This window comes from Saccostrea echinata, unplaced genomic scaffold, assembly GCF_033153115.1.
Source record: "Saccostrea echinata isolate AGI-Se365-2 ecotype Australia unplaced genomic scaffold, CSIRO_AGI_Sech_v1 ptg000029l, whole genome shotgun sequence".
NCBI lineage: Eukaryota > Metazoa > Mollusca > Bivalvia > Ostreida > Ostreidae > Saccostrea > Saccostrea echinata.
Window position 1 is genome coordinate 35,921,497 of NW_026889778.1, and position 60,948 is coordinate 35,982,444.

At 32.1% G+C, this 60,948-nt stretch overlaps 3 protein-coding genes across 4 annotated transcripts; 2 read left to right on the plus strand and 1 right to left on the minus strand.

Moving 5' to 3' along the window:
- Positions 1–16,059: 16,059 nt before the first annotated feature.
- LOC133194776 (isocitrate dehydrogenase [NAD] subunit gamma, mitochondrial-like) lies at positions 16,060–25,855 on the minus strand. Of its 2 annotated transcripts, none has more exons than XM_061330686.1 (13): positions 25,779–25,855; positions 23,213–23,281; positions 22,890–22,978; positions 22,288–22,403; positions 21,501–21,558; positions 21,163–21,295; positions 20,825–20,958; positions 20,580–20,682; positions 20,112–20,258; positions 19,805–19,899; positions 19,601–19,661; positions 19,297–19,385; positions 16,060–16,122 (listed from the first exon to the last, which is right to left on the minus strand). In XM_061330686.1, coding segments are annotated over exons 1-13 (1,170 nt in total). In that variant the 5' UTR covers positions 25,854–25,855; the 3' UTR covers positions 16,060–16,121. The 2 variants fall into 2 exon arrangements, with proteins under 2 accessions (XP_061186670.1, XP_061186669.1); XM_061330685.1 differs by lacking the exon at positions 16,060–16,122 and adding an exon at positions 18,690–18,750.
- Positions 25,856–25,951: 96 nt separating this feature from the next.
- On the plus strand, positions 25,952–29,768 carry LOC133194777 (26S proteasome non-ATPase regulatory subunit 10-like). Its single transcript, XM_061330687.1, has 5 exons — positions 25,952–26,015; positions 26,529–26,814; positions 27,449–27,600; positions 27,976–28,181; positions 28,380–29,768. The coding sequence occupies exons 2-5, from the start codon at positions 26,676–26,678 to the stop codon at positions 28,888–28,890; spliced, it is 1,008 nt and encodes a 335-aa protein (XP_061186671.1). The 5' UTR covers positions 25,952–26,015; positions 26,529–26,675; the 3' UTR covers positions 28,891–29,768.
- An 8,373-nt stretch (positions 29,769–38,141) lies between these two features.
- On the plus strand, positions 38,142–50,492 carry LOC133195872 (MAP kinase-activated protein kinase 2-like). The gene is made up of 10 exons (XM_061331841.1): positions 38,142–38,411; positions 40,292–40,431; positions 40,921–40,985; positions 43,051–43,130; positions 44,368–44,494; positions 46,719–46,794; positions 48,594–48,718; positions 49,081–49,166; positions 49,641–49,721; positions 50,054–50,492. Exons 1-10 carry the CDS (start codon positions 38,259–38,261, stop codon positions 50,186–50,188), a joined length of 1,068 nt encoding a protein of 355 aa, XP_061187825.1. The 5' UTR covers positions 38,142–38,258; the 3' UTR covers positions 50,189–50,492.
- The last annotated feature ends 10,456 nt before the right edge of the window (positions 50,493–60,948 follow it).

The following is a 60,948-nucleotide window of genomic DNA, read 5'->3' on the forward strand; positions in this document are numbered from 1 at the left end:
ATGGGGTAAACTTCGTGATTATAACATTAGATAAATGAAACTTTAATCATTTTAGATATGGTTTCGTTGAATTAAATATTGTCTATACAGGTACACTCTTTTCAAATAGTGTTGAAAAAAAAATCTTTAAAATTGGCTTATGGTATGGCTTCCTGAAACGTCCAGTGTATTTTTCTTTAGTTAGGCCCTTGAAAATAGGTTGTTTCTTTGCTTTAAAATACCTTTGAAAATTTTTGGGTCGACAACATTTGAACACCTGCTTGGTGATGGCTCCTAATTTAGACTTATTCTAGGCACTTACGGCTATTGATCTTTTTCGTGCCAAAATCTACATGTATACTGCAACACTACATGACCTAAGTTTTTTATGGTCTTTTTTGACTGACCAGTGTCCACGTCCGACGTTGGGACCTGTGACTTAGAATAAGCTCCTGAATTAACGAAACACTAGAATTACTGCGCCACGCGAGGCCCTTGACATTTTGTCTGTGTAAGCACTTGAGGATGATACATGTAGCAGGTTTGAAAAAATAAACTCGGATGGCAGATGGTTGAGTATTTGCGAATCTTGTCTTTTTGTAAAAATTCGATTTCAATAAATTTAAGCTGACCTAAGATGTTTCACAATTTCAAATGAATAATATATGTGAATTTAAAATTTACCATATATGTTGCTTTTAAATTTCATTTGTGTGATATTCAGGTTAAAAATCGGTTTCTTTTGTTCTTACTTATTTATAAAGATATTATTCAATTTTTCAGAATGTATTTTCAAAACTGCTGTCAGAAAAAAAATAATTTACCTACCTACCTACTCAACTTGAAATTTTAGGGTTGGTTATGGGGAAACAAAGATATTTTAATAATGGCCTAATACTTGAATTTTTGTTTATTTTTCTTTAAGAAGACCTTCTTTTGGAAAATCATATTTCAGGCTCAAAATTTAGCTCCCCCCCCCCCCAAAAAAAAAAAAAAAAAAAAAAAAAACTGTCGATTTCAAGACATCTATTGTAACCTATTATAACTAAATACAAATATTCCAAAAATAATTCTCTTTGTCTTGTTGCTATGGGAAATTTACTATTGCCCAAGAGATTAGTAATTATTCATTATGCATACCTTTTCAAATAAAAAAAAAATATAAGCATTTTACACAAGTTTTAGATTTACTGCATATATATTTCTTCTGTTATAGTGCATTCTTTAAGTTCCCTAAAATTAACCTCCTCTACTGACCTCTAGGTCCTCTTTCACCTCATCGTTGTGAGAAGGGGGCAGCAGTAAACCCTGGCAAATGCTAAAGGTTTTAAAGTTTGATTTATTTCGGAAATGCTATACATTGTTTCGGAAATCAATTTAAAATGTTTTCGGCGATGACATAATTATAAATGTTTTTTTTTTTGGTATTGCAATGATTTTTTTTTCAGAAATGCGATTTTCGGTAATGCAAAACCTTGGATCTCAAAGCAGATGACCTGAATTACCTCCAAATAAGCTCAAATGCATATGTTATTCACTAACTATGATCGTTCTTTTTTTTAATCAAAGGAAATTGCTTTCAATTTAACACACACAAATATTTTTGGTTAAGCGAACTTTTATGATCAGAGTAAGTCAGGTGTATGCATGACTGTTTTCATTCATGTGTCAATTTGTCTAGTGTAAAGCTTTCTATGGCTATCTACTTCACCAGAACTACAGGTCAATCTTGCCAGAAACTTTTTTGTTGAAGGTATACAAGTTCATACTTTTCTTATGATTAGATAATATGATTAGAAAAATTTAGATGATTATGATTTACGATACTTAAACAATGTACACTCTAGTCCTGTCACAATGTTACAATATTTTAGTGCAGATCCATTATTATCCCCAACGAGACATCAACATTTTCAGCTTGTCATTGTTAAGGAAGTCTATCCCTGACTCGTGGCTATTTACCATGCACGCTTGTTTGTGAATAATGTATTACGACGCAATAATCACTGTTAGTTATTTTATCCTCATCACAGACATTTACGAAAATTCAATCATAGTGAACCGATGGCATTTCGGTCAGAACTTAAAAAAAAAAAAAGGCCGAAGATGTTTTCAGTTGCTTAGGGCTTTCAAACGGTTTGAAATACTTTTGGTCACATGATAGTAAGCCTTTGCATATAAGCTTATTGCTTAAAACGTGATTTGGAACACCCTAATTGACTGTATAACAAGTAAAACTGTAGAACAAAGCAAAAACTGGAAAACCATCGAAATTTTATCTCCATCAAATTGGAAATACTATAATCCCTGAATACATTAAAAATACATTTCAAAAATAATGAGTTAAGAACTTGTTCGAGGACTTAAAGACAGGCAATAAAAAGTTTTAAAAAATCGCGATCATCCAAATTTAACTTATATTTATTTTTATCTCTATAATTTTTTTCATATAAATTTATCCAGCAAACTATTTTTTAAACAGTTAAACGCAAGATCCGTTGATTGTATTGGGCTGCTAGTTGAAACATGAATATCCAATGTTTTTGGAGAATACACATACACATATAAAAAAGCGGTAAAATACCCACGAAACTACAGTTACTAGATTACTAGCATACTGTAAAAACACATATTTTTATGTGAGGTCAAATTTTGGAATTTTGGGGATTTAATTTCATGGCTGGAGAAGTGATGAGTGGTTATATTTGTGAGATTTTATATTTCGTGGTGGATATGAATTCGTGGGTCTCTTCGTACCTCAAAAACAACGAAAACTGACCACCAACACCAACACCCTCCAAAAAAATTTAATGAGTTCACAGTATTGGAAACTTTGAATTTTAAAGATCAATCGTTTTCATTTCAAATGTCCAGCCAATTTCGTCAGAAAGTTAGAAGAAATCTACCGCCATTACTAGACCACACCCAGTCCTAAGTATAGTCACTCCTGTTGTTGAATAAAAAAAAAAATTCTGGCTCATCTTTTTAAAATCCTTTTCCAGTAAGATACATGTATGTGATGTATTTTAAAAAAAGAAGCAATAGTTCATAAGGACTTTACCCATAAAAGAATGAATATTTACATTTAATTTTTATAGCTCACCAGAGACTTTTTTGTAAATTTCATGGCTTTATTTTTCTTTATATGTGTTATATATTTATTTGTGCAGCCTTTGACCTGCTTCACGGCATTTTTTATTATTAACTTTTTATAAATCTTATCTAAACCGAGTTTCATTTTTTTATTTCAAAAAGCAGTTGTCTGTAATGTCAAAAAGGAGGTCTTTAAAATATTGTGAGGAATGGTTGTTCACTCCAGTCAATGAAAGTGAGTTTGATTTATCGTACCTGTACTGGATTCGTAAACTTCATAAAAATCCCTTACAAACAAAGATATATTGCAGGGTCCAGTAAATGTTCTATCAAGCCCATATCCTTACTCCTCACTAAAATATTAAGCGTTGTGAATGATAAACTTCAGACGTACTATGCAACTACATTTTCAATAAGTCGTGTAAAACAAATGTAGATTCTAAAAAAAAGCCCCAAAAATCATTTAGAAAATATAAATTCTCAAAACTTTTCAAACATCAAATGCATCAAATCATGTGAATTTTGTACGCTTTATACAGTCATTCCTCACAATAAAATAAAGAGCAGAATTTTTTATATCATAGACAACTGCTTCCTCAATAAAAATGGAACTCGCAAATTTTCATATCTTGTGATTGATCTTCTACGAAATTACCTTGTTAAAACTCACTATGGTTCTACATCTCTGAAGTTGAGATGATTATTTTTATTCCAATGAAACAGAATGTATTTAAAAACTTCTACAGGAGAAAAAAAATCTTAATGTGGCCCTCACTCAACATTTAGAGATACATGTGTCGACGGCGTTTTATCAATTAACAATAGATACTTCTAAAATTATTTCCCGATCATGACAAGGAGCATACGGCGGATGTGACCGGTCGGCAGGGGATGCTCACTCCTCCGTGGCACCTGATCTCTCCTCTGATGTCTTAGAGATCCATGTTTGCTCTGGTCCTATTTTGTAATGTTTAATTGACTTCTGAGCTCGAATACTGTTCGTTATCTCCACATATTTCATTTTAACTACCGAACGTTTCTCTGCTGGTGGACAGTCTGTCCCCGAGGATACTTGTTGTTTGGTACCTATTCATTCATGAGTACACAGAATAACGATATGATACTGTCAGACGCGTCGCCCAGTATAAAAAGGCGTCACTCTTTTGAGTCTATAACGGACACAGACTCGAAGAGTTCATTCGATGCCCCTCGGATAATCCTCAGGGATATTAAACATATGTCATATGTGCAGTCTTCAGATTCCCATTTTAGTATAAAACCGATAGTTCATACAAAAATTTGAAAGAATGTAAAGTTTCTATAAGAGACATATTTTGAAGATCCTTTTCCGATCCCATGTCTTCTATTTCAAAATATTCTGCGAAAAACTGTAAAACCTGTGACATTTTGATAACTAACACTTCTTTCACTAGTAGTCTTACTGGAAAGAGTTTCTGTAACAAACTTTGGGAAAATCTGCAAATCGTCTAATGTTGTCTACGGAATAGAATGTAATCTTTGTGGACTTATTTATGTTGGTGAAACCAACGGTTCAATTCATAAAAGAATATCGGGTCACAGATTTCAAATTAACAACGGGGGCCAGCATCTTTTCTAGAAGCACTTTAATTTACCTGATCATTCAATTTTATCAATGAAAGTTAGAATTCTAGAAAAGATTTACCATCGTACAAACAGTCCATCACTGAGTAGATCTTTCCGTAGACAACGAGAAGAATTTTGGATTAGAAAACTAGGGACGGTCTTTCCCTATGGATGCAATGACTATGTCGATAGTGTTGGGAATATTTCTAGTCGACAGTGTAACAATGTCAATGTGATGGGACTTTTCAACCATACACAGAGACGTAAACGTAGTCATTGGCATCGGTCTTACAATAAACCTTTAATACCCGAAGTCTCTTTTGATTCGTTACTACCTTTTGTAAATCGATAGTTAGATCTTCATCACATTCGCACCAAACTTTACTCTGTCTCTTTGAAACTTTTGAATAGTCTACACGTGAACCTTCAGATATCCGGACGCTTCAGTTTCTGGACGATTTTTCATGGGAACGAAATTTTTTAACGTTATTTTGTCTCGTTTAACTGGAATTCCGCGTTCCGTATCCGGACGGTCTTTTTTCACCACAAAATGAATTTTTACGTTATATTTTGGTTCATTTATCCGGACGTTAATTTTTTAAGTGGTCTGTCAAGTTTGCTCAAATTTCTTGATCCGGGTGTTAATTGTTGTAAAAACACTGGTCTGGCTGTTTGTTTTAAATGATGATCACCTGAGACCTATTATCAATGGCTTACGGCAAGGTTAATTGTAGGTCGATAGGTACGCACGAGACTCGCTTCTCTAACATGGTTTTGATACGTATTAATTAAGGGAAATAATTATATAAGTCTAGGATAATTTTTTCGTAGTCGACAAATATATTTCTTTTACTGTTAGAATACAGTCGTAACATGGTTTTATGTATTTATAGACATGACATCGGAGTTTTTTATGCACAGTATTTTAAGCGCAAAATGCATTCTATGATTTGATGACATTTATAAAATCACTCTCAAAATTACACAATCGTTAATACGATCTTGCATTGGATGATTACGATTAGCGTTCGTATACATATGCAGATTATGTCACATTCAGTATTAATTGATGGGCGCTCATATTAAATAAGATTCTACCGACAGTACCGTACCGACATGGCTACTAGGAGAAGTTGATTCATTAGACACTGGGAAGTAGAAATAATTAATGTGACCATATAAACACGTTTTTTTTTCAATGACATATGTACTTTTTTATTTATTTAAACAAATATTGAGTAGTACTAACTTATATTAAAGTATTTAGACTATAAAACATATTGATAAAAAACAACATTCTTTACTATTGAAAATTGTATAAAAGGCCATATAACTAAAATCAGCGCAATTCAGGTATCCGGACGCTTCACATATCCGGACAAATTGACTGGGAACCAAAGCGTCCGGATAAATGAGGCTCCACTCTACTTGAAAAGGTCAAGAAAAGTCCATTCTTTGATTCCTCGACACCAGAATATAAGCTCGGATCTGTAATTATAGATATTGCAAATCATAGGCGTTTTATACAGCCACATTTTACAGGAGAATATGCAGCTAAAACAACCCGTTTTTTCCTTTAACTCCAATATGCCAAAGGAATTGACCCGGTTAATATAAGTAATAGTCTTAATCACAAAAGGGCTCAGTCATGTATTCCACCATATTTCAAGTTAAAGACTTCATCTTGTATTTCTTAAAATACACATCGACTATTGCTTCCAAACTTTTTTATTATAAGAAAACTTTACAGGGCCTGGATATCGAATATCTGAAACATAACCCTCCATTGTGTTCATGTTCTTCTTCTCCCTTTAACTATAGTCCTGCTGGGCACGTTATTTATGATGACGTAAATGTAGTTAATAATGAGGACCTTAGATAACTAATTTTAAAAGGTCCTAAATATAGGGAATCCCGATTCTTTAACTGGCATCGTAATATCATACATATTATGGATTCTGTAGAGGATTACGCCAGGCGTTGGGTCAGACATGAAAAAGAAGACCTTGACACTTTGTCAGAATGGATTAAATGTATCAGATGTATGTTAAAATCTCGCATTAAGCGATTAAGGGGCAGTATGAAAACCATCTATCCTTCTGTATTCAATAATTCAGAAGTGAAAAAAGCATTAGATAGATTACAAAATCAGTACGCACTGGTCCCTGCTGACAAAGCAGGTAACAACATTGCCGTTGTTTAAGGCTCATTATATAAATTGTATTTTAGAGCAACTAGGATTTAATTCTACGAGCGGAAATCCAACTTATACCTAGAGCTCTCTTTCTAAGGAGGAAATTCTTCAAAATCATATGTCAGTTTTGAATATTTTTAATATTCCCAACAACCAAAATGAATTTGAATTGCTATATCTAAATTGGATTCCGAAACTTCATAAAAATCCTTACAAAAAAAAGATACATAGCGCGTTCAAGTAAATGTTCTACGAAGCCTCTTTCTTTACTCCTCACTAAGATATTAACAGTAGTTAAGGAGAAACTTCAGGAGTACTGTGCAACAATATATTCGAGAAGTGGTGTAAATTAGATGATACTAAAACATTCCGAGGAACTTTTGGAACATTTGAAATCACAAGATTTTACCAAAATTGACAACATAAAAACTTAAGACTTTTCAACTTTATATACAACTATTCCCCACGGAAAATTAAAGACCAGACTTTCTGACATCGTTGACAGCTGCTTTTTCAATAAAAATGGAACTCGTAAATTTACTTATCTTGTCATTGTTCATTTGCTAAATTACTTTGTTAAAAAACATTCTGATTGTACACACAAGTCATCTGAAGTTGACATTAAAAAGATACTCGAGTTTCTGATTGACAATATCTATGTGGTTTTTGGAGAGCAGGTCTTCCAACAATCTATTGGAATTCTCATGGGTAGCAATTGCGCCCCGTTATTAACAGATCTATTTTTGTATTCATGTGAAGCAGAATTTGTTCAAAATCTTTTACGTGAAAAGAAGAAAACACTTGCTGTGGCCTTCAAATCATTTATGTAGTTATATTCCAAAATCACCTACATACTGTGTTTTTTTCTCCAAACTATTTCAATACCCATGCAAGAGCATGCTCCAAGTACGATCAATTTTTACACCGAGGCAAGCTACTATCAAATAAGTTGATGTTACAAGGATTTCAACAATCCCGTTTAAAGTCAACTTTTTGTACATTCTACGGTCGTTATAATGACCTTGTTTCTATGTAAAACCTATCATTGGGTCGTATTTTGTCTGACATGTTTGATAACATTTGTTAAGTCATTGATTTTATACTAAATTTGACTACGGAGTACTCCGTACTCTGATAAATACATAGGGCTCAGGGTGGGTGTGGACAGTCAACAGGGGATGCTTACTCCTCCTAGGATCCTGAACTCACTTCTGGTGTTTCCAACAGGGTTCCGTGTTTTCGCCCTGTTTACGATTCTTTTTGTTAACTGGATTTATGAGACCGATCACTGTTGTCTTCACATTTTACATTGTTGCAATTTTTCTTTCACTGTTATTAACCTTTTATTGAGGAGCAAATGGATGGCTAAGTAGAATACAATTATTTACGAGATCTGGATTTGTATTTTGTAGGGATTTTTATTTTATAAAGTTTCGGAATCCAGTTTAGGTATGGTAATTCAACTTCCTTTTTTTAAATTGACTCATGATTTTGAAGAATCTCTTCCTTTGAAAGGTATCCATGGGTTGATTGATTGTTGTTTTACGTCCCATTCGAGAATTTTTCACTCATAAAGAGACGTCACAATATACCGGTGAAGGGCTTCAAATGTTGACCTTTACTAGGCACTCAGGGCCATTGAGCAGTAAAGGATCTTTATCGTGCCAACGCCTGCCGTGACACGGGGTCTCAGATTTTAAGGTCTCATCCGAAGGACCCGCAACTTTCACTTCAAGGTGCCGGGCGCATGGCGAAGGAACAGTTGCTACCTATTTTTTATCGACTTCGGTGAGTCGCGGCCGAGTTCGAACTCACGACCGTCCCATCACGGAGCGAGCGCTCTACCGACTGAGCTACCGTGACGATGGTAACCAAGGGTTTAAGTTGAATAACTACCTGTAGAATCAAACCCATGTTCCTCTAACTTGCTACAGACTGTATTGAGCTTTACAAACTATATGTTTGTAAGCTGGAAGCAGCACATGCTAAGCAAGTAATCTTTAAAATTCTCTTGTCACTTTTGAATTACTGAAGATTAAAAAAAATGGTATGCATTCTGCACTCTGTCTTTTATGCGAGATTTCATTATCCACCATATATTTTTTTTATTCTGACGAAGGGTCAAGGCTTTACCTTCATACTAACTGACCGCCCGGCATAAACTTTGCCAGAATTCATAAATCTCATGAAAGTCTCATTTGGGACCAGCATACAGTGGACAGTGTCAACAAGCTAGAGATGGTGCAGCGGGGAGTTGCCCAAATGGTATTTAATGTCTACCGATACCGAACAAACAGTAATGTATCCAGTATGATCCAGCAACTCAACTAACCACACTACTGCAACACGAACTCAGACCAAGGTTATTATGTTGTACCAGATTGTGTATCAGTTGATTGACATTCCATCTAGTCTTCTTTTATTAATATCCTCTCCAAGAGGGAAAAACAGCATCTTTCTTGCTTCCTATTCAGGGCAAAAATCGTTATTTCGAAATGGGATCAGGATCTTGAATTTCTTTTCATGCAACGTTGGTCAAACAACTCCCTCAGACGGTTTCATGTAGGTGTCAGATCCAGACCATCACCATTCGCCCATAGAGAAACTGTGTTTCACTTTTTAATTGCATTGTAAATAGTAATTTTAATCACCAAAGACGTCCTTGCACCACAAGGTACGGTACGAAAATACACTTACTATAAGTTGTGAAGTACCAAACAGGAGGCGAAACAATGCAGGACAGGACTGAAACTTCCAAAAAATCATCTTATGTTGGCAGATGTGTATGCTGTACAGAATCCTTCCGATCAATGTTCACTCATTTCACTCATATAAATATTGAAATACAATCATCCCGCAGTATGAGCATGCACGCAGGTAGTTCAGATTAAAAGTTGTGCACGTGCCCCCAAAGAGTAAGATTGGGCCACAATAGGCAGTCAAAGTTTTACATGTGAATATATAAGAAAAATTCTTTTAAAATCATCTTTGCAATTAAGAACTTGATTAGTTAAAATGATATGAAAGCATCTTCAGGAAGTACTGCTGATTCGATCATGTTTGGTTAATTTCTTGCCTGCAACAGCTGGGTGTACGTAATACAATGTAATTTGTTAAGATTTCAAAGTAATATATAAATTAAGACATTATTATCAGTTTAGCATTATTGAAGTTTCGAATCGAGTTATAATATATAAACGTCTTTTACACTTGTAGTACTGATCTGTTAAAGCTGAACATGACTCGTAAATAACTATACTCCATGTAAGTTTCAGCTCACCTGAACCGAAGGCTCAAGTGGGCTTTTCTGATAGAAATTTGACCGTTGTCTGTCGTCTTCGCAAATTGTCACATTATCATCTTCTTCTCTAAAACCACAGGGCCAATCCCAACCAAAGTTGGCACAAAGTATCCTTGGGTGAAGGAGATTCAAGTTTGTTCAATTGAAGGGCCACACCCTCTTCCAATGGGAAATAAATAAGAAATAGTGAAAATTGGACGGGGTTATTTAAAAATCTTCTTTTCAAGAACTTGGCCAGAAAAGATGAAACTTATGTGAAAGCTTTCTGACATAGTGTAGATTCAACTTTGTTCAAATCTTGACCCCCAGGGGAAGGGTTTAAGGCAGCAATGTGCAATCTAAGTTTTACATGGAATACATAGAAAAAACTGTAACTATCTTCTTCTCAAAAACAACTGAAAGCCATAATACGTCGTATTTATATGGAAGTATCCTCTGGTAGCGTATATTCAGGTTAGACTCCTGGGGATAGGGTGGGGCTACAATAACCGATCGAAGTTTGACATGGGAATATATAGGAAAAACTTTAAATATCTTCTTCCCAAGAACAACAAAGCCATGATTAGTCATATTAAAATGTAAGTATCCTCAGGTAGTGTAGATTCAAGTTTTACATGGGGATATTGAGGGGACAACTTTAAATACTGTATCTTCTCAAGAACAACAAAGCCATGATTAATCATATTGATTTGGAAGTATTCTCATGTAGTGTAAAGTCAAGTTTGTTCAGTTCATGACCCCTGGGGATAGGGTGGGGCCACAATGGGCGATCAAAGTTTTACATAGGAAATCTTTTAAATATCTTCTTCTCAAGAACAGCAAAGCCATGATTAGTCATTATGATATGGAAGCATCCTCAGTTTGTGTAGATCGATTCAAATTTGTTCAAATAAAAATTCCCCGGGGGTAGGGTGGGGCAGCAATGGGCAATCAATTTTTAGATATGAATATATAGAAGAAAAAAATTAATATCTTCTTCTCAAAAACAGCAAAGCCATGATTAGTTATATTGATATGGAAACATTCACAGGTTGTGTAGATTTAAATCTGTTCAAATCATAACCCCCGTGAGTGGGTTGGGACAACAATAGTGGATCAAAGTTTTACATAGGAATACGTAAGAAAAATCTTTATCTTCTCAAGAACAGCAAAACCATGGTTAGTCACAATTATATAGAAGCATCCCCAAATAGTGTAGATTCAAGTTTGCTAAGTTCATGAGCCCCGGTGATACGTTGGGCCACAATGGGGGATCGAAGTGTTTTACATTGGAATACATCGCAAAATCTTTAAAAATCTTCTTAAAGCCATGATAAGTCATATTTATATAGAAGCATCCTTAGGCCAAAATGAAAAATACCTTTGTTTCCCCTAACGCGACCGACCCACTTAAATCGTGCCGACTGAAAAGTTTTTTTTAATAAGATTATTTAAATATTTTTTTTATTGTTTATAAACTTCATGAAATACAATTTCATCAAAGTCCGTTTTTTAACAGAACGGCGGCTTTTGTTTTACTCTCATTTGGCGCCTGCAACATATGACCACAGAGGGTTAGTTCGTGTTATAAAACAATGGTTACGTATGAATCTTATTATATAATCTTTAACTTATTAGAATTCTACACTCTTGAGACATTGCGTGAATTAAATGTACCATGACTAAGGAGTGTTAAGATGGTATTTACAAATGTGTCTTCTAAGATTAACTTATGTAGTAGGCATGGCAAAGTCTGCCCCATGATCCTATTTTAACTATAAAGGACCATAGGAGTTGTAAATATGTCTTTGTATAATTATTTCATCTTGATAAATATAATTCAGATGTCGTTTCTTCCTACCTTTTATCTATGGGGTATTAACTTCGTGACTATAACATAAGATATATGAAACTTTGATCATTTTAGATATGGTTTGGTTGAATTAAATATTTCTTTATACATATGCACTCTTTCCAAATAGTATTGAAATCTTTAAAATTGGCTTATGGTACGGCTTCCTGAGACGTATAGTGTATTTTTCTTTAGTTAGGCCCTTGAAAATAGGTTGTTTCTTTGCTTTAAAATATCTTTAAAAAATTGTTGGGCCGGTGGAGGGCACCTAATTTAGACTTTTACTTGACACTTACAGCCATTGATCATTAATTAAGCATCAGTAAGGGATCTTTTTCATGCCAACATCTACATGTATACTGCGACAGTGTACCTGCGTTTTTTACGGTCTCATTCGACTGACCAGTCTCCACGTCTCTTGTCGGGACCTGAGACTTAGAATAAGCTCCTGAATTACGTCTCGACTCCAAAAACGAAACACTAGAATCACTGCGCCACGCGAGGCCTTTGACATTTTGTCTGTGTAAGTACTGGAAGATGATAGTAGGTTTGAAAAATATACTCGGATGTCCGATGGTTTAGTATTTGCGATTCTTTTCTTTTTGTAAATATTCGATTTCAGTAAATCTACGCTGGCCTGAGATATTTCACAAGTTTAAATGAATAATATTTGTGAATTAATTTACCATACATGTTGCTTCATTTGTATGATATTCGGTTTAAAAATTCATTTCTTTTGTTCTTTCTTATTTATAAAGATAGGTATTTTCAGAACTGCTGTCAGAAAAAAAAAATAATTTACCTACCTACCTACCCAACTTGAGATTTTAAGGTCGGGTTAGGGGAAACAAAGATATTTTTAATGATGGCCTTAGGTAGTGTAGATTTAATTTTTTTTTTTTCAAATCACGACCCCCAGGGGTAGGGTGGGGCCATATTGGGGGATCAAATTTTTACATAGGAATACATAGAAAAAAATCCTTCAAGAATAGCAAAGACATGATTAGTCGTGTTTATATGGAAGCTTCCTCGGGTAGTGTGGGTTCAAGTTTGTTCAATTCATATAGCCCCGGGGATAGAATATAGGGCCACAAAGGGCAAACAAAGTTTTACATAGGAAGATACAGGTAACTCTTGATGGCTCGAACTTCGATCTCTCGAAGTTCTTGATCGCTCGAAGTGAGTCTCCGGTCCCGAATTTTTCCACTACATCACTAAGCAAATTTACTCTTGATTTCTCGAACTCTTGATCTCTCGAAACCCTTGATCCCTCGAAGTCAAAATGCAGTCCCGCTATGCATATTCTATTAGAATTTACCCTCGATACCTCGAAGTGGCTATGTGTATACAAGATTATATAATTAGCTCCTTTACCTGGACATTTAAATGGCCCCAGGCAGAAGACGCGGGTCTCGAGGGACAGGATGTTTATTCAGGTGACACTTATGCTGCAAGGTGATAATTGATTTATAATGAATCATATTTTGCCTATATGCTATTAAAATAATTATCATCGACTGTTTTAAGATAATTTAGAGACGCAGTGTCATTGAAAAGTAGTAATATATTAAAAGACAAAACACTAATTTAATTTTTATTTCGAGTCAGTGTCAAAGTTAAACGAAATATGAAAAAAGCAGAAACAGCCTCAATGTCAATATGAAGACTTTTATTGCGGACAAATACTTACAGAACTGTGTTCAATGATCATGTTTGGAATAGAAAAAACTCTATACGACGCTGTAAAATGTCGTTTTCATGTAACGAATGCGTAGTATGATGTTCGTATTACAAAGAATAAATAAATATACATGATATGACGATATACATTTTTTGCTTTACTCAGTTTAATGAAATATTCATCTGAATTACGAAAAAATATCGTTGTTTTATAAAAACCACGTGTAAAAGGTTAGCACTGCATGAAAATTATTACATCCGGTAAGACTAATTTTAAAACCTGTCAACAAACCCGGAAAATTCCGGACTCTTGAAAACTCGAACTCTTGATCTCTCGAAGTTTTTCCTTGGTCCCGCGGACTTCGAGGTTTCGAGAGTTACCTGTATAGGAGAAATCTTTTTTAAAAAACTTCTTCCCAAGAACAGCAGAGTTATGATTAGCCATTTTGATATGGAAGTCTGACCGCCACATTTCTCCCTCCTTAAAGGTCTTCTGCCTCCAAAGACACCAACTCAGGCTCTTCCCTCGCAGGTCTTTCACCTGTCACTTCTAGGGCATGGTTGGGCACCAAATGTAAGAGGAGAGGAGAATAATGCGACGGACCAGACCGGGATTCGAACTTAAGCCCCTGAATCTCCAGTCAGGTGCTCTACCAGTAGAACTATCTGGCCACCGGCGATCGAACCCGTCTGACCGCCACAGGTACATGCACTGGTGAATTCTAAAAAGCGTATTGCATTGGATCGTGACTAATTTAAGTCTTACATAGGATTCAGGAAATAAAGGCGAATGAAGAAAAATATGGTCGACAGAGATAAATTATTATTACGTGTTAATTGCCCACAGTTTCTGGTTTAAAAAAGACTTTTGTGTAAGAGAGTAAAGAACGTTTTGAACCTGGGTGACCTTTCATATATCACACAATGTTTTCCTACAGACGCTTGTCCTCAAAATAATGTTAGAATTAATACATATACATTGTATTTTTCCGAGAATTTGTCATTAAAATATAGCTACTTTATAAAGTTTCCTCACAAAAAATTGAGATACTTTACCAAGCATTTGTGCAAGATAACAGAGGATGTTATTTACTATATACCGGTACAAGTCTATTGCAAATCACTAGTATTGCCAATGACGAATATCACAATTTTTTGGTGTCTCTATATACTTAGACATTTTGAAAACAGTTTAAAACCACAAGATAATAATAATTATGATTATTTTGTTAATTGTATATTATGAATAGATACAAAACAGATATTCTATCAACGTGTCGTAAGACCTTAAGGACATACCGGAAAATTAGTCACCGACAGCGTTCCTTGAAAAGGAGTGTCTACAATTGTCAAAGAGGGAACAAAAAGAAATGATTAACAAGGGGTCCATGGGCTAAAACACACACCAGAGTAACTTTGGCCCTGCTGTTCTTTACCAGATGTTCCCCCTTGTAATACTTATTGTGGCCCCACCCTACTCCCACGGTTCATGATTTGAACAATTTAGAATCTACACTACCCAAGGATGCTTTCACATAAGTTTCAGCTTTTCTGGCCCAGTGGTTCTTGATTTCTCCTATATATTTCAATGTAAAACTTTGATTCCCTATTGTGGCCCCACCCTAACCCCAGGGGCCATGATTTAACAATTTAGAATCTACACTACCCAAGGATGCTTCCACATCAGTTTCACCTTTTCTGGCCCAGTTGTTATTGAGAAGAAGATTTTTTTTAATGACTCCACCCTATTTTTGTCTTTTCTTAATTATCTTGCCTTGTAAAAAGAATTGGCTCTTCATTTTGAAAATTAAAACTCCCTTTTATCCAAGAATGCTTTGTACCAACTTTGGTTAAAATTGGCCCAGTGGTTCTTGAGAAGAAGTTGGTAGTGTGAAAAGTTTACAGATGGAGAGATGGACGGATAGACAGATGGACGGACGACTGACAATAAGTGATCAGAAAAGCTCATCTAAAATTGTACAAATTTCTATTTATTCCATCCTATTCATGGAAACAACGTAAATTTGAACATCAAACCTTGCAAGTATACACACCAATGCAACTCCTTGTGTAAAGCACAATCTCTATAAATTCTCGTATTGTAGATCAAATTGTATGTACCTCAATGCATAAGGTTTCACATTTATATACAATAATACATGTACAAAACTCATCTCAGATCTTCATCTTTTAATAAAAACAAATATAGAATAACACAATTATAACATAAAGGGAAATAATTTACGTAATTTTCATTAAACAATTTACAATAATCAGTAAAAATATTACTTTCAACACACACAATTAAAACATAAAAAGTACTAGAAGAGGTTCATTTTGTGAATTTTACCGAACACTTTAACATGTTACAAACTTCATTTGAACTTCTCTTGGACAGGTTTTTTGATTCACTAGTGGTTTTTTTTCTTCATTGCTCCTCTATTCAAAAGAAGAAATTATAGTAAATGTTTGTCATATCCAAGTATATGTAGATATTACAGTCGTCTTTCTTTCCTCTTTTTTATTTACATGTAAATTGATTCTATGATTTAGTAAATAATATTTCTAAATACTAGTCATGGTGGTTATTTGTATTTGAGGCTTTTTCTAAAGATTTAAGTTTTTCTTCCAAATTTAGCACAGCCTTTCAGTATACTGCAAAGTTTAATAAAAAACAAACAAAAATAATATGAAAAGCAATATTTTTTTGAATACGTGGAACAACAGAAATAAGTTTCAGTTCACAAGAAATTTTCTCATTTAATGTAACAAATTCAAACGCATATGAGGGTTGTCCCAGCAAAAATGTGAACATTTTCAATATTTTTTGTTTCACTAATATTATAAAGTTAAACATTGGCATGCATTAAAATCAACATTTTTTGAATAATTCACAGAAAATTCAGTAAAATATCTCTATAAAAATTATTTTTCTCTTTGGTAAACAAATCATTCGAAATAGCTACTGGCACAACATCAATCTGATTTAAATCAGATCTTTGTTACGCTCCAAAATTCTGATGGTCGTTGTACAGTGACCTTCAGAATTTCGGAGCATAACAAAGATCTTATTTTAGTCAGATTGGTAGTTTATGAAATATTTAAAAAGTTCAGGTTTTTCTGTGACAACCCTCGTATATTCACCTAAATTCTGTTACTTAGAGTTTATGAAGCATTTTATTATAATATAATACACTTTTCTAAATGCATGTGGGATTTTGATGCTGACTTTTCTGAAAATTTATTTTGTGAATTTAGATTTACTCCAGAAAAAAAAAACTCACCTTGTGGACAGTTAAACATGCAGCCTGTCAGACATTAATAAAAAGGAAAATATTTCTATTAGTATCATGCCATCAGCTTTACTATATTCAAACATTCAATTTAAACATAACATACATACACTTCCCTCAAGTACATGTACATGTGACTCATAGGAAATGTTAGTGAACAAAAATACAAATTAGCAGAAATGTATAGGTATTGTTAGGGGAGGAAGGAGATTAATGTTCAATCTATGTAATGGAAAGATTATCAAGCTTCATTTAAAAGAAAAAAAAACATTCATTAGAAACATGAATATCATACAATTTTAGCATGTAAGTTCTGCACTATCAAAACTCTTCAGCCACTGCAGTCAGCCTTATTTGTAATACAGCACTTACATTTATTTTCATTAACATCATTGGGCATATATACACAGGCAGGTGTTGTGCAATTAAATGAAACATTCCAGTTAAATGTTCTATATCTGTTAGGCCTTATCAAAATCTAATAATTTATAGCAATCAATATTATTTACAGGTACATGTCATTTTCTTTTTATATTTATAAAAGCTTTATACCTTTATTAAAGCTTTTTTTATATATACCTTTAGTTGAAAGACTTTTACAAATGTAAATCTCAGGTTACTTATTATACCTCTAACCAATGTAAGTAAGAGTCTTGTACATTAAACAGAATTAGTAAATAAAGGTATATTTATACAGGATTAGCTGAAGATAATTAGAAATACATAAGTTTTCAGTTTGTTCATAATTCAACTTACTCATTTAAGGTGTTCTAACTGACCTTCAAGTTAAAATAGATAGGTTTAATTAGGTAAATAATCTTTACATTATCATATTAAACACGAAGCAAAAAAAAAAGATTAAAAATCATTCATTTATAATAGTTCAGAGTTTATAATTAAGAGTGACAGCTGTATGAGATTTTTGGTGATACAAGTGAGAAATCCAAAGAGGAGAGAAAATTATACTGTTTTAGACTAGCTATCCCACTCCTCTAATTAAATCTAGCTTAACTACAGAATATATGTTTTATGAACAAGATTCTAGTAAATAGTATTTTTGTTTATGTATATATGAGCTAAAAATATAATCCCACAGCATTCCTCTATATTATATGCCTGGTGTCAATCATGAGATATGGATTTACATGTACATATGTGTAGTACACTGAATATTCTTGCTTAAATTTCACTACCACTTTAGAATTGTGATAAAATTATTACAAAATCCAATCAGAAATCTTTATTAATATTCATAATAATTCAAATATTGGAAAAGAAAATCATTTACCTTTCTCTTGAAAACACAAAAATAGTCAGTACCTTATCATCAGTATTACATACTTAAATAGAAAGTCAACCTCTATCTTCTAAAAAATCATTTTTTAAACATCCTTTTAGAAATCCTGCTGCTCTATGTAACTTACAAAAGAAATACATGTTTTACCACAACTCTTTAGAGCAATAACCCTATCCATTGATATTAAACCATAACAATTTTATATGCAATTTCTTAAACATACTGTACAGTTCATCAGCAAAGCAGTAAGTCAAATAGATTGCTTTGCTACTGCATTAAAATTGACAAACTTTGTTTGAAGGCAAACAATGCTGCTGCAAATAAAAAACCTACAAGACATTTTATATAATACATGTATCTAGCAAGTAGTAATAGCCGGGACCCAAAGCCAATATAAAATGCAGAACAGGAGGTTATATTTTCATCATACCGTGTCCTTATCTGAGGCTGTATATATTTTGTGCCGCAGTAGAACTCCTGAGAAAAATCAAGCATTAAATTCTAATGAAAGGTTGTTAATGCTAAAATAACAAAATGTCCAACTTTCTGAAGCCTTTATAAAAGCAAACATGCAAGGTGTACTATTGTAAATTATGAAACTAAAATTAAATTTATAAACCATTGATTATCTGATGTTAATGATTTAATAAGAGAAAAAAAGTTTAAATCAAAAGATTGCCAGCAATTAAAATAATTGTCATTCAAGCATTAAAAGCAACTAATATAGTGAAAGGAATCAAATAAAATAATATGAATCATAGAGTTTAATCATATGAATTTACTGTCTACTGCATATATGTTTCAAACATTCTTAAAATTCATCTGACATGCAATTCAGTGCAAAGCATCTTTTTCACTTTCTATGTTATCAAATAAAACTTAAAAGTATTCAAAAAATGGATAGCACCATAAAAATTAAAGGAAAAAAATCTGGGGACAAATACAATAATAAATTCAACCAAAACAACCTTTCTCAAATCTAAATCTATGTTTAACAATCAACTGCTTTGTACAGGCACTCACCAGCTAGAGGTTTTTGGCTTAATATCATCTATAATGGCCTGTACGACTTCCAGTGTCGTTGCCTGGCCTCCTAAATCTGGAGTCTGGATCTATATAGCAAAGTTCATAAATATGATGAAAAAAATTAATGATTATGATAATGGTATGATACTAACAGAATGATATACATGTGCAGTTGTGATTTGTATTAATATTTTGCATAAAATTTCTGATATATATTAGCTTTTTTCAATATGAATAAAATTGGCAGAATGGAAGCTAAAAGATTAAAATTCTAAATCATTTCAACGTTTGAAGTCCTTACTTTATCCTCAGACAGCACCTTCATCACAGACTCTCGGATCAATTTAGCATGGTGGGTATAGCTACATAAATGTCAAAATTTCTGATTAAAATAATTTTACATGTACATGCTGGATAAAACATACTTTAAATGAATAAAATGTGGCCTGAAACTTTCTTCAATTTTCAGATCTTAATAGTATGTAATAAACAAGTTGATTCTTACCCAATGTAATCCAGCATATCACAGCTGGCTAACAGCATTCCTGTAGGATTGGCAATATTCTTTCCCTTCATACTGCGTCCAGAACTTCTAGTTCCCTGTGAAAAAATTGTTTACATTAGCATTAGTTGTTTCCTATTAGTATAAAGAATACCACTAGATATCATAAACTTTAACATCTATATGATTGAGTTTTTGTTTTCTAAATATTAATTCTACTTTTCTCAGAAATGTACAGAGAAAAACGACATTTTTTTCTTAAGCTTTTAAACAAAAAAAAATATCATCAGATATCCTCAGAAGAGCGAACCATTTCAAAGACAGCGTAATTGTCTCCAATGTTCATCCCGGGAATCACCCCAGGGCCTCCGACCAATCCAGCGGTGATGTTACTGAGAATGTTACCATAGAGATTGGGCATCACCAGGACGTCAAACTGCTGCGGCTTAGACACCATCTTGTCAAAAATAAATAAATATGTAGAAATATTACATGTGTACCTTTTCAATTATGAATACTACAAGTCCAAGGATGTAATAGAAGGCTAATTATTGCAACATGCACATATGTTATTTAATAAGCACAATTTAAGAATTCTCTCTATAAAACTACAACCTTTTTTCACTGCAATACAAATGATCTTAAAACAGCCTTGGTCTTAATACATATTCCTTTCAAAATGCTGATAAAGTTTTAACACTTGCTGCACTAACTTTCAAAATCATAAAAATAATAATCATAAAATTAGCCAAGTGCAGACAAAACATGCAATACACACCTGCATACTAGCATTGTCCACAATCATGTCACTGAATTCAATATCTGGATACTGACAGGCCACCTTTCTACAGGATTCTAAGAAAAGTCCATCTCCTAATTTCCTTTAAGAATTAAAGACATAATTAAATTAAAAATCATACTGCAGTGGTATGCATTATCTGCTAAAAGCAAGACGTTTGTGCAGGGGAAGGAGGTAAATTTGACAGGGAGATGAAATTATTTCATACAGCACAATGAACCTACATGATGTTTGCCTTGTGAATAGCTGTGACCTTCTTTCTTCCATGGGTCTTGGCAAATTCAAATGCATATTTAGCAATCTTGGTAGACTTTGCTGCTGTTATGATCTTCAAGTTCTCTATACAGCCTGGTACAATCTGTAAATACATGTACTATTACATGTACCAGACCTTTACTCCATTACTGAACTGAATTTCTATGAACCACATTACATGTCTGTTCGTGCATTACAAGTTTCTTCATGAAGAAAGAATTTTTTCTTTCATGAATTAAGCTTTCTAGCTAACTGCTGTAATAAAAGTCTTTGAGAGACATGTGAGATGAATGGTCTGATGTCTTACTTCATATTCCAAGTTTGAGTATTCTCCCTCCGTATTTTCCCGTATTAAGATGATGTCTAGATTCTGGTGTCGAGTTTGAACTCCAGCGATAGATTTACACCACACAATACTGGCAAATAAATCCAACTTTGTCCTATTGAAAATGTGAATAAGATTTATTTATTTATTTAAAAGGACTATTTAGGTATTTATGAAATTAAATCTGATAATGAATGCTTTAAGCTCTTCAATCAAATGATGTTATGTTAGAGTGTGTAAAACCCATTTTCATTGTTAAAATGATGCAGAAGTTACTATTACAGTTTGTGTAAAGACATTTCAAATGCTTTGACACCTACCTTAGTTCAACATTCATAGATTTAAAACCTGGTTCATCAAATTTGCTCTCAATATTCCCTGCAAATATCATCAAATTTTAGTTCATAATTATCTAACACACTCAAATTTATTTCAATATGAGTTCTTTTGATTGTTTTTGTTTTGTTTTTGTCTTGTTTGTTTGTTTTTTTCTTTGTGACAAAACTCCACATTATTTTGGTTAACCCAGCCTAGAAATTGATTTCATCATGGACTTCCAACTATTATTACTTCTTCTTATTAATTACTTAGTATAACAAATAACATTGCATTACAATTTAGTCATAATAAAAAATATTGTAATACCTTTAAAATTGTTTCCTATATAATTCTATACTAAAAAAAAGTCTAAAATTTCCAATGTTTTACTGAGCGGTCATAAAAAAATTGATGTTTGACAGCAGAGCAAGATATTGGACCTGTCGAGATGTTGGACCGCTTATGTCACAGTGTGGGCGGGGTAAGCTGTATCTTATTTGCATTCGTTGGAGTTCAACAGAACTTTAAAGAATTGACCAAGTTTAAACCGCAGTGTGGATAAACAAAATTTACATCATGTTATGTCAAAATAAAAAGTAAAAGGTATAACAAAACATTTATTGACTGTGCTCTTGGGCAAAATGCGTTCTGTCAACCCCTCGAACCAAACTGTTTGCCTTCGGCCTAACGGCCTCAGGCAAACAGTTTGGTTCTTGGGTCTGATAAAAAGTATGTTGCCCTCGAACCCAGTCAATAAATGTACATGTATAATATTGCATGACGTTTAACCTTTAAGAGCTATCCCATTGCGCTGCACTGACAAAATAGCACTGTGTAGTGTTTCTTCATTGCTTGTGCTGGCATTTATTTCCAAGTTCTCGAAATCTACAGGGGCACCTGCATATCTAAAGAGAAATAATTTCCATCAGAAAAATTTTTTAATTGACATCAAAAAATGCAACTCATGAATATACTAGAAAAACATCATAGATAGTCAAATACATGTATATTATCAAACAGTTATTAAAGAAATACAAGAACATTTTACTTCAATTTTGCAAAAGAAAATGTATGCAAAGATTGCTTTTAAATGCAAAAAATGCTTAAACATTAGATATGGAAACTGAATAAAAGGAATTTACAGTTTTTCAAGTTAAACTGTTGAATTGCTTCACTTCTAATATTCAATTCAATTCAATTTATTCTCACATTGTATAAAACAACATAGAGAAAATACAACAAGGATATCAAACAAAATACATGATGCAAGAGTGTACATTTTGTATTAACCTGGAAAGGTAACTCTCTAATTAATTATATTGATGAATTTACAAAGGTTATTGATGACAGATACCTTTTTACATGAAAATATATTTGAATATAAACTTTACCTGAACACTTCCTCTACGTAGGATAACAACTCGGGTCCAACTCCATCTCCTGTCAAGGCCGTCACCGTAGTTCTTCCACCATATTTACTCTGCATCAATACAAGCAAACAAAATGATTACAGACAATTTGTTTACATGTTTTTAATTTCTTATTTGCAAAGTACAATCCAATGATTTCTTTTCAATATTTTACATATATAAGAATCTTTCAAAATCTAGAAAAAAAAATTGAATTAAGATTATGCAGTGCATGTAAAGGTACATAATTATTTTCCTTGGATGCGAATTTAATAAGGACAAAATAAATATAAACATGTACATACATATTGAGGCTCTGTTGAATAGTCTCGGCGTTGTTGATTAAAAAGACTTCCAGTTACTCTATTTGATCCCTACAAAATATCAAACAATTTGAAATTAAAATACTTATCAAATAAAGATGCATAAGCTTTGATGACCACCTAAATGTTTTGAACTCTGAAAAATCTGGAACTCTCAACACATAAACTGCTAAAATTTTTTTTAGTAATTACAAGTTCCTCATATTGCTGTTACGAACCCATGGTCCTATCAAGCATAGTAAATGAAAGATTACAAAGCTCACATTGAGGAATACTATCTTCCGGCAAAGTCACAAATAAGAAATTAAAGATTGATAAGATGCATGGCTTATTGAAAGTCTTCATCATTGAATATGGCATTAATATATACATGTGTTTAAAAGACAAAGCTTCAGAATTAAGTTTTGAGGTATGTGATCCTTAATGAATCCATGCACCTTTGATTCACATAGGGCTTACATTTACTGCACAAAGTCCTCCTCAAATTGTAGAAATTATGAACCGAGGATATTGGCCTGGGCAGCTCAATGATAGAACACCTGACTAGTGATAAAGGGGCCTGGATTTGATTCCTGGTCCAGTCATATATTTTCTGTATTCTTGCCTCACGGTTCGTAATCTTTTAGGACATTTTGCATTCTTTGATGCCCAGATTCTGTTAGAATTCTTTCATTTTGGCTCAAAATAGTATACCCAGGTCACATCACCAGTAACTAAATTATCAAGTCTTTTTGGTATATTTTGGATATAATTTTAATAATTTCTTTGCATTTTCAATACAGACTCTCTTTTGTTCATCACTATGCAAATGAGGTATCCACCTAGCATTTATCTTTCTAAGCTTTAGATATTTTTTTCAAAATGCCATGCTATAACAACATGTTTGTCATCGGAGCCAATTGCCTCACAATTATATCTTGCTTCTTTCCGTAAGATTTGGTGGATTTTTATGAACAGATGTTATTATTGGTTGTAACTGTTGTAGGGTGACTTAGGAGAGCAGCATCTTTGAGGTGTTCATAACCTAGCTGTTTTAAATTTAGCAACCCACCTACAAACAGACCTATGAGACATTTTACCATTCCCATAGATATCACAGACCTCACGATGAATATCTACGGGTTTAATGCCAAGTAAGGACCTACCTTTTATATAGGCCCTAATTTCAAGTGCATTAATTGTTTGCTCTTTTTCCAGTCATGTTGGGTATAGTGTAATGAATACGCTATAAAGCAATATACACTGTAGCTATTAAGTCAGTGAAATTGTGAACATGAAATTTTCCTCTGCTACGATTCAGTGATCAATCTAATGTGTCAATGTGACTTCAGTAAGATATGAACACGATTTTCACGTGAAGAAGATGAAATGACATTATTTTTGGAACACTCCTCCTAACTATCGAATTCATGTATGTAATAAATTAGTCTTAGTTTTGCTATACCGTGAATTTTCATAAATCGAGTATCAACTCTGATATCTCAACACCCCATATATCTGATAGTCCCATCGATGTCGAGATATCTTAGTTTACCTGTATGTAGACTTTCATCATAACTTTCTTATTTAACCTCGCATTGATTCTAACCAAATTTGGTAGATGTATTGGTATACTAAATCCATATAACTTGAAGTATGCAACTGCATATATGTACATACGAAAAATTTATCATTAACATTATCAACATGATTAAGGATAGGGCTGTGTCAATATATCGATTAATCAATCGATATATCGATATACTCAATATACGTATCGAATATTCAGGAATGTATCGTATCGAAAAATAACTTCCAATACGTATTGGGCAGGCAGTTTTTCTTATAATTCTGTGAAAAAGTTGGGAATATTTCAGTCACCAAAGGTTATTTTTAACTGTTTTGAATTAAAAATGATCAATAGTGAAATAAACATTAAGGAGATGACACATCTTAAATAACTACACATGTATTACAAAATACATAGACAACTATATTTTAACATGTTGGTTTTACAATCATTTAAAGTTTGAATTTGAAGTGTACTTTGTAAAGACAGTGAGACATGAACTTCCAATTTGGTAATAAAACACCCAGTTTTTATCAAATCTATGAATTAAATGATATACAAGACTTTTTTGATAGACTTGTTAAAGAATCCAATATATCGCATATCGCTTTATAAAATATCGTATCGTATCGTATCGAAATATTTTGCTCAATACACAGCCCTAATTAAGGACTATGTTAATATATTCTAATCTTGTAATTATGAAGAGGGATACAAATTCATCGTCAAGATGTGATAAAACACTGTACAGCTATCCAAGACTAAATTTCATTTCATCCAGAACATTAAAAATAACAAATAATATTAGTTCATAAATTTTACCATCAATATTTTTGCTGAATATGATGACAGAGATGTATGATTAGTTCTAGAGGATTTTCGAACTGAAGGAGATATGGTAATAATAATAAAATAATGATGATAACGTGAGATGAAGAATATATATTTTGATATTTATAATATTTCAATGCTTTTCATTATGTAGAAGAATTATCTTACACTTATAGATCTTTTTAAACCGCCAGATGTTGATTTCAATAACTTTAAAATTGAACGTTGCATGGGCGCCGCCATTGTTTTCACCTTGACCTTCAAAAGCTTTACGAGTTTGGGAAAGTCTAGAGAAGTTCGATGGTATTCTCGTAATTCCTCAAGAGATAACCTTTGCACTGTTTGGCGAAGTGTGTCAAAACGGACAACAGTGATTTTCTGTACTTTATGGGTTCCTAGTGACAGGTATAGAATATTTTGATAGAATTTGTCTTTTTCAAAGACGATTATTGAAAAGTATATGCATTCTGTGCCTTGCATTCACCTGCAAGAATTTAATACAATGTAAATTAAGAGTGCAGAATTTGGTACATTTATCTATTTATAATCAGTTATAATATTTTTTTTTGTCCCCACAATGTTAATAATGTGTAATATTTTAACAATGATTCGACAGAAATAAGTATTTAATTTATAGTTTGCAGAATTGTTACCCACCACCCTCCCCCAAACCAAAAACAAGAACAAAATCAAAAAACTAAAACAAACAATAGCTCAGATTTTTTTGAAAATAGTTGAGCACCTGTTACAAGGGCTTAAAGAAAATGTGGGGGATGCATGTTCTATTCTAGCAAAAAAAGCCAAACTGTTCAGATAATTTTTATATATCCTTCAGAACAGGTAAGTATGACTTGAATGCATCCTGCAGGCATTTCCAGATTAATTATTTAATAACGTATTCATTCTTTATTTTGACAGGAAATCAAATGAAGCAAGTGCTTGAAGGAAGATGGGATGATTATAAGGAAAATCCAATTGAATGAAACTTGTTAAACAGTGTTAAATTATCATGCTCTTCATTATCAATGACAGCATTTCCTCTCTTGGATCATAACTCAGAGCAGGATGGCTGTGAATACCCATGTCTTATCAGCCATGAAAAAAAGAGATGTGGAGAGGGCATCCATGTTACTTTTAACTCCAGGATACGATGTAAACACAGTGTCTAAATCAGGCACTCCACTAATCTACGCAGCAAAAATGGGTATATACTTTATTTTTATCATGTTCATCAGTACACTTCTACATCAGGCACTGTAGCGACATCCTTCGGAAAAATTACAAATCTTGATTGTTTTTTTATCTCTCAACCAATCACATTAAGCCGTTCTATGATAAACAACTTGTAACACGTGCATTTGAGGTGTCAACTGAATCCTTATCTAACTATTTATGAAAGCTTTAATTTGATTGGTGCTTCTCAATGAGAGAAGCAAGCCCACGAATATTGAATGAAATATGCCAGGGGTCAAAGGGCAAGGTGTTGACTCAGGACCCCTGGCTTGCGAGGATGCAATACACTTCTACCTCATGAATTGTTAACATTAAATATTAGATTATGATATCAATATAAAGTTTCATATTAAATTGTGAGTGTCCTAAGCAGTGCAATATGCTTTACTGTACAATATGTAGGAATTTAAGGCACTGTCATTTTATAAGATCTATATTCTTAAAAATTTGCAGCTTTTATAAAGTTTGTTAATTAACATAGAAATATTACCTCCTTGCAGTTGAGTAAGTAATCTGTTATACATGTGTGTATGAATGTTGCACATTGCTTTTGTTGTAGTATTATGTTAAACAGTTTGAATTCTGTTATGTTATATTTTTTGTAGGACTTATTCCAGTGATAGAGAAGCTAATTAATCTTGGAGCCAATGTCAACTGTCTAGATAAAGATAAGAGAACCGTTCTTCACCATGCATGTCAACGTGGTCCAAAGGAGATAATCCAAGTACTCATTAAAGCTGGATGTGACATGTATAAGGTATTAAACCAGTGCAATGATCTGCATTATTGATTTTTTTATATATAAAATGCATTTGCATGCTTGTGCAGATGGTATTCCAACTGTTACATAAAATTGCTTTGTGCATCTTCTGTGAGTGATTTCATACATTTACACATATGTTGCATTTCATATGGTACGTTACAAAAAATTAATATAGTCTATACATGTTATGAAGATTTGTCGTCTGTGATTTGAAACAGGATACCACATATGTCCAAACAACCTTTGCATGTACATGCATATATATTTTCTAGCAGTTTTTGTCCTTGCTTTTTTATGACCATTTTCTAAACAAAAATCAGCACTTCTTCCATTTGCAGTATTACATGTATACATCTAATTGTTACCCAGGCTAATTCTGATGGGGACCTGCCCATTCATGTGGCAGCCACCAGTGGTCATACAGAATCTATGGAGGAATTACTGAAAGCCGGAATGGACATCAATGCTTTAAATACCATTACTGAACACACATCTTTGGAACTGTCAGTGTGTTATGAACAAGTCCACATGGTGGAATTTCTGTTGGAAAGGAAAGCTAAACTAGAAATTCCTATGTAAGTCTGAATAAGAATTATAAATTTTCAAATTGGAGGATTCATTGTATGAAAAGATTATTGAAATGAATATTTTACTCTGACCACCATGAAATGCTGCTTATTATAAATAAAATGCATTATAGTTGTGTAGATCAATGTATAATTTAAAGAATCAATTTTAACTTCACTAAAAAGATATCAAAATTTGTTAAACAGGAGGAAGACTATGGCTGAATCGGCCCTGCATCAAGCATCACAAATGGGGAATGTGGCCCTGATTGAGACTTTGCTAAAATACGGAGCAGACATTAATAAGATGAACACCAGTGGTGAGACCCCATTTATAACGGCAGTCACAGACAATAAACTGACCTCCATGAAAACCCTGATTCAAGCCAACTGTGACATGAACAAATATAGATACACTTCTCCTCTTTCCCTGGCTTGTCTTGGAAACAAGCACAAAATTATTCGTTACTTATTGTCGGAGGGCTACAATGTTTCAGCAGATGAAAGTTTCAAAGAAATTTTAACAGTCAGATTAGAAGAAACTGCACCATTGTTGTTGGAACTTATTCATTATAAATGTGCTAATCCCTCAACATTGAAAGAGGCTTGCCGATTCAAGCTACGAAGGATTTTAGGTCGAAGACTAACTGAAGCTGTGCCAAATCTTTCTTTACCCAAGATTTTGATGGAGTGGGTAGTGTCTGATTTCATATACTGAATGAAAAGCAAAGATTTTTTAGTTGTTACAGTGAATATTTTAAAGTTAATATCAAGTTCAATTTTATTAAAATTACCTTAGATCTTTTATTAATTAATCCTGCTCATGTAGAATGCAACACATGGTTCTAAAATCATCCCAGTTGGGTCCATCTCAGATTGACCTTTCATTCTAAATTGTGTGATGATCAGGGGAAAAAAATACAGTCAAACCGCATTATCTTGATTTTATTGGGACTGAGATTAAACTTTGTGATATCCGAGGATTCGAGACAACAAGGTTAAAAAACAGAAAAAGTGGTTTGGACTGCCAAATTACTTCGACATATCTCTGGTATTCGAGATATTTGTATTCGACATACAGTAATGAAGTTCAACTGTATTAATAAGTCGAATATATATGGTAAAGATTGACAAATCCGGGTTGATTTTAAATCAATATGGTCTCCTTGCATTGACAAGACTTTACAGTTTACAGTGAACTTTTAAACATTGTTGTTTATTTCTTAATTAATCTAAACACTAAATCTGAGATGAAGTTGAACAGATTATTATTAATTCCTTTGTCTAGCAGTCTGATTAAAAAATCAAACCTTCCACTAGCTCCTTATTTTGATGGTTGCGACACAGAGCTAGTGGAAGGTTTGATCTTAATTAGACTGTTTGTCTAGCTTTCTACATGAGTGGATCAATGGATCTGATTTTTGTAAATTGCATCAAATTTGGATTACCGTATTTGAATTTTATTGAATAAATATTGTATAGATCAACTTCAAAGAAAAAAAAGCTTGCTAGTTCAGTTTTAAATCAAAAAAGTTTATACCACTTTTTAACACCATAGAGCTTTCAAATTATATTGTTTGTTGATGTTTTTTTATAACCTTTCTTGGAAATTGTTAGAAGAAATATGTCCATATTTGTTAATTTCATGTGTTTATATTGTATATTGTTTTCTTTTTTTTTTTTTTTTGCTTGTGTATGTGATTACTCAAAGAGAAAGTTATTTGCAAGAATCTCTCTGACTAAAAACTCTGTTGACAGAAAGAGAAATTTTGTTAATGTTTTCTTAGTCATATAAATAATTATATCCCTGTGAAATACAGATAATTAAATGTTTTTACCTATGTCAGGTTGATATGGAAAGTACAATATAGTAAGGCTGTCAGTAAATAGGCACATACTGTGGAATCATCATCGTTTGTGGGGGACCAATGTTTGTGGATTTCATGGGTCACCATTACCCACAAATTTACATCCCCTTGAACGTTTATTTTGTAAACATGTTGATTCATTGAATCTACTGTATATATGAGTAACCCACAAAATTATGTCCCCGTGAACAGGTTAAATTTTGCTTACCCATGAACACTGATCGACCCCCACAAAATAAAATGATTCCACAGTACATTTACACTTCTAGCACAACTTAAATATATTCGATCATTGTAATTAACAAGCTACAGCATTTTTAATTGTCATTTTTGTTGACATTTGATCTTTCAGAATATGTTAATAAATAATCAATTAACTGTTCTATGAAATTGTTACTAGAAAAATTCTATTCAATGACTATGGCTAGAATAAATATTTCTTAACAGATTTTATTCAATAATTTACAACATGTTATCTCTCTTCTAACTGAATGTCTTCTTGCATGGACCAATTTTTTTTCATCTGAAATTGCTGGAATTTTTCAGTGAACTATTGTGGAAATGTCACTTTATTAAATCTAGATTTGACAAATTACATGTTCTTCTCTGGTTCTAATGTTAAAAAAAAAAAAAAAAGAAAAAGAAATATTCTTGTACGATGTAAATTTGAGAGTTCTTAGAAATGAAAAACTTCAGGGAAAGAAACATGTGACGGTACATTGTAAATTCAAAGCTATAATTAAAGGTACATTGTAAATTCAAAGCTATAATTAAAATTCTTTTGCAGTTACTCTTAATGGACCAACATAAAAAAAATACACCTATTAACTAATGGAAACCCAAAATGAAATACTGTAGATGTACATTTTGTTCTTGTGGGACTAATTTATGTGATGTACATGGTCACAAGTTCTGCTGGGAAATTTGTCACAGCTAGCATACTTAAAGTGCATTTTAATCGTTAAATGGCAATTCAAGAAATCTGCGGAATCACGACCCTGTGGGGAAAAAAAAACCATGTTTACAGTATATATTTAAACTTAAATGAAAGTTATGCTGTTGATCAAAGCACCTTATAAGGAAAACTAAAAATTCTATAAATAGAACACAAGTCTATGAAATATGCACCTATTAACCAACAGGAAACTGCCCAAAATATATCATAGAGAGAAAAAATCTACAGATATCTGTATCAAGAGATGAAATGCAATTTCTTGGAATAAAAGCATCTAAAAAGCAATAGCTGGGGCCAAAAACTGACAAGGGATGCATATCTTCATGAACCCCCTTCTAACAAAGTTGCAAATGGAGACAAAATATCTGGTTTTGGATGTTTGTGCTTGGAACATTAAGAGTGTTGTGGAATGATATATTGCATAGTGTTATTTGTCCTTTTAGACTAATACTTGCTACAGAGGGGGAGGTGACTTCTGGGTACAAGCCTATTCATTTGAGGGCTCAAAAGGTCAAGGTCAAATGAGAAGATATGCACTGTCCTACTCTAATGTTGTGAACTTGATATGTATAATCATTTAATCTTTTAGTCTTCAATTAGAATTAACATAGAAGTGGTAGATGACCATATGGATATGCCTTTTAATTTTTTGCTTAAAAGTCAAAAGGTCAAAGTCAAAGTTACCATTAGTCTTTACTCTTTAGCAGTGTTGTAGACACCATATGTACAATATATTGGTACCATCTGACCTTTTAGTGTGGAACTTCCTTATTTTAGAAGTCATGGATGAGCATGCCTATTCACTTGGGGGCCAGGTGTAAGGTGAAGTTTTCAACTTGCTGCAGAGCTGACAGGACTTGGGGTCAAATGTCCAAGGTACATGAAAATGACTGATAAATGTTACTAAGATTACTAGTATATGTTTTGGACACAATTTTTTAAAAAGGCTATCATTTGACCTTTTGGCCTCATACTATGTACAGTACTGTAAGATATGCATACCAGTTGGATATGTGTTGGAAGGGGTCTATTGATTCTAGAAATGGTCAGAGATCAAGGACATTCCCAATTTTGTGAACATCATAATTTTATCATTGGTTTCTTTTTTCTTTATTGAAAATATGTCAAGTGGATGCTTAGATTCTCTGCTCTGTCATTTTAAGAAAATGACCAGACAGTACTATATATATATATATAAGTGCATAGAGCCTAAAATAACATACAAGTAAATTTGTGTCAATCAAAATGCAAGTAAGTTATTTGTGGATACAGGAAGTTTCATCTTGTTTAGATGGTTTCATAGTGCCTGTGGTGTATATTATAATCAACCCTGTCATGCCACGTGCTTAACAAGCATAAGGGCTATTTCCCTGTTTGTGGGAAGGGTACGTATTTTCATAAACTGAACATGCATTGGTGTGAGCATTATTGACAAACTGGTTAAATGTTTGTCCAAATGTGAACTCAATAGATACATAGCTGTTTAATTATACTAGTAATTCGTTTTATGGTAAGTATAGTTAAATGTTCTTAAAAAGGGGGATTTTGGAATTTTCAACGTAAGAAATGTTAAGTACAAATTATAAAATAAATTTGCCTCAAAGATTACTGAAAAAAATATAGAATCACAATACTTCGGTTGTTATAGATGTACCTTAATATGTAAACTACATATGATGCCCTTAATTTGATGGCTTACATTCAACAGGGCATCGTAAAGAGGGGGTGGAGTGCCATTTTAAATCCACATAAATAGAATCAGTAAGAATGTGGACCAAGAGTATTAATTTTACTTGGTATAAATTAAGGCGTGTAAATCAGATAAAAATGTTTTGAAATCTCCAGCACGCTTGATAATCCGGTGTTTTCTACGTTAAAAACAAATTACCCCCATCCCCCTACCCCTATTTAATTTTGAAGTCATTGGATCAGATTGCAGAGCTGTTGACCATGTACGTTTGATACTGTTTTAGGTTTTAAGACACTTACTATAAAGTCCATGTAGCAAGGATTAAACATATATGTCCCTGCAACTGCAATACTTGATATATACAATGTAATTATTTCAACTATCATGTTAAGTTGACTTGAAACATTGTTTCATAGAATTAAAAGGAAGTTCAAAATCCAAAGTTAATTTCATTGTCTAAAAGTCATGTACGTAGTAATTTTAAAACATGCTTAATGTGAAACAATCGCCCATATTACACTGTACTGCAAATATATTCAGTATGCACCCCCCCCCCTTCTCCAAGCAATGCATTATATCAAATTCTAACTTTTTATGGATTTTTGTTTTTAAACAAAAGGAAAAACTGATATATTTTTTTAAAGCAGGTCAAGGGCTAAGTTCAGGGTCATAAAGACTGTAAGACCAATACTTTTTGAAAACTAAAATCTAAATATCAAACCTGACATCAGACGGTTCAAACGATGTTGTATAAAGTTGTTCATATCCAAACAAAGACCAAGAATTAACACAACTGTCATTGAAATACCTTATGGAAGATTTTTCAAAATATGAGGAAAAAAGTATAGGACTATGGTGAAGCTCAAGGTTAATTATCGAAAGTGATTTTTTTTTAAAGATCGTTTAAATGAACATTGTACGTGCATAATATCACAGTGTAACTGCTCAAAGTTGAAAAAAAATGAACATCTATATTGTTATCATCATGAAATATTTTTAATTATATTAAACAAGTTTTTTTTAAGTAACAGGGTCAGTAACCCTGACATTTTATGAAAGTCCTTGTGCCAAGCAATACACTTGTATAATTTAACATCAGATTCACCAAAAAAGTATTGACAGAGGATGACAGTTAGACATGCACTGGGCAGTCATCTTTTTAAAACTGTAACAAAGGCACATGACATATATATTGATGGTGTAACCCCACCCACCACTCCCCACCCCCACCATTTTCTGAATTATTTTTGTACAAGAATTCAGTGATTGCCTCCAAGGTACATGTAGTACAAGTCATGTATTTTCATAGTATAGAGAAAAAAGAACTCTAAAATGTAACAAAAATGGAAAATGATTTCATAGATCAGAGGGGAAAGGGGGCGTTACAATACGTCAGGTGCCCGTACACTGTAAGTGTCACTCTGTCTTGCAAGCGACAAAACAAACAAAGAAAAAACGATCTTTACTTCATACGTGGACACAGGTTGAGCTGAATAAAACAGTCCATTAATTTCTATATCCTCATACTGTGTACCCTAACTTCTTGTCAGAAGAAGGCCTTTCTTTTACTAAAAATAAAACTAAACTTTCCAATACATAATTTTCTTTTCTATAAGGTCAAATCATTCATCAGATAGGACAGTTCATGATCATCTAATTTAATGGTACATGTAGCTTTGAATCAAGAGATGTAAAATATCTATAATCATGTACGTAGATAGTTAATTAACTTTTTTTTTTTAAATTATCTATTTCTTATTTTTCTTGAACAGGTGCGCTACATTATCGATTTGATAAAAATCTTTTGTCTCATAATATATTCATTGACCTTTTGAGGTGATCAATATTCAAGAGAAAACATATAGTCAATTTTAATGTACAGAATCCTTTTAGCAAACAATTTTTAATGTTTTGAAAATACTAGATTTGTAATGCCAGTGAATGAATAACAAATACAACAATTTATTAATTTAACATTTTATTAATATTTATGGAATAAACATATACGGGTTTTGTCGCGTGTTTCATTGATTTTTGAAAGTTTATGAAAGTGGTTCTGGTGCCACCTTATAGATGTTACAATGTAATAGGTTGTGCTGTCAAAAAAGGGAAGGAGAGAGAGAAAGAGAGATTAGAACTGAGAAAATAATAAAAACATTCCCAGGGGCGGATTTAGGGGGTGGGAAAACTTGCGCGTACCCCAAATTTGTCCATTTTAATATGGTTCAAAATGTGTATAACTCATTTAAAAAAAATTGAAAGGAATGCATTTTGAATTTTTGATCCATATTAACCTCTTATCAATATGTAGTATTACAATAAAAATAAGCGATATGCAATGTACATGTATACCTTTTACATCCTTCTTTACCCCCCCCCCTTTTCCCAAAATGGAAATCCTGGATCCGCCCATGTGAATTATTAACTTTTTAAAAAGATGTCGATGAATCAGCATGGCCTGCATTTACATATACACATAGGCTATGCCGATTCAGCGATATCTAATATACCATTGGAGGTTGCTAAAAAATAGGTAACAAGAATATAGAAAAGATAAAAAGGTTTCAGTCTCTGCATTTAAAATTCACTCTATCTATAAATCCCCCTCATATATGCATAGTATACGTACAAATGATATTTTATAAAAAGTGACGGGTCGTGATCGTGATATTTCACATGTCTACGATCAACTAGTTTTAGCAACCCCTAGCTTTATTTTCGCGAAGTATATACATGTATAATATTACAAAGTCTGTAGGACATGTGTGATATGTGTATATATATGTATAATTTGTTCCTGTTGCAGATGATAAATTGCGGACAAATACATGAAGAGAAAACAGTGTTAGAAAACGGCAAGTATTTGAAATAAAAATTCATTATACTAATAATTAAGTTTTCGTTGCAATTAAATCAATGCATTGAGAAATAAAAAAAAAAATAATATTCTGAAACTGTAGAATTTAAGACACTATAGCATATAAATTTCGATTAAATGATTCATTTAAATGCATGGTTTAAGCTATATATAAATGCCGCATTCAGAGTACATTAGGGCAATATACAGGCATGTAAATGAATATTACACATGATGGATTAAGATCGACAAAATTTGAAAAATAGTCATGCATGGAGCAACATATAATTCTGATTCATGTACTAAGTTTTTCTTCGTGTAATTCAAACAAAGACTTAAACAAAACATATTTAAAACTACAAATACTTTCAGGTATTTTAGATTATCCTCTGAGGAACTGATGAATAAAAATAATTTTGTGACAATGGATAAACACCACAGATCACGGAAGCCAATGGTAAGTAAATTATTCAAGCAGTTTTCTGTACACGTCTTTTCAGTGGCAAAAAAAAAAAAAAAAAAAAAAAATGAAAAAAAAAAAAAAAAAATAAGTTAGCGTTTCCGCCACCTCCATATGCTCTTATTCTTTCGGTGAACAGTAAATCATTCATCTCTCTCTCTCTCTCTCTCTCTCTCTCTCTCTCGTGAATATTTTCTGAACATGGACATAGCAAGGAGTATTTTTCTGTTACAGCATTAATGCTGATTTTCTTAAATGTGCAGACTAAACGTATGCTAGGCATTATATATAGCTACATATAGTCGTGCTGATAATTTAGGTCAAGGCAACCTAAAGTACATGTACAATTAGAATTGAAGCTAGAGTCTGCGGAAGAAGATAAAAAAAAAATTCAAATATTCATACGATTCTTTTGCACAAAAAAGCATTTGTTGTATATAGTTTCTCTTGATAATTATGATATGAAGTTAAGGATTTTTTTAAATTATTTGATATTTTAAAGACAGTATTGACATTTGATACAGGAACTTTTCTTGATAAATATGATAATATGAAATTTATTTAATATACTAAAAACAGCATTAGGTTAATATCGAGGATACAGATGTGATTATGCTGTCTGCTGTTATAAGCTGACTCCTTGCTGGCGATAGTGGTTGTTAGTGCTGGGCTGCTGGCTAATGCTGATGCCCATCCAAGTGGATATCATTATATAATTATAATTTTTTTCATAGATGAAATGTGAAGATAACATACAGTGTCATTCTCAAAAGTCTATTTAAACAATAAAAATTATGAGCAGAGTCAACACGTACAAACCTCTGAAAACAGAGGTAGGATCTCGTGCCGTGGAGGAGTAAGCATCCCCTATCAAACATTCACACCCACCATGTACTCGTCTTGATCGGGAAAATGAAAAAATCCGTAAACAATCAAATTTTTCATTTATGCTGATGCTATTGATTAAGAAGCAGAATTTAGTTCTAGTGTATACTGTAGTATATAAAGGCCCGTATAGGAAGTAATTCGGGAAAGGGGGGGGGGGGGAGGGGTCGTTGAGCATCATCCGTTAACATTTGAACATTTCCAACGTCTACTCTGGAACTGCTGAAACAATTTTAACCAATTTTGCTATAAAGCATTTATGTGCAAAGGGGAACAAAAATTGTAAATTTCATGGTCTCTGCCCCCGGGGCCTTTGGGTTTGGGCAAAAACCATAAATTAAAATTAATGAAATCTTAAAAAAAACTTCATCTTCACTCCTGGACATCAAGCAGTCAAACTGTAATTTATACTGTATATAATGTAATTGATATACGGTAAGTCATTAAATAAAAGATTTAAAAAATTTAAAAAAGATTTAAAAATCAATGATATATTACACAAAAAGTACTTTATATTGATAGTTTTTAATGGTCAGATAGACTTGTATTTAAAAAAAAGAGGAATAAAAAACGATTGAAATACCATATTGGACATTAAATATTATTCGTAGACCAAGAGCAGCCATTGTGAATGGAAATATAACTGATTTACTGGGTGTATACCGAGTTTAAACCATTTTTGTGTTGGGAGAGTGTAGTTATATCTGATTTAAATCAGCACTGGTGTTTCTAATTATCAGAGTAATTCCCTCCCTCCCCCTCTCTTATTTTGAACAATGTAATTTCACCTATCACTTTATTTTGCCTCATTATCATACTTCTATATATTAATCCTTTGCAGGGTTCAGTGTATTATTCTTCAACATCAAATGTGATCGTTAAGGCCTTGGACTTCTTGTTAATAAATATGTGTATTGACCTATGTAAAGCAGCTAAACATGTATGTGTACATCCCTGTATAGCCTATATATTTATCACTGTCATCGTTTTCCTCTTTTTTTTCTTCCTTATTTGACGTCGATATATATTTCCTGATCTGTAATACATAATTATTATTTGATTTTTAAAATATGCATCGATTCAAAACCTTTTGGTGCAATTTAATTAATTCTAATCATAAAAATCATTATATATCGCATTTTGATGTCATTTGATGATATCATATATAAACCGGAATACATAAGGTTGCTCTATTTGGTTCTGAATTTCATGACGAAAATTTCTATTTATAAATTTTGTCGTCATTTCCGAAGAGATTGCTTGAGCGACACACAGACAGATTAGTTTACTCTAGATCTTCGGTGTAGATTTTCGTTAGGAATTCATCCACGAGTGACAAATAAACAGTAACAGAAATATATTTTCTTGAAGATGATGGGAGATTTCCAAACCCGGAACCTTCAACCCAAGAAGAACCCCATCAGTGACGATTACAGAATCACGGGGAGTGTATTGGGTTTGGGTATCAATGGAAAAGTGGTGGAATGTTTTAACAAAATAAATAATAGGAAATGTGCTCTTAAGGTAAACAGATAGATAAGAATGTTGTGTATTATTTCATCTCCTATTCTTCAGCTGACAAAGGGGGGTGTTAAACGTGGACGTGAATTTAAAATCAAATCTAAAACCCGTCCCAAATTTAGTCATATTGCCCTTCCTCATCCATTTACGTCAAGTAAGTTAACTAACAATATAATGTAACAGTAACTTCAGTTGATATGATTAAATTATTAGTTGACTTAAGTTAATATTATTACATTATTGATTTTAAAGATAAGTAAAAGTCATTATCATTTTTATTAACTGAAAAAAATATATATCATAATATATAAATAACACATTGACAGATATACTTGGAGACACATAAAAATGTAGTAGGAAAAAAAAATCCAACCATTACTACTGAACTACATTCGTGCTTACTTAAATTCTTGAAATTGTCATGCTGGTATAGTTGATATTCAGTGTTTATTTATTGTGAACTTTCTGTCAGAATCATGTTATTTTATGTGATGTCAACACAGAATGTAAACACAGGACATGAGTTCTAAAAATAGTTTCCAGGAAAAGTAGCTGCGCAACATTCCTGATGGCTTTCGTTATATTACACAGAATGTCGGTCAGTCGTACACTTTGATCATGAAATGAAATCTAAAGAAGATTGCACTTCCTAAATATAGTGTCAGGCATTTTCAAAATCAAAATTATGATTCTTACAGAATGTAACATGATTTCACAAACTCTTGACATGTGAATGCTGCTATAAACATATATTAAATACCCATAGTACAATCTATCCCAAAAGCACCGGTCTGTCGGATAAATCTGATGAAAATCTATTTGGTCCGATGATGAAGTTAAAATACTCGGTCCAAATGTCCAAGTTCTCTGAATTAAGATTTGTGGGTTTTTTTTCTTTTTATTTAAATTAGTTGTCCATAAAATACTGTAACAGGCGACTATTGTAAACTTGGAAGTTCAAGGGACCACTGATCTTGAGTTCAGAAATGGGCATTTTCTCCCGATGGCTATAAAGATACATAAATCAAACAGTTTTTCTTTCATTCGAATATTTTATAGAAATGATTGCACCAAATCTACAGTACTATTAAACAATATTATTTGTTTATTTAAGTGTCCATTTCTGATTTATTTCATTTATAGTAAATTGTATAAAAATTTTAATATGGGTTGTACAAAAATGAAAGTAGAAATGGCAGCGTATATGTAGATAACTGATAAACAAAACACTGTTTACAAAGAGTCTCAGGTAATATAACTGAATAAATGATATATTTTACATTGCTAATTTATTTTGTTTCTTTTTTGTATATTATTGTTTGCCTTGTTTACGAAAAAAAAAACAGCAATAGGTAACCAATCCATAACTCAAATGACGCAATTGACTCGATCAATCTAAATTTTTGAGTCGTGGAAAACAACTAATAAAAATAAATGCCCTTGTTGATGAAAAGTTTTGCTCCGGTAAAAATTGATTTGGTCCTGTGAAATGCATCAGACTGTCGGTCCGAATGTCTGGTGTTAAAATATTTTTTTTTTCGCGAACACTGCATAATAAGCTTTGATATTGCACATAATAAGAATATTCATCCCAAATTTAAGCCAAATATTGATGGCTTACACTTGTTACATGAATTAGTTTTGCATTGACCATAATTTGACTGAAAGATTGATAAGTATGATTCCAAAATTTAGTTATACATGTAGCAGCATGTGTAAAGTTACATGTGCAGTCTCTTCAAGGACTACTGGCTACAATCAACAATCATGATGCTTAAAGCTTTTAAATTAATTAATGAATCAATAAAATCACTCTGAAAAATTAGAATTATGAAATCAAGGCACATAATTTTGAGGTTCACAGGGATCAAATATAATTGTAGGTTTTACGGGATATACCAAAAGCACGGCGAGAAGTAGACCTTCATTGGAGGGCTTCAGGATGTCGTCACATTGTGGCCATACTAGACGTGTATGAGAATGTTTACAGTGGACAGAAATGTCTCTTGGTTGTAATGGAATGGTTGGTATATTGTAGTTTTAATTTTAATGTTGGTCTTGGTGTCTATTTATATTTAAACTATGTGTATGACATATATAAAGAAAGATGAGACTTTTGATATGAGAATTGTACAACTTTTTAAAAATCTATGTAAATTTTTGTGTATATTTTTAAAGAGCTAGGGTAAAGACATTATTCAATCTGTCTGTAATGTACGTTATAAAATGCTGAAAAATTATCATGAGTTTACTTTAACCAGATATAATTCTGAACGTTCAAATTAATTTAGGTAGTGATAACATTTGACCTTTGTAGAAGATTGTGTACATTTAAATAGCAATTATGCATATTATTATTTATTTTTTCATCATTATGATAGTGAGCATAATTTATTTATTTTTTTTTTTTTTTGTACCTGTTCCCAAATGATGTATAGGTGCAAATTTTTGCTAAATATTGGAAATTTTCTAATATCGATGAAATCTACACCAATGTTTTTTAATTGAACAGTATGGAAGGAGGTGAATTGTTCAACAGAATACAAGAACGAGCAGACTCAGCCTTCACAGAGAGAGGTGAGAAAATACAGTTGAACTTTGGTATCTCGAACGCTGATATCTCGAATACCATGGATATGTCAAACTGATTTGGAAGTCCCCACCACTTATTCTTTAAGTATTTTACCCTGAATATCTCAAATCCTTGGATATCTCAAAGTTTTTTCTCAGTCCCATTGAGTTCGAGATAATGAGGTTTGACTGTACTCCATCTGGCATCTCTACTTAATGTATCAATATTAAATGATTTTTACATATAAAATTATTGTTAATATACATTATAGAGATGTATTGGCTTTTCAGAATAATTTAGTAGTTTTTTTCTCTCAATCTTTATGAAAAAAATTAAAATATTAGCAAAAATTATTAATGTGATATAGAGGCAAATTTGCTTTATTTAGTACAGTACATTATGTTGTTAACAATTATTGATTAAGTGCTGTTGAAATGTGATTGCTGTTGCTAAACTACTGTTTGGCAGATCTTAAAGTTATACATAAGCTATATATGTAACTAAAGGTTCCCAAAAGAGAACTGAAATACAAGTCTTATTAATGAGATAGCAGGTAATCTCAATGAGAGAAGATTGTAATTTCAAAAAAAAAAAAAGGTTGGGCTAAATGCAGGGAAACGTGTGAATAAAGTCATTTTCTGTAAGGTTGCAATATTTGCACCTTCAAAACAACCTGTTGATACAGATGATAATTATTTACATTTTATTTTCCATGAGTATAAATGAAACAAGACAATAACATTTTAACATTTTAAGGAAATACTGCATTTATCATATAAAAATTACATGTTTTCAGTACATGTAGATGTTTGTGTCATTGTACAAGATGGAATATCCAGAAGTCATTATATATACATGAAGAGATGTAGTTCACTACAAAACACAACTAAGTTCAGTTGTGCTTTTGTCGCAGAAAATGATCAAAGAGGAAATGTCTACCTCAGAAATAAAACTGATAACCTTTAATGAAGGGTTTTCCCAATGAACAGAATACTCAGCCATTAATTAAATTGATAACCTTTAATAAAGGTTTTCCCCAATAAATAAGCATTAAATTTATATTAAAGTATAAGGAAAGAGTAAATCCTTCATTAACTCAGGTTCATTTCTCTGAGTATGTCTACCAAAACTTCAAATAAAAAGAGAAGATGAGGAAGGTTTATCATTTATTATTGTAAATGGCATGGAATAAAATAATACATGTATAAAGTAAATACTTAAGTTTGTGAAAAAGAATTTAGAAATAAAATATACCTGTTAAATGATTGCAAGAGGGAGAGAGGAAAAGTTTGGTCCTGAGACCAACCAAAAAAAGGCCCCAAGTTAAAGAAAACATCCATTTATATAATGTTTGAAACAAAAAATATAGGAGAGTCTTGTGTGATGATAGAGATAATTACTGCACTATTATGTAACTTAATTATCACAAGATATACATGTAAAACCTTCATTTCGGAAGAAGAATTTATAAAGTGCAGTCACGTTTAAAAATTAACACATTTATATTAATTATCATGTATATAAAGTGCTGTTCAGTTTGAAATAATCATACTGATTTTATATTAACTAATATGCATATACTCATAAAGAGCAATTCAGTTTTAAAAAATATCACATTTATATGAAGTATCATGAATGTAAAGTGCAGTTAAGTAAATAAGTCATTACATTTTTTTTTAGATTGTCATGCATTTGCTAAAGTATGTATTTCTTCATGAAATAGAATTTAAAATATTGACAGGTGTGAAAAGAATTAAAAGTTCTTTAAGTACATTTCATCATTAGTTGTAAAGACCTTGAAAATCTAGCCTAATATCAAGGTCATGAAATAATACATAATTAATATGGATTTTTTTTCCTGAGCAAAAACATAAAGCAATTACAGATCAGATTTGTTTGAGCACTTGTACAATCATTCAAACTTATTGGATCATTATGCACCTACATGTTTGTGACTAGTTCTAAAGTGCACAAAGACAATATGCTTTGAAAAAAAATTAAATGATCATAAGAAACATAAGACAGTTCATCCATATGTTCAATTCTGTTTTGAAATCTTTTTTTTAACAGAGGCAGCAGCAATCATCACAGACATTGCCAAAGCCATTCACTTCCTTCACTCTGTCAACATTGCCCACAGGGACCTAAAGGTAATATCAACATTAGGAAAAACTCTTGTAAAGTCACGCCTCTACTAAACTCTTATGTTCCATTCCGAATTGTCCGGAATAATGAAGTATCTGGATTACCCGAGTGTATATTATTAATTATTACAAGATTTAAGTTTTGTTTATCAGTGGAGAAAATTGTCACTCTGTCCCTTGGAAAATTAATTTATAAAGGGCATTAATTTATAAAGGGCATGGACACAGATTTAAAGTTTATTTGTAGAATTTCATGACTTACACATTGCAAGAGCATTTCAGACTGATATATTAATCATTATAGAACCAGTTTGGAAACTTTTTTTTTTAATCAGAAAATCATCAAAACTTTGATTTTCAGCCTGTTTGATTGTCTTAAATCCTTGCAGTTTCATAAACTTCCTCCTTATTCCAAAAAAAGTAGAAAATCGAAGGATAATAATTAATGAAAGATATTAAAAAATTATAATTAAGAAAAGTCAAAAAAGAAAAGCAAGAAGGCAAATCCAACCAAACAGTGATGTAAGTTTGTGGTCAATGATGTGAGTAATGTCAGCAAATTGAACACACTCAGTAAAATGTAGAAAATAACAACAAAATAAAAACACAGGTGAAAGGTTATGAAGAATGTCATTGTCATTGAGTATTAAGAATTTTAATGTAAGTTCAAACCACTAAACTAAAGCTGTTTTTGAAATAAAGTAGAATTCAAAATTATAAACAGAACAGCAATGCAAGCGTGTCCATGCCCCTTTAAGGTTATTGACCCTCTGACAAGATAGACAACTCTCACTGGGATGAATTACTATCCTTCCCTTGTAAAAATATTTAGTTAAAAGAGAATTTCTGTCAAATTTTCACCACCGTTTATGCTGAAATAATTTGCATTTCAATAATATTCTAGATTTCTTTCAAAAGTCATAAGATTTTATTCATCATTGAAGGAAAATTTTACATGAGTGATCAGAGGGTTGATAAACCTTAAGGAAGGAAAGTGCATTAAATTTTGTTGAATTTGTTGCTTATGCAGTACATGTATAGTCTTGAGGGTTTTTTTTTAGTGTAATAGGTAATCAAATGTTCACATTTGTTTTCCAAATTTCTTCCTTCACTGTTCTTACTTCCCAGTTGTAAGAAATTCAAATTTTGTTGGTTTTTCCAGAATAAAAACTCAAGAAAAAACCCCGAATTTATATAATTTTAAATGATCAAGTGATTAGTAATTATTATTTTCATCTTACAGCCAGAAAATCTTCTGTATACAAAGAAGGGAGCAGGAGGTGTGCTGAAACTGACTGACTTTGGGTTTGCCAAAGAGATTCATTCAATAAAAAGTCTACAGACCCCCTGTTACACACCATATTATGTGGGTAGGTTGTCACCTTACATTCAAACTTAACAAGGATAATTTATCTGGTCAAAGACATGAAACTTATTGTGCATCTGAATTTCCTTGAAAGAGATTTTAGTATTCTGCTTTCAAAATGGCACTTTCAAAAGAGCTTACTTTAAAGTTTTCTGTCTGCATAAAGCCATGTGTCATTGTAAATCAGTAGACTCAGCAGTATATAAATGTTTAAAGTAATTTGTTGTTATATTCCATTATTATTTCATACATTTTTTCCAAGCTATGATAAAATTATTATGTATATATATACAGATGATAATTTGGTTAGGACCTCACAGGTATCCTAGAGGAAAGACTCTGTGTGTATGTCCAATTATCTGTTATATTTTGCTTAATGTTTAGGTTTTTCATATTTTTCATTATACTCTGATGTTTAAATTTGTTCTGTTGTTTCGAAAGATGTTAAGACACATTTAAAACCAACTTTGATTTATTTATTTTTTTTTATCCAGATGGGGGCTTGGGTGGGGGCACTATAAACAGGGAAATTTTTGCCCGTTTTACTTTTTCTACTTTTGCCGGTATCGGGTCCGTTCGCCCTATCTACCTGTTCGCATGAGTCCGTTCGCGCAAGGTCCGTTCGCCATAATTCTTATTCGCACTATACCCTGTTTGCCATATATCTCGATCGCCCTATCCTATATAATTTATGTCAACATTATCGTTGAATTTTAAGACTTTTTCTTTTTTTACTTAAAAGATCTAATAAGCATATTTCACTTCCCTTAGTATTGACATTTTTTTCCCGATTTTAATGTTTATCAAAGACTTAATCGTAAACGTTTAATATTGCTGTTAATTTAGTACTTACCGTAAATTAGGGAACACTTTCTTCCTTTGTTTTTTTTTTTAAGGTTCGTATAACATGTATGTCTAGAAAACAATTAATGAAATTGAGATTGACGTTAATTATGTATATATAGGTTATTTTAATTGGAGATAAGCAACCTCTGAATAAAAGGTTTTTTTTTTCTTTTTGACGAATCTTTTATTCTCAATTTAATGATGTTAGTTGTATAACATTGCTTATAAATCGACAAGTATCACATCGATTATTTAACAGATTTTTTTCTTTATCATGTTTATCTACACTGTATATTGAATGTTCAAGTAAAATAAATTACACTTTAAAAAAAATTCATAAAATCAAAGAAATTGCGAAAATTTAACCGACTAAACATATTATGGGCGAACGGACTTTGGGCAAACGAGTTTTAGAGCGAACGGACTCTGGGTGAACGAGAGTTAGGGCGAACGGCGTCAAGGGCGAACACGTTTTAGGGCGAACGAACATACAACCACTTTTGCCCTCATTACAGTTGGACAAATTTAGAACCAGGTGAATAAAAAGATAGTTACATTAAACTGTGTCTGAGTGAATTTAAAAATAGTATAAAATTGTGAAGAAGTGTGCAAGGGCAAAAATAACTAATAAAATATTCTCTGGAAGAATAAATTAGCAAAGCCAGATCTGTTCAGAAAATTTTTGACTGACTGTGGATGATAAATTCTAAAGAGTCCATTAATGTTCATTATCTTGCCAGCTGTTAAAGAGTCAGAACTTTATCTCCACATTAAGATTCATTAAAACATCTGCCTGCAAGTAACATCTGTTTGAAAGTTTAAGGTTGTCTGTGACTCCCTGTAAAATGCCTTCTTTTGCTAAGTGCTCACTTTTTATATAATGTGTGGGTGAAATAAAGTACACATTTAATTAATAGAATATATTAAAGAAAACTATCATTAACAGTGATTAAACATGTTAAAACCGTGAAAGTTCACCCTAGCTATGTAAATATCAGGGTTGTTGTACTCTTTTGTATAAAAAGACCGATGCTAATTATTGATATGTGTAGTTAGTGAGTTGTGCCACAGAGGCATCATATTATCTTTTAACATATATCTCTTCCAAGGAATTGCATGCACATAATTGATAAGTAGAAAGAAAGGCAATAATGATAATGAAAGTAGTGGAAAAGAAACCTGAGAATAACAAGATTTTTAATCACAATCCTATCCCCTAACTACCCTTTGATTATGTTGATGACTAGTTAGTTATCTAGATACATAATAATAATGATCCCCTAGCCACTCTTTAAATTGTATTCTACCTAACCTTGACTTGTCAGTTCTCTATAATAGATAATAGTACATGGTAATAATGATTTTTCTTGTTTATTTTGTAGCACCTGAGGTTTTGGGTCCAGAAAAATACGACAAATCCTGTGATATGTGGTCTCTAGGTGTTATTATGTATATTTTGTAAGTATATTCTTTACCCAAAAAAAGAGTTAATATTGTAAATACATGTACTAGATTTTTTCTAAATCTTTGGTTATTTCTTGAATTCATCACATAAAATTCACTAGAGTTTGTGTTGGTTTGGTAATACTGACTTAGAACATGTTGAAATTCAATAAGGAACCTCATGCCAAAGGCTTCATCTAGTATTTTCAACTTTTTATACCCCCGCTCCGAAGGAGAGGGGGGTATACTGTTTTACCCTTGTGTGTCTGTCTGTCTGTCTGTCTGTCTGTCCGTAACAAATTTTGGTCACAGTTTTCTCAGGAACTACTCATTGCAGATGTTTGAAATTTTAGCACAATCTTTGTTTAGGCATGCCATATGGTGGGATTCATTTTTGTACGAATCCGATGTCAACTTCCTGTTTATCCGTGCGTCTGTCCGTTCCATACATAAAAAAATTTGGTCGTGGTTTTCTCAGCAACTACTCATTGCAAATGCTTGAAATTTTAGCACAATCTTTCTTTAGGCATGCCATATGGTGGGATTCATTTTTGTACGAATCCGATGTCAACTTCTGTTTATTCGTGCGTCTGTCCGTACCACACATAACAAACTTTGGTCGTGGTTTTCTCAGCAACTACTCATCGCAGATGCTTGAAATTTTAGCACAATCTTTGTTTAGGCATGCCATATGGTGGGATTCATTTTTGTACTAATCCGATGTCAACTTCCTGTTTATCCGTGCGTCTGTCCATACCACACATAACAAACTTTGGTCGTGGTTTTCTCAGCAACTACTCATCGCAGATGCTTGAAATTTTAGCACAATCTTTGTTTAGGCATGCCATATGGTGGGATTCATTTTTGTACGAATCCGATGTCAACTTCCTGTTTATCCGGGCGTCTGTCCGTACCACACATAACAAACTTTGGTCGCAATTTTCTCAGCAACTACTCATCACAGGTGCTTGAAATTTTAACACACTCTTTGTTTAGGCATGCCATATGGTGGGATTCATTTTTGTACAAATCCGATGTTAACTTCCTGTTTATCCGTGCGTCGGTCTGTATTATACATAACAAATTTTGGTCGTAGTTTTCTCAGCAACTACTCATTGCAGATGCTTGAAATTTTAACACACTCTTTGTTTAGGCATGCCATATGGTGGGATTCATTTTTGTACAAATCCGATGTTAACTTCCTATTTATCCGTGCGTCTGTCTGTATTATACATAACAAATTTTGGTCGTAGTTTTCTCAGCAACTACTCATTGCAGATGCTTGAAATTTTAGCACAATCTTTGTTAAGCCTTGCCATATAATGGGATTCATTTTTGGAACAAATCTGATGTCAACTTCCTGTTTATCCATGCGTCTGTCCGTACCATACGTAGCAAATTTTAGTTGTAGTTTTCTCAGCAACTACTCATCGCAGATGCTTGAAATTTTAGCACAATCTTTTTTTAGGCATGCCATATGTTGGGATTCAGTTTTTACAAATCCGATTTCAATTTCCTGATTATCACTGTGTTTGTCCATAACCGAACTTGTGTATTCACATCAGAGCGGGGGTATTATTAGTGAGCATTGGCTCACAGACTTCTTGTTTGTGCTTGATTCAGCAATCTGTGAAAAATGCATAAGTATGGTGAAAAAAAATCATATCTGTATTAATTAATGCTACAAGTATATAATTTTCCATTCAAATTTGGATCCTTCAATAGTACAATGTCATGTAATTATGCTTGATTTTTTTTTTACATTCTGAAAATTGCCTTTTTTGATCTTTTGTTTTATGCTCTTTTCCTTATAGATTGTGTGGTTATCCACCATTCTACAGTAATCATGGGGCAGCTATTTCACCTGGAATGAAGAAAAGAATAAGGAATGGACAGTACGAATTTCCGAATCCCGAGTGGAGCAAAGTATCAAAAGACGGTATGATGATAATGATTAAAGCGGCAATGATTTAATAATCAATGAAATGAAATTTTATATGTGCATAAGAAATGTGGTAGACTTGAAATTGTTCACCCTTGTATATTTCCCTCTGCCAATATTTTTAGATTAAGTTGATTAGCCAGGGTAGTTATGAAGAATTTTAGGAAAATTATGATTAAAAGAAGAATTAAGAATTTAAGCAAATATTTCATAAAAAATTACTACAGTAATGCTTGTTGCTGGACATTTGATGAATTGATTTCAATGAAGCATTGCTTTCATTATAAATAAAGTTTTTATAGTTTCAGTCTTTTAATCTTTATGCTATTCTAATGCATGTACTTTTATAATATTTACAGCAAAAGATTTAATACGAGGTCTACTTAAGACAGTACCAGAGGAAAGGTTGTCCATAGAAGATGTGATGAGAAACAAATGGGTTGCTGTAAGTACTTATTGTAAATAAGAATCACATAATCTATGAAATTAGTAAATCACAGCAATATACTCTGTTTTACTGTAAATGTAGCCCATGGACTGGAACAAACATGAGTTTACCCTTTCAGAATTTCATTTACATGTATTACATTGATATGAAATCATACTGGTATTAGTGTACAAGAATTGATGAGCTAACAGTTACACTTAAGACATGCATATAAAAACAGTAAAATAAGTACTTTAACAGTACATTGCAGGACCCATAGTAATAGTGGGTAATTATTACTATGAATTATTTGCAACTCTTTCAGGAATAAAAGTATGTTAGGTTCAATAACATGAATTGCAAAATCTTTGAAAATTTTATTAAATGACAATAGTTTCTACTATTAAGACTTTTAAAATATTTTGAATGACTATAAAAAAATTGTATTAACTGCCTAAACTTATATATTTATTTAAAACTTTCCTTTTAAAGGACAACACAGAAGTTCCTGCTACTCCTTTGTTTTCGGCTAAAATTCTACAGGAAGACAAGGATATGTGGCTAGACGTCCAGGTAAATATTTCCTGCGTTATACTTGAAGTTTTCCTATATATCAGACTTTCTTAGGAATTGTAAAGTTTCTGTCCCACAAATTTTTCTTTACATATTTGAATAGTTGAAAGAAAGTGAATGAAAAAGAAAGAGGAAATTGTGTGTGTGTATGTGTGTGTGTGTGTGTGTGTGGGGGGGGGGGGGGGGTTATAATGATGCATTCTGATTGATTTGGGGGTTGTAAAATAGGTTTCAGTAAAGTGGCTAGAAATTTTAAAAGATTAGCAATTTTAAAATGAGGCTTGAACTTTGACATATTTTGAAGAACACATATTTTTCGTATGGTATTTTAGGAGGAGATGACAAATGCACTAGCAACAATGCGAGTGGACTATGAACAGTGTCAGATCAAGAATCTAGAGGACTCAGATAATCCAATACTGAAAAAACGCAGGCAGCAAAGACAAGAAGGGGACCAACCCATGTAGTTCAAACCATAGATTAGCAGCAAAGAAATACAACTCATCTGATTGGTTAATCACCTCTGATCATGTGACTATAAATTGACCCAGGAGACATTCCATTTATGTTAACTCACATGTTTTTGAATGCATTTCAGATTTTGTTCAGGAGGATAATACCTGTTTATTTAGTTTTCTTGCTTTGATCTTCAAGTTGAATTCAATCCCACCATTACTATCCCAAGTGCACATTTTCAACAATGAATTTAAGGGTCATTTTCATGTGCAGTGTCTTTAATATTCCTTTTTTCAGAGGATAAAAAAAACACACTCACATGAAAGATAAGATGATTTTCAGGCAAGCTGGATTAATTGCTTGCTGATGTTCAGAGTAAACCGGTATCTATTCTACTGCTCAATTTCTATATTAAAACAATCAATGAAAATTTAATTTGTGTTTATCTTGCTGAGAAGAACATGAATTCAGTAATTAAAGGTAGACTGATTTTCATGCATTTTTTTATTCTAGTTTTCTATAAGAAAAAGTAAATGTATACCATATTGTGATACAATATGTTTATAGGTAGTTGCAAGCAACTCTATGTTGATTATTAATATACAATTTCTTCAAACTTTCCCTATTTATAGAGGATCCTCCCCCCCCCCCCCCCCCCCCCCCTCCCTCCCAACTTATGATTGTACATGTAAAACATGCGATGCATGTATTAAGCAGTAAGCTGGAACAACTGGTGGACAATTAAGATTTATTGGTCATATCAGATTTTGCCCATTTGTGGTCAAGTAAATTCCACAAGCGTATGTATCTGTGTACATCATAGAAGAGACCTTGGTTTACTTTTGTTATAAATTTTTGCTGATTTTTTAATGTCGCTTTTTGTTGTCCAATATTTGTTTATATGAATATTGTGAAGATTCTAAGTATATACATGTATGTGTATGTTCAATTTTACCATTGTGTTGTGTTTTTTATTTCATATGATTTTCAATCATTAAAGTCTCATTTTGTAAAATTATAGTGTATACCCTTAGTGGGAATGCTTCTAAGAGGATATGAGAAAATGTAGATATTATGTATGAATGATTTCATTAGTGCTTGTTTTTTTTTCTTTTCTCCATCTTCTTTCAAAAGTGCCTTCTCTTGAAATGTTTTTTTTTCCATGCTAGTTTCTTTACTGTTAATGAAATAAATAAAAAAAGTCATTCATATTATTTCATTTTATTTCAAAAAGTAGATGTACATTAAGTTTGTACTCTGTATTTATATATGTACAAAACTTAAAATAATAATTATATGTTATAATAATTAAACATGAACAAAAAAAAATCAGTCATTGAATCACATAGAAATGTCCCTCTCCTGGAGAAAGATAAAATACGATAGATTGCTGTGTTTCCTTTATACAGTTATAGAATTTTCATCTTGGAAAGATTTTGTTTTAAATTCTGTCCTCATATTACTGACTTTCCTTGAATTTCATTTGTTTCTTTCCCATATTTTGCTAGAAAGTTGTTATTCGTTAGATTAAATTTTTGTGAGGAGGGAGTTTTTAACCCCTTTCTTATTTTATTGCATCAATGATATTGCTGGATACAACTCTAAAATGGCAGTTCTTTTTGAAAAGGATCAAAACCAGCGTGTTATTCTAACAAATTTTCTCCTTTAAAACACATTATTAAACAATGAACATTTTTTCTTGAAAGTAACACATCCTTTTTTTAAAAAGATATTATTCAGATTTTACACTGAAAAAAAGGATCTGTGTAAATGTGTGCTCTCAGTTCAAAATGAAAATTTAATATAGATACTCTGAATTGCCATTTTAAGATAAGATTTTTGAATTTCTTCAGTAAAGCAAAATAAAACTTTGCTGCCCCCTTCATAGCATCTATGTGGGGTTGTAGAAATTGTGTACAAAAAGATGAAAATATGAATTCAGTCTTTCAGAATTTTAATCTTCACTTTTCTTAAAGGTATTTTGTGCAGTGAAGTATCTTCATGTACATATATCTCTTACCTGGTTAATCCAACTATGACAATAGTTTGTGTAACAGAGGGAGCAGGGATTAGTATATATACACATGTCTATTGTTCAAAATTTGAATTTGTCCTGCATGTAATTATGTTAACATTGATATATTAAGTTCTTTGAAAGTTTAGTTATTTCTTGGTTCACATGTGTTTCAGTTTAAACCTATACCTAAATCTATGCAGAGAAAGTCTATTAAGCATCAGGTATCTTATAATCTTGTTTTAATTTACAGTATTCTGAACATGAGAATTTGTTTTTCCAGAGTTTTACTGATATACATGTAAAATTTTTCCTTTATTAACATAAAGACAGGTAACAATGTTATAAGATGCATTTTGAATTACTAAATGGGAATGCAAATGCAATCAGTGTGTTTATTGAGTTTCTTCTATTGAAGCAAGTGTACAAAATGTCTATTATTTTTTAGGTATTTTTGATGTGTTGAAAATGGCATCATTTCCACTATTTAAAAAAAATTATAGTGTATACACCAGTAATTAATCAGAGGTTTACCACTCAAATAGAACAAATCATATGAAAATCATTAATTTCATCATTTATGGTCCATAGTCCATCTTATTGTAAATATGTCAGATTTATATGTGTACTGGTATCAACTCTTTCAAAACATTTAACATTTCTTGTTGTGTTAATTTTCATGTTCTGTTCAGTGTCATATTTCACACATCGTAACAACACACAGAAATTGACATATGTACACTGGGTGATATGTACATCTTCTTGTTTTGTTTATTGCATTTGAAGTTTTTTTTTTTTTAATTTTAAAATTGATACTTCATAGAAACTTTGTTATTGTTCTTGAACAGATGGAATGAATTGCTACCTGTAGGGATTTGACAAGTAAACAGTTAGGCTCTAAATACATTGAGAATTCAACAACTGAGAATAACGATGATAACTGTGAATTGTAATAGTCCATTTCTGAAAACAGTAAAAAAATAAAATTGATGACTTCTACTGTTTGAATTTCTTTTTTCCCCTTCAAGAGAGGAAAGAAACAACGGTATATGCATACAGAACACATATATATGCGTACAGAACACAGTCATGCCATTGTTTTAAATTATAGAATGTGTGAACTTATACTTTCAATTGCACAAGAAAAGAACAGATAATGGAAATATAACATATTTTATTTGAAAAAGACATAGATTTTTCAGAATTTTTTTAAAAATCAAGATGTGTCTTGTACAGCAAACAGACTGATACTAGTAATGAATGGATTTTTATTTCCTGTAGTTTTGAAATGTACTATGAACTTACCCGATATAAAGGAGAAACTTTAGACGTACTGTGTGACAGCATATCCTAAAAGTGGTGTAAATAAAATGTGGATTCTCCAAAACTCTGAAGAGCTTTTAGAAAATTTAAAAAATCGCAAAATTTTTCAAAAGTCAATAACATTAAACGTACGACTTCCTACACTTTATACAACCATTCCTCAAGATAAATCAAGAACTAAGCTTTTTGATATCGTAGACAACTGCTTCTTCAATAAAAATAGAACACAGAATTTTTCATAGCTTGTGATTGGTTATCAACAAAATTACCTCGTTAAAAGTCACTCTAATTCTATACACAAGTAGTCTGAAGTTGATATTAAAAGCATGCTGGAGTTCCTAATTGACAACATTTATTTTATCTTTGGAGACCAGGTCATCCAACAAACTGTTGGAATTTCGTAGGGTATTAATTGTGCTCCTTTGTTAGCCGACCTGTTTATTTATTCCTACGAAGCAGAATTTATTCGGAAACTTCTACATAGGAAGAAGAAAACACTTGCTGTGGCCTTCAACTCGACTTCAGATGTATCGACGATATGTTATCATGCAATTAACAATATAGTTACTTCCATTCATATGTCGACTCGATATATCCCAGTGAACTCGAAATAAGTCTGCCACATATGTTTCATATTTGGATGTTTTACTGACTATAGACAATGAGGGCCAACTAACAACTAAATTGTATGACTTCAGCTTTTCCATCGTCAACTTTTCTTATTTATATAGTAATTAATATTCAGCTATCACCTGCATATGGTGTTTACATCCCCCGACTTATTCGATACTAAATGCTCTAAGATCAATTTTTAAACCGATGCAGGCTGTAAGTTGACAGATAAGTTGATGTTACAGGGATTTCAACAACCTCGTAGGCATTTCATAAAGTCTATGGTCATTATACTGACCTTGTAAGCAAGTATAATCAATCATTGGGTCGTGTTGTTGTTAAGCCTTAAATGTTTTTATATTTAATTTGACTACGGAATATTCCCTCTACCTGATCAATACATGGGGGGGGGGGGGGGGGGTTGGCCGATCGACAGGGGATGCTTAAATTACTAGCTCCTCCTAGGCACCTGATCCAACCTCTGGAATTTCCATTTCCGGTGATCCGTTTTTTATGCCCTGTTCACAGATTTGTATTGTTTGTAATTTTTTTGTTTTGAGATCGATCACTGTTCGTTATCTTCACCTTTTGACAATACAAGCATTGGCAGCTAGAATTTCTTGTAAAATTGGCAAGCCCTTCTACTATTTATTCGTAAAATAAAATTTTCTTTCAATTTCTCTCAATAAGAGAGATATCTCTATAGCTTAGAGAGATATCTCTTTAGATTATAGAGATATCTCTTTATATAAATTAAAGATATCTTAAATTTTTTACTAAAAGAGATATCTTTATAACCTAGAGAGATATCTCTTTAAAGAAAAGAGATATCTCTTTAAAGAAAAGAGATATCTCTTTTTACAAGAGAGATATCTCTTTTACTTAGAGAGATTTCTTTTTTTTAAACTAGAGAGATATCTCTTGAAGCGAGAGAGATATATACTAGTATCTTAAAGTTAGATAGATATCTCTTTAACAACGTTAAAAGAAATATCTTTCTAAGTAAGAGAGATATCTCTTAAGATTTTCAAAAAGAGATATCTTACTAAGTTAAAGAGATATCTCTTTTCCAGTTATCTTTGAAATACAATAATTATTTCTTCCCTATAATACGAAAGCGAGGCTAGACGCGCCATGACAGGGAGTACATGTATATCACGTAGCTCTCTGAAATAGTTTTGAGAAAAAGAATCAGCATGTCCAACCCCAGAATGAAGTATGTAGAAAAAAATGCTAAATCCCTTGTTTGAAACAACAAAGTGATAATGACAACTTCGTTATGAACATGCTAAAGGCTTTATATTCAAATGAAAGTAAGCAATAATCTCAACTGCAATAGACCGAATAGACTCTGCTTATGAAATAATAAACTGTTTCTAATTTTAAATCTAGACATTGAATTACTTGTCATATTTATTTTAGTTATAATGTAGAACAGGTCAAATTTAAGAAATATTTTAACATCCTCGTCGAAAGCAGATTAGAGTAATCGGATGGGGGTCTAACTCATTGAACAGTGAACGTTATAAAAGATTTATTTTTTTAGATTATGATACCTGTCTTGGTATACACTGATATAATAGAAGACAACTAACTTGACTATTTGAATGTATGCAGTTAGAAGCTGCAAGAATAGTTACGGTAGAGAATGAATTGACAGCTTCATCCTTTTTATATATATGCAAGGAGAAAGGGTGGTAAACCGTATCAAAGGTGGTCAAAAAATAACCCTTCTCCATCGAGTTTCAAATGTACTTAAATTTTTGTCTATCTTGTATACATAATTACTTTTTTGTTGAAAGTAGAATTGGTCAAATTCCACAACAAATCTCGAAATGAATGTAATTCTCTGAAATTACATACATGTTTAATTTGTTCCAGAGAAACCTGTGTAATTTTTTATTACGATTATATGGTCTGATTGATATTATTAGTCTTTTTAATATATACTGTATCAATTTTATTAGAGCGCGAAAGAACTATAATTCTTACAATACCTCATCCAACTGTTGATATAACACATTTTGGTTCACAAAACTTTCAGAATTCCAAAAAAAATATTTTCAGAACTTTCTGGTTGAAAGCAAAATATTGTACAGTGTACTTGTATCAAATAATTAGATATCTATTTATTATCATGATCTTGTTATAACAATATTGGTCTGGTGATTGTTTTAGGTGGAAAACTAATCTGTATTTGATATGGTAAACATGAACAAGCTTATTTTTTTCGTTTATGTAAAAATTAATTTTTTTATGACCCCAGATCCTGGAAGACTATACACAATTATATGGAAAATTCTTTCTGGGTGTATTATTTATTATTTTTCATCTACATGCTATCACTTGTTGCATTTGTAGAGAGCGGGATTAACATAAGCCTAATGACTTGTTTCACAAACTGATTCTGTTGTACATAATATTGATGTATAATTGCAATTCTCAGAATTGAATTCTGTAAATATTTTTAATTAATATTGTTAAATAAAGAAAGAAAGAAGATGGACGAACAAGGTGAGCGAAGTGCCTATAATGCGACAGACATGGTGAAAAATTAAATCTCTATTGTATAACAAAATTTTCTTTGATATTTCATCTAACATTAAAGTATACTTTTTGCAAAATCTCCAAAATTTGCAAAAAATTTCAGAAAGACAGGAATTATTTGCCGATGAAATAGCATAAACACACTAAAGAGGGCAAAAAAGGATAATTTTCTCATACTATAACACGATTTTTCGGCATAAGTGGGTCTTCGCTCCATTTTTTCGAAAGTTTATCCTCAAAGTTTGTTTAAAAATATAGATTTGTTGGTTAACAAAAACATGGAGCAATGACCCCTATACCTTTAAAATGCACTTTTATGACAAAACATTCGCATCTTTTCGAAAAAATACTCGGTCCATTTAATCAAGGGTCATATCACAAACATGATTTAAATGCCACTATTCATCAGAAGATGTGTAGCATAGTTAGTCTCAAAGGAACATGATACTCAGGATTTTTATTGCTAGGGTTCGAACCCCACGAATACCACATATTTCTTTAATAACAGAATAATTTTTGCCGAGAAAATTTTCCTCAGAAAATTTTTTTAATCATAATTTTATAAATTTCAATATTGAGAACTTTACTCTAAATACTAAATTCACAAACTGAATATGATTTTTACATACATGTATCTAAAGCTATAGGCATTCTACACGCCTTCTTCACCCATCTTCTTTTTCTTTATTAGGCATGATAAAGTTAGAATTTAGCGCGTACTAGTTTACAATATATCAAAATGGTAGATGCCGGAAATCACCCATACATCCATATCAGGAATAATAGATCAAATATTGTCTAATATTTCTATAGAAAAACTTTTTGCCAAAGTTAAACATGTCTTGCGATCCATGCTTTTTTTTAAATATTCGGTAGTGTCAATATGAAGATACAAAATTGCAATTATAATAATGTTTCAAATCATATTTGTCGTAAGTGAAATGCAAAGTGTCCATTCGATTAATGTAAGCAGGATCAATAAACATTCAATTCTCAATACCCCTTAAAGTTCAGAACACATGAATTATTAAATTCACACCCAGTTATTTATTTGAAATATTTTTAAGTTCTGTCTGTCTGTGTCATTAATATTAATGTTTACGAACGCAAACCCGAAATATGCTGTACGCCACAAGTCATACGTCATATGCATATGCAAGCAATGCACCCATACTCCGGTTTTCCTTCTTTTTCGGCATGTTCTGATAAGCACTTTTATACATGTACATGTATTGAAGCGCTGATTGTTATTTATTTTTCTGTTGGAGATCGAAAACTCATTCATCGAATATCAGTTTTTTAATCTCTTCATAACGGAATCATGATAATATTGTATAGTTATTGTTGTTGTGAGGTCAATACAATGATTTAGCCACCTTAGGACTGCAATATTCAACGAATCCGAAGGACGAGGTGAATATTGTACTTTGAAGGTGGCTAAATTGACCAAGAAAACAGCAGTAATTGCTTTATTGTATGATTCAATGATGTAATGATACAGACTCGTTAAGAATTCCATGTCATCTTACTTGTTTACATTTGCTGAAGCCCTATAGCCAAACACAATGAGAGACTGAAGTAAAGTTAAAATAAACATAACCAGTTTTATTAATTTGGAATTTTGAAAATCAAATTTAGTTGCGATATAGAAAAATTGATTAATTGTCAGACACAAAAGGACCGATTTTGAAAGGGGTGTTATAAGGAAAGAAATTGACAACTTACCCGAAAAAAATAACTAATCCCACCACAAAAACGAGAATTTTCCAAACTCCAAATTTTATTTTGGGAGAGGGGGTGTTTGGGTTTATTACCATATGATGGTGTGGGAGGGAGTGAGGGACAACCAACCTTACAATGAACATTTTCATACTAAATCAAAAGAAATATTTTATGTTAAAAAACAGTTAGGGGAAGGGGCAGTCTCCCAACTCAATCCCCCTCCCCCCGATTATTTGTCCCTGAATGTTATGTTAACCTGAGTGGAAGTCGGGTGGAGGTGAAATAATTTTCCTGAACTATTTGTATCCATTTGGAATTTCCCGATCTATTTCTAATTCAACGTAGAACAAAAATCCTTATGTTCACCTGGAAGGTCACGTGCAGGTGAACATAACGTAGTATTTTTTTCTACAATTAGATCTCAGCCAATTAAAGAGCATCGTCGCAAACCACGGCCAAAATGTACGATCTTCTCACATTCTGGAGAGAGCTATGAGCGGATCCGGACCGTGGCTTGAGACGATGATTAAAGAGCTAAGAATAATTCAATTGACTGAGACAAAAATAAAAAAAAAAATAAACAAAAAAGTTTATTATATTATTACCTTTGTCATATTTCAAATATGCCGAAAAAATATATAATACATAAAAAATATACACAATTCAAGTGAGTTCCATTAGATTATTTAGGAAAAACCATCCTCTTGTTTCTTGCACTGGCACCAAGTATAATATTTTTTGGTGGGGTTATTGTTAAAATTAAAATATTTTAATCACAAATTCTTGGGAAAAATTATATATATATATTATTGAAGAACGTGTCGTCTGACACTGTAAGTGCTGGTTCAATAGATCATTCATTTCATTTTAGTATACACAGTAATTTATTATAAGGGAATTAATAATTAATAGATATATGACATCAAAGAAAAGGTTAGAACGTTCTGGAAATGAAGAATGACAATATAAGGATTTAATGGTGCTGATATTTACCCACTGCCAGCAACACATCAAGATTTTCATAAATAATAGATTTTGGGAAATACTTTAAAATCACATTTTCGTGGGGTGAAGTTTTCGATGTTCAAGGTAAACTATTTGGTTCCTGGGTATTGGGGTTGGAAAAGTGCTGAGTTGTTATATATTTGAAAGTTTTCATTTGGTGGAGAACATGAGTCTCTTCATACTATGAAAAGAACTAAAATTAAACCTCAAAAATAAGTGATTAATTGCACATGGTTTAACTAGTGTTTGTATTTAGATAAAGATAAAAATAAAAAATAAACTGTATACAATACATTTATCACTTTAATATTTACCTTAATGTACATTTTTACAAGTTTATTCGAATTCCACAGAACTTTAATTTCCTTTATAGAAAAATGATATCTATTGTGATTTTTCGAGAATATTGCAAGGGATTTAAAATCCGTAGAATATTCCCTTTAACGAATTTTTTCAAATGATTAATATTTCCTAGATTTTTTTTCAAGTCGATGTTGACTGACATCTTTCATACAAATTGTTAAACCATTATTTTTACATTGAATCGTCTTCGGATTTTTCCGTTTATCTCATCATCACAAAGAGTACACAGCGTTTGACCGGTGCACAGGGAATGCTCATCCTCCATGGCAACTGATCCAGCCTCTGTTTTCAGAGGTCCGTGTTTGCTCTGCTCACAATTTGTATTGTTTGACTGGACTTTGAATATGATTTTTCTTCGTTATCTTAACATTTAATGAAATATAATTTGCAAATATTGAAGAGGTTATTAATTTGGATACAATGCTTTTTTTAAATTATTTTATTCATAAAACTTCGATCAATTCCCTAGTAAGGCGATACATTTGTCTGCAGATAGACGGGAGTAAATTGAGATAGAAGAGTCTTAAAAAATAAACATTGTGCAATGACATATCCTATAATCTTTTACAAATAATTTCAAGATGTATGTATTTAGATACTTGAAAAGTGCTGAGCTATGCTGATGAAATTTTGAAAATACTTCTCTATTTGATGTAATTGACCAGCAAAATATTCAGGAAGCGACCTTATTAATAAAAGAATCTGTATGGGATAGCAGCACTTTTTCACAAAGTACGTTTAAGAGCTGTTCAAAGTATTTATAAACTAAAGTTTTAACTTGGCTATGCCTTTGCAATGTTGAAATTTTAAGATGATTTTATTACTACAAGTATATATTTACCAAAATCATGTGACTGCCACATCACGTAATAATTCTGAAAAAAAATCTAATTGTTCTCAGTATGTAGTTTTCAATCAATAATTGTCCAATATTAGTTAAGTAAAAAAAAGGATCTTCCGTCCTGATAAAGAATATTTTTTATTCACAAATAAATTTCTGTTGTGCATCATAAATTCACTGCGTCTCATTTTCTTAAACTATGAAACTTTTCTTGTAAACTTCTTGACTTGTGAAAATTAAAAATAAAACAAGGATAAAAAATAACATTATAATAAAACATTTTTAGACATTCATTCTTTTCTCTGCAGAAATTCATAATCCTACACAAGTTTTCACTATTTTTG

Coding starts and splice junctions, on each gene's coding strand:
- LOC133194776 (XM_061330685.1), bottom strand. CDS start 25,853: ATGGCGGCGCCCATGCAACGTTCAATTTTAAAGTTATTGAAATCAACA. Junction 22,979..23,212: donor ATTCAACAGAGCCTCAATAT/GTATGTACATGT, acceptor GTATTGATGCAG/AGTAAATATGGTGGAAGAAC. Junction 20,259..20,579: donor TGGACAATGCTAGTATGCAG/GTGTGTATTGCA, acceptor ATTTTTGACAAG/ATGGTGTCTAAGCCGCAGCA.
- LOC133194777 (XM_061330687.1), top strand. CDS start 26,676: ATGGCTGTGAATACCCATGTCTTATCAGCCATGAAAAAAAGAGATGTG. Junction 26,815..27,448: donor AATCTACGCAGCAAAAATGG/GTATATACTTTA, acceptor TATTTTTTGTAG/GACTTATTCCAGTGATAGAG. Junction 27,601..27,975: donor CTGGATGTGACATGTATAAG/GTATTAAACCAG, acceptor ATTGTTACCCAG/GCTAATTCTGATGGGGACCT.
- LOC133195872 (XM_061331841.1), top strand. CDS start 38,259: ATGATGGGAGATTTCCAAACCCGGAACCTTCAACCCAAGAAGAACCCC. Junction 44,495..46,718: donor TTACACACCATATTATGTGG/GTAGGTTGTCAC, acceptor TTTATTTTGTAG/CACCTGAGGTTTTGGGTCCA. Junction 48,719..49,080: donor GAGCAAAGTATCAAAAGACG/GTATGATGATAA, acceptor TAATATTTACAG/CAAAAGATTTAATACGAGGT.